The sequence below is a fragment of the Maylandia zebra genome, linkage group LG16, assembly GCF_041146795.1.
Source record: "Maylandia zebra isolate NMK-2024a linkage group LG16, Mzebra_GT3a, whole genome shotgun sequence".
Taxonomy (NCBI): Eukaryota; Metazoa; Chordata; class Actinopteri; order Cichliformes; family Cichlidae; genus Maylandia; species Maylandia zebra.
Window position 1 is genome coordinate 29,187,893 of NC_135182.1, and position 72,089 is coordinate 29,259,981.

Below are 72,089 nucleotides of genomic sequence, written 5' to 3' on the forward strand. Positions count from 1 at the left end.
AATGATAATAAAACAGAAATCTTTATCTGTTTAAGTAAAAACCTTTGTTCTCACGCTGAGCTCGACTGCTGATGTTCCTCCTGCAGACACACCAACCGTTTTTGAAGCCAGCGCTAACGGTCTGTATCCTAATCGCTTCTCCTCGGCGTGAGTCACCGCGCGGATCCGTCCGACTATCTGAGCTCTGTCGTCTTTGACGCCGGCAGACAAAGAAATCTGTTTATCCGCGTCAAAATGTGAGCAGTCTGCAAAACCAATTAAACGCCCATTTGCTCAATTGCTCCCACAATGTGCGCCCTCACACATCGCGTGCACAGACCGGACTATTTGCTGGAATTCTCCACGGCAGATGACGGCCATTTCCTCCCCACAGTCACACTGGGAGAGAATTTAATAATCTCTGCTTACAACGGGGAATCCCATCCCGTCTCATTTGCTCCCATTCACTCCCAGAGAGCCTGGACTCATTTATCCGCTGCCACTTTGACCAAAGTTTGAATGTAGCACCAATAAATGACCAACTGGTGGTTAAATGGATGTCAAAAGGAAATGATAATAACTAAAATTTACTAAATGATTATTAAATATTAACATTACTGCTTATTTATCCTCCTAAAAACCAGCCTGTTCATTTATGTCCTCTGTAATAGACATTTGTTTTTGGTTTATGTCTATTTAAGCTACCCTACTGAGTCCTGATGTACTAAATAGAGGACATCCTGGCCGTTCCATTGATATCTCATGTGTTTAGTCTTCAACCTAAACGTCTCTAAACGTCTGATTATTTAAAGAAAAGCTCAAACCTCAGGCACTCAGTCAGCCGTCTGCTTCTTTCTGCCTCAAGATATTACCCAGGATTCCTTTTGGCCCCGGCGCTGAGCCCCTGATATACGGTGTGTATTCGTACCTGGCTGCAGGGGGGCTCGGAGGGACAATAAAGAAGAGAATAATCCTTGTAATTAACTTTAAGCTCAGAGAAACTCCATCAGGTTTTTTTACACTCACATGTGCTAGCAGCGAGGCGTGGAGTCAGGGTCTGGTGCCAGTGTATGCAGTATGTTTGCCTTTAGTTTCTCAAGGTGTTTAATGGTCTAAATGCACTCAGTCTTTTGTAAGGAGCTGCATTTTTCTCTCCTTATTCAGAAAGAGATGAAGCTTATGTTAAAACAAACCGTGTCACAACAGTCTGTACATATCTGAACAAGTTTTAATAATCGTGGCGGGGGATTAGAGGAAAGCTCGTTTCTTCAGCCAGATTCTGTTGGAGGAAGTCATTTTCTTGGCCTTGTTATACACGCAGCAGAGTTTCCACTTGGCTCTTTACATGTACACAAGTCTAAAGACGGGAACCGGCTGGGAAGGCAGAGTGCGGTGATGAAAAAGCAAAAAGAAAGTTAAGTCTTTCTAGATCCAGACGAGCTGTTTGGCTACACGTGAAGGTTTGCTGCCTTTCAGCTATGATCTGTCAGTTATGACGTGATCAAGAAATATTTTGTGTGCCAGCACATTGCACAGTTTGCATCATTTGTTTTCTAAATGAATCACTGAAATGAGGTTTATACCCCCGCATTAGCCAGCAAAGATCACATTGTCGCGATCAGATACCCGGATCAGGGCGTCACTGAAGAGGCGGGGCTTCTGGGACATCTCTGTTCGCTTCAGCTGTCAAATCAGGACGAAGGTGGGAGTGTTCGCAGTGTGTGACTGTATGTAGGTGTTGCTGCTTGTTTGGATGCCGCACCTTTAATTCTTATTCTTCTTCTTTCAGCTGCGCCTTTCAGAGGCCTCCACAGAATATCTTCTACTTCCATCTCACCATCTTTCCTCTGCGTGTCCTCCTTCACTACATCCGTGAACCTCCTCTGAGGTCTTCCTCTTTTCCTCCTCCTTCCACTATCTCCTCTATCCCTCAGGGTTTCAAAATTATTTTTTACTTTCTTTATTACAAGCTAACAAGAGGCAGCTCCAGTGTCCACAGCGCCGATGAAGATCTCGTGGACTCTAGAGCCAAACAGCTGAGCTCACATTCAAATAAAATGATAATTGATGAGGTCTGCATGTCATCACCATCATGTGGAAAGCGCTGAGAATCTGGACTCCCTCTGTCTCATCTCCCTCTGCTCTGAGCTCCTCTCTCTCTTTCTGCTTGGCTGTGCTTCTGAGAGTCGGGGGAGACAGACGGGGTCTTTGACTCGAGCTGCGATGCTATCGCCCCTTCAGCACAGGCCCGTCTTTGTCTGCTCCCCTCTGCTTTGGCTCGACAGGTTTCCCGTTGCTTGTGGAATTTCAGAAACACGGAATAATGAGAGGTGTAAATCAGGACAGAAAAAATGTGAAATTCACCGGAGAAGTCAGAGGATGTGGAGATTTGCAAAGAGCCGAGCTTCCCTCGCCTCGTTACTCATGGAAAGTTATGGAGATGTCAAGGAAACATATCAGAGGCACAGCGGGGACCCTCACGTGGACTTTTGCGCCCTATTGTCACTTCAAACAAACTGTACCTCACAGGAGGTTTTCTATCAGATGTTTGAAGCCACTCAGGTTTAAATATTAGCATCTAACTGGCTAAACAAACTGAGCAGAAGCTCCAGAGAAATACCTCCACCCTGCAGCGATGGGAGATGATTCAGTCTCTCTGGACACACACATGAAAACATGAAGAATCATTACTGTTTAGTCATACAGAGAATACACTGCTGTCTTTCAAAAATGCTCATGTCTTCCTGAGTGGATACAGAAATGGTTCTCTAAGTGCTGCTGACACAGGCTGAGAGTTTAGACCCAGGAGCGAGCACGAGGCTTCAACAGTGCTCCTCTTTTAAACCACATGACATTAACTTGTCCACCATTTGAACAGCTCCATTCACACAGCTCTAGAGACCAATCACTGACTGCCTAATAACCAATGGTCAATGAGGAAAATGGTTAGGGAAAAATTCCCTAACCATTTGGCAAAAGGTCGCAGCAGGTTGCCGACTGTCGTTGAGTGAACTTGGTCACAAAGCAGTATTGAGTGAAACCTCTTCCTGATTGCTTGCAGTTTTCCTAAAAGACAAACATGGCTCCCTTTTACAGAGACTGCTCACCTTCAAAGTACAAGTTGTACCTTTTTGAGGTTTCTTCCTGTTAAAAGGGAGTTTTTCCTTCCTACAGTCGCCAAGCGCTTGCTCTTCGGTGTCAGCTTAGTGTCTGGGTTTTTTCCTGTATTGTTGTAGTCTCTGCCTTACAATTTCAAGGTGACTGTTGTGATTTGGTGCTATATAAATAAAACTGGACTGACTTCCCAATTGAAGTGAAACGTGTTGGTAGGCACAACTTAAACGTTGAAAGCAACTATTCTCTGTTAATTACCGCTCATTTGGTGGCAGATAGTTGGCTGTTTGCAGATAAGTCATCGTCTTCCACTGCAACAGTCGGATAGAAACCAAAGCAATCACAAGAAGGTTTGTGGTGCAGCGCCCTCTTTGCAAACTATTTCAGTGCTGCGAATCACACTGCATTTTCAACCTGCTGCAACCATTTGCAAGTCTAGCGACTGGAGGTCAGCATTGGGGTTCCAACCAGTGTGACTGAGGCTTTAGTGTGACCACACCTTTTAGAGCAGGGGTGCTCAATCCCAGTCCTCGAGAGCTACTGTCCTGCAGCTTTTAGATGCATCCTTGTTCCGACACAGCTGAATCAAATGAATGGCTTGTTATCAGGCCTTCTCCAAACTTGATGGCATGCTGAAGAGGTGATCAAACATTTGATTCAGCTGTGTTGGAGTAGGGATGCATCTAAAAGCTGCAGGACAGTAGCTCTCGAGGACTGGGATTGAGCACCCCTGTTTTAGAGATATACAGCATCATATCCTCATGCAGGGACATCTAATAGTTTTTTGATGCCTCGAACAGGATTCGAACCTGCGTCGTCACACTATTGTTGCTTGGAGTCAGCATTTATCCCCACTGCATCATCTTCAGCACTGAGAGTCATTTTGTTTGTGTTGGAGCAGGTGAGGAATCGCTGGTTCTCTTGAAACTTGTGATCCTGAGTCAGCTCCTGTTGACCTGCTGTGAGTCCAAACTCAGAAAGCAAAGCCGCAGTCGCAGGTCAAAGGTTCGACTCCCACTGCTGATTATGCAGTTTGGTTGGTTCAGTTCAGGGATTCTAGTTAACCGAGGTGAAGCCTAGCAGACAACTAGCAGCTATAGCCACCTGGGTCAATTCAATTCAGTTTTATTTATACAGCACCAAATCACAACAACAGTCACATCAAGGCGTTTTATATTGTAAGTTAGACGCTACAATAACACAACAGAGAAAACCTTAACAAGCACTTTGGCGACGGCGGCCTCTTTGACTCATCCACCTGTAAGTCAAAGAGGCCACGCCTCTAATAGTGTTAATTTTAAGCCTTAATACAATTTAAAGAGATGAATTACAAATAAATGATCCCCCTGTTCAGCCAGTATGAAGTTGGGGTGGGGAACTGCAGCTTTTGCTGTCACAGTCCAGCTCTTTGAGGTTGGTGCATGGTTAAAACAAACACAACCCTTCAGGCCTGTTTTCTCATTCGCTTACTCGTGACTATCTAATTGACTATGGCGTGTAAAATCAGCGGTGTGTCCCTTTAACAGCGGTGCTGCGAGTGAGCGCGACATAAATCAGTCGAGGGATTATTCTGCACGGTTCCCTTCACATCCTGCATGCATTAACATCAAGCAGAAGCTCTGGTCTATAAGTAGCTATTGTAATTTGAATTATGAGCCTCGAAACATTGAGACACCCCATGGCCCACCCGCCTCCTCTCTGATGCATATTATCTGTATGTATGAGTGTACACTCTCGGCTCATGCTGCACCTCCCAGAGAGACTCACTCATGTTTAAACTGAGCCGTACTCGGCTAATATCTGCGAAACCTGTCACCATGAGAAATGATCTTATTCGCATCTATTTAAAAAAAAAAAAAAAAAAAAAAAAAAACAGGAACACGTTTGTTTCTGGGATTTCTTCGTGTTCAGCAGCTTGTTATTCTCATGAGTGTGTGTATATGTTGAAATTAGCTCAGGAATGTTCTCATTGTGCAGATGTTAATCCTGGACTGCGTTACAGCCCGTGGGATGATCGATAGTGCCTTCGCTGGAACCAGATCTGAATGGGAATTAAAAAATCTGAGAGCTTTAAAGCCAAGATCAGCAAAAGGATCAGAGCAAGCTTTTAAACCGCCTTTTAAAACACGAGTTTCAGGCATAACCTGATGTAATATAAACTGTTTAACCTGCTTTCATCTCATTTCATGGCCTTGATTTATATATTCTGCTGCTCTGGCTTCAGTTCATCTCTTTAAGTGAAGACTCGTTGACTCAGCTGAGGGTAGGAGAAGAACAACAACAAATGTGAGAATTCAGGTGACGAATGTAAACACGAGATGTCGTGTGTTTAATCAGGAAAAGTTTGATCTTCGGCAGCAGAAACATGGCTGTCGAAGTATGTGTTCAGGTGTGTGTGTGTGTGTGTAGACTTCCCCACCTGCTGACGCACCGATCCATCCGTCGAGTGTCTGACAGTCGGCGGTCACAGCTGACTGAGCTCCTCCATTGATCCCCTCTCTGCTCCTGACCAGTCCTGGCACATCCTAATCTATCCTCCACACACACACACACGCACACGCACACACACGCACACACACACACACACACACTCCTTCCAACTAAGGCCGCACACCGGGACGGGCAAATAATTGATGCGTGTGAGCCAACCTCTCGCCGTCTGTCTGGACTCTCTGACAGCCTCAGCACGATTACACGACCTCCTCACCTCTAATGACTTCGCTTTGAGTTCTCCCTCATGCAATTGGCTCAGACACCTGCCAATCATCCTGCAGAGGAGCCGCTCGTTCTGGCGTCAGCCTCGCCCTGAGAGGCCACCAGCAAGAGCAAAGGTCTGAAAGCACTGACTTTGCCTCTCACGGGCATCACTTGAAGGCAGCTCGGCTTGGTCCATGTCCACCATGACGCACCAAAAGATTTGTGTGTTTCTGTCTATTTCGACCTTCTGTGCCACTTTTTCAACTCAGGGCTCAGCAGTTAATGAAATTATAGGTCAAATATAAGCTTACCACACTATTAAAACAAGCTAATCAAAATGATAATCCTCCCTCTGATTGCTTTGGTTGAGAACATGTTGCTTCTGTCGTAGTTTCAAAGTGAAAGTTGTGTTGCACTTTGTAAAGTTTTACTACCACTCAGCTAGTACTTTGTGAGTGTTTGTAGACAAACATGAAAAACTACAGGCAACTGTGTCAATCTTCCGGCAATCAAAGCAATTTTAGCGGAGGAAATTCTTTGTAGCTGATTTCATCAAGCGAGATCCAGAAACCAACAGGTTTCCATAGCAACTGTTGGTTGTCTCACAACTAATATGATGGAGAAACTCCAAGAAATGTACTCATGACGCCACGTGGAACACTGAAATAAACCAAACTTTAGCCATGACAACATCTGAGGTGATCCATCCACAGATTGAGGTTAGTCGATAAATGTTGCTGTGTGGTGTGGATTGCTCGCTGTGGAAAAGTCCTGATCCTGACCTGTGAGGTGGTGGACTGTAGCTACTCTGAGACATTTTAAAAACGTTACAATTTTAAAGATGTGCTGCACATGGACGGGGATAATAAAAAAGACTGAAGTGTTTTAGTGATTTCCAAGTCTCTGTGTTTGGGGAGTACAAAGCTATCATAAATGTTAGAAGTTACAGGATAAAGTCACCGTTTCTGACAGAATAAATCTTCAGACCTGTCTTCTCCGTCAATGAGAGGTTTGGTGGTTTCTGTGATATTTATTTTATGACAATCTGTTCAATCTTTAATCTAAAGGCATCTTAAGTTGAGCTGTACAACTTTATTTTTCTCTTTTCCATCCAAAGTGGAGGTGTGCCCAGATTTAAGAGCTAGAGCTTCCAAAGATGATTCAGATTCAGGCGCACGGGGTGACTTCTGGTAACCCGACCTCCCTCCATCATCACCCACTGGGTCTCAGTTTTCTGGCAGTGTTTCCCGCTCATTGGCCGGGATAAAACTCTGACAGTCTTCCTGGAAGTCAACTGAAACCCCACGTTAGCTGCCGTCTGGGCGCGGCTGTTTTGGAGGAGCTCTGGAGTTTGAACAAAGCCCAACATCTTTGGCGTAAACTCGCCCTAACTCTCCCGTCTGTCTCCTGACGACTCTCCGAGGAGCAGCTCCACTTTTCATCTGGCGGGTGACATCACAGATGAACTCCGGGTCCCATGGACTGCATCTTGAGTGAGCGAGAGAAGAAGAGTTGTTTATGCACTTAATAAACCAGAGTAATGTCTGCAGAGTAATGTCTGCAGAGTAATGTATGCGCGTTTTAGCCTGGATTATTCTCTCTTTAATGCAGCACAGTCAGGGCGAAGTGAATTTCCTTGCACAGGCTTTAAGACACATTAGGCATATTACAATAAAGGATTACGCTCACTGAGATTTATAGCCAACTACACACATATAAGAATATATAATTTCATGCCTGCATCTTTTATAACTCTTATTTAAGACAGTGCAGCCTTCAGCTATGTGGACTGAGCCTTGTGTAAACTAAGCTTAGAGGGGAAGGCATGAATGCCCTTCTTTGTCTTCTATTTTTCTTGTAATGTGTCCATTTGTTGTTACGCTTGTTGGCTCTCTCTATCCGGGCTGCATTAAAAATTCCCCAAAATAAAGTCACAGTTTCACTCAACAGAAACTGCTTATACGTAATTTGATTTATTGGAAATTTGTCACAGCTCAGCATCAACAGGGATGGGCCCCAGATTATCCAGTTGTTTTGTTTTATGGAAACTCATGAGTCATTCTTAAGTGTGTTTAAGCGGTTGCTCACTTCAGATGATACAATTCACGGGGTTGGTTGTTAGATTACACCCACTAGATGTGATGTAATGACTCGTCAAGAACGTCACTTCCTCTAATGTCCACTTGAGGCTATCTCCAAAAGTGAGTCACTCCCCACAGACTTCGTGGCACTGTAGCTCACCTGGTTGAGCAGACACTGACCACTTCCTGTGTGTTACACCCTTCAGTCCCAGCCAGAAGAATACTGTTTTGGTCTCTATAAATAATTGACCGTACTTGATCTAACTCACCTGTTTAAATTGTAATAAACCTCAAAGCCTGCATTATTAGGGGTGTGGCTTCTTTCACTGACAGGCAGATGGCTGTAGCTGCTAGCTTGCTGCTAGACTTCACCCCAGCTAATTGTGAGTCCCTGATCTGGACCTGTGGACCATGTTTGTCCTGTTGGATCACAAACACACAAGACAAGAAGTACAAAAAAGAACAAGATGCCGAAATCCACTCCAAACTATGTCCGGGACAGAAACATCTGGATGTTATATATTAGCAACGCAACATAAGCTCGAGTGATGTTAAAGCAGAGTGTATGCAAACCTCAGCTCAGCATCTTACCGTTTCTGCCTGTTTCTGCAGGAGACTCACTGTGGTGTTCATTTTGAAGTCTCTTTGTGTTCATCTATAAACACTAAAAGAAAAAAATACTGACAGCTGCCAGTGCTACTACCCCTCAGCCTCCTAGTAGATGCACCAGAGAGTTCTTTCTGCTCGTCTCCATATAAGGGTTGGTGGTTTGGGGTCATTATTAATTGTCAATCCCAGAGGGTTGTGTAAAGTGGCCTTCCATACATCCATTAATTATTCCATTTATATGTTTTGTGCCTTTATTCTTGCTTTAAATAGTTGCTGGAAATGTAGTGTCCTCTTTTTTTTATTATTGGCCTGCATGCTGGAAAACCATCTCCATAATGCTGAGATTTTCATCTAATATTCAGTTTTTAGGGTGACTTTGTACCATCTGTCCACATGAAAAATGGCCTGTGTGCTATCTTTGGAACATTTACAGCAATGTTTATTAATGTGGACGTTCCCTTTAAATAAACCAATAAATAAAATACAGAAAACCGTCCTCCATCTTCTCAGATCTACCTACTCCCCATTTTTGCTTGTCCGCCGCGTGTCCTCTCATTATTCCACCATAATATCCGATCGTCTGTCACCCTGCTTGCGATTAGCGCCGCGTCCCAGCACCTCATCATCAGCCAATCATACGGATCAGTGCCGATGATCCTGCTGGAACGTGAGAAAAGAAAAGCAAGCTATTGTTTCTGGACTCGCTTCCTCCTTCCTCTGTCTCCACTGCAGAGGACAGACCTGTCAGTGAGGCTTTCCCTCTTTCAGCTAATTCATCCATTTATATGTATATATGCAAAACCTCCTCCACCTCACGATTAAAACAATGCAAATCAAACTGAGTTGCTCTGTTAACTTCTCAGTTTTCTGCTTTTCTTCACTAAAGCTATTAAGATAGATGCCGATCTGAATCTCTGTGCTGGTGTCACACGGTTGGAGATAACAACCGGTTTAAGGCAGATGAGGTGAACATCAGAGATCTGAAGATGAGGACTAAATGAGGAACGGGTGGCCTGAAAGACAAGGTCAGGGCGATCGTGGCTCAAGAGTTGGGAGTTCGCCTTGTAATCGGAAGGTTGTCGGTTCGAGTCCTGGCTTGGACAGTCTCGGTCGTTGTGTCCTTGGGCAAGACACTTCACCTGTTGCCTACTGGTGGTGGTCAGAGGGCCCGGTGGCACCAGTGTCCGGCAGCCTCGCCTTTGTCAGTGCGCCCCAGGGTGGCTACAATGTAGCTTGCCATCACCAGTGTTTGAATGGGTGGATGACTGGATATGTAAAGCGCTTTGGGGTCCTTAGGGACTAGTAAAGCGCTATATAAATACAGGCCATTTTTACAAGGTGAGAGTGACCGCTAAAAGGATCCCGAACAACAGATCTCTGTTCTTTAATATGAGACTCAAAGAGGTCTGTTAAATTGTCATTCAGGTGCTTTTCGAATTGATACATAATTAATTAACCACCAAACAGCTATAACAGTAAATGAAAGCAGGTACACGATTCTGCACAAAGACGTAAACACAAAACACACCCAGCGCATCCGAATCAGTGAACTGTCGCTTTTCCCACCCGACGTCATATGCGGACACGGACACGCCGTCGGGGCTGAAAGCCGACAGCTCACTGATTTTGAAGCGTCGGCGGGCGCTTTGTGTTTACTTCCTTTTTGCGCTCGATTCTGAAGCTGCAGGTTGTATCTCTCTCCAAACAATATTGACTGAACCAGCAGACAAAGACGATCCAAACTATGCTTCACATTTCGCTTCACATAAACATCGTCACGAATTTCCTCTTACTTTTGCTGTTTTGCTTCCACCACGATAAAATCACACTTCATGTAGAGCTCTCTCTCTAAATCTATAATCAAAACCCACCCCTACTTATTACCCACCAGTCTACAGTGCCAGCCGCTATTTTTTGTTTTGTTTTGTTTTTTGTTTTTTTTACTTACTTCCGACAAGAAAGCCTCATTTCTGCTGTTCAATACTGAACAAATTTAAACTTTTTAAAATTATGCAAAATTGCAAAATGCTTAGCTGTGTCTCTAATCAAACCTCTGTAACTTTGCTCTGCTTCACTTCGTTTTTGATCTACTGCACAATATTTTTAAGGTCATCTGCTATAAAAACCCAGACCAGGAAAATCTCCGTCATGTTTTTCTGTGTTTTATCCTCAGTTACTTTGACACAAAGGGATCTGCTGTGATGCTTACACCTTTCTCACAAGTGTCAGCTTTCTTCCAACTTAGGAAGGAGTTTAAACAACAATGAAAGTCAAACAATGTGAAGTGTTTGTTTGCTACATCTTCCACACTTTAAAATTCAGCTTCCTGAAAATGAAGAACATGATCATCCGACAGCATCACAGAGAGTTTCACAGGGAGTAAAAGCAATCTGCCACCCTCCACTGACGCTTTCAGAGGAAGCTGATGAGAAAAGGATTGGTAGTAGAAGAATGGAGGAGTGGGCAGGCGGGGGTCTCTATTGTCACCATCGCATTAGAGACCCAGGAAGAAGAAGATGTAGGAGAAGGGATGTGATTATGTGGGAAAAGGGTAACACGAGGTACTTTACAAAGAGATGGGGGAATGGGAGAAGGGGTGACTGGAGTAAGAAGGTCAATCTCCTTTTGGAAATGAGGCCGAGGGAAGCGGGGCAGCAAAAGCTAGAACGGCATCCGTTCCTTGTCCCCGCTGTGAGATGATCCCCTCCGAGGTGATGTAGATTAATTTAAGAATGGTGATTCAGTTACTTTACATTCAGCAGCCCGAGCGACGGCTCACAGAAAGTCTTAAACAACAACGTCACCCATGCACAGCCACCACGCTTCAGTCTTTTAGTACTGCAGAGGTTTTCCTACCGTTCGAGTTGGTGCTCTCAATTATTAATTTGTTAAAGTGTATTTTATTTTCCTCCATATTAGAGCAGCTTTGCATGATTCAAAGTTCAAAATAGTCTTCCATTTGCTCTTTTTAACTCTGTGTTAGGCTATTACTTAAGTCCTCGGCTATATTTTTAAGACATTATAGTGACTCTCTGCAATCTGTAGTGTTTCTATGTTAAAAAATGTTCTAATGTAAAAGTAATTAGGGTCTTCAGTCGGTTTTATCCAAAATGGAGAAACGAAAGACATTTATGTAGACAATCCTCTGTTGTTTCTCACAAAACAGTCGTTTAAAAATGAAACAGACATGTATTTCCCCATTTTCCCCGTCCATCAGCCTTACAACACCCACAGATCGATTCATGTTACAAAAAAAAAAACTGTAGGAGAAGCTGGCTGAGAAATTCATGGTTGGAAAAGACATTACACTTAAAAATATCTCAGAGAAATGGAGGCAAAGCTCTGCTGAATATTAATAAGAAGGTAGAAAATCAGTCTTTGGAAATTTTATCAGGTTACAAAAGTCGTTATGAAATGTTTATGTTGGTAAGGGATGACATTTAATTATTTGCTGCCTACTTTCTAACATTTTACATTTTCTTCTGTCATATTTGAGTATCTTCTGTTTCTAAAATGTCATTTAGAGGAAAGACTCTCTTTGTGCAGCAGAACAGGACAAAAACACGAGCATGACCTCGCCATTAAACCAGCAACCGCAGTGTGAGTGTGTTTCTGAGTGTTTGGGGACGCCAGCAGATCACGGTGAACTTCAAAACACTCCGCCACCTCCTCGGGGGTCTATTATGGCGAGAGCTCTAATGATGCTGGTGTGTAGGTAGCTGAGCGGTTCAAGGGAAGGGTTGTCCCGTGATGGCGGGATGACTGACAGCTCCCGGGCCGCCGAGGACAGCGGGAGGGACTGACGCCTGCACCGATGCACCCTGTGATCCGATGTCGGCGACTTTTGATTGACAGATGATGGTGACACAGCCTCAGCGCTGCTTGCTTTGAGGTCCAAGAATCAGTTGGGAGATCAAAAAAAGGTGTTTGTTATTGTCTGTTAAAGGCCAGTTTTACCAAAATTAGACACTTTATGTGGCGTAATTTGTTTGCTTTTTGTATTTCAGGCACTAAAATTGTTGCATAGAAAACGTAAACATGGGATTTTAAACATGCAGCACCATGGATGACTTATCTGGAATTTTATTCTAAGCCAGTGGTCTGAATGTCCTTACACTAAAAGAGAAAGAAAAGTTTTTCTCTCATTTTGTGGCAGTTTTACCAAGTAGAAACATCTGTGGATAAGAAATGAGGTGAATGAATGAGTTAATTTTTAATGCAATTATCTGACTGATATAGCTAATGTGCAGTTAATTGTACTGTCCAATAAGTCTCTGCTTGGAAATATTGATGGTTGCCTTGTAATACATTGAATTCTTTCCGCATTCAGTGACTGATTGCAGGTAGTTCCAGGAACCATTTCTGGCAGGCAACCTATCTCCAAACAGTTGCAGCCCAACTCAGATTCACTGCAATCACTCTCAGACTGAAAAATTAAGGTTTGAAAATAACTGCAAATCTATAAGTTCAGAGATATTGTTAACACTGCAATCAATCTGACAAACTCTGCACTGATGAGCACATCTGCAGTGCGCCATTCTGCAACGGGAGCCTCGACTCAGCTGGTTGCCAACTTGTTGTATTCGACTCAGTTGAACCATTTTATAGTTAAATCTCTATCCTGTATCAACTATGTCGCTATCAAAGGAGGAACTTCTGATTTGTTTCACATCTCTCAGGTTCTGACTGTAAGCAGTAAATGTGAATTTCTGCGTAAGTAAGGATTTTCAATTTTTGCAGATTTTTCACAGTTAATTGTTGTTAATCACAAACAGATTGCATGCAATTGCTAACTTGACTCCATTCGATCATCGACTGACTCCATTTGTGGCGGGGGCGTGGTCTTTGGCCGGCTGAAGAGGAGGGGTGACGCAGTGAGCTCACAGGGCGGCACCATTGTATTCCCGTTTTCTCCTCTTCGTGATGCACCAAAGTTTCGTTGAAGATGGCAACTATGAGCAATCCCAGACCTGTTCCCCATCTTTGAAGCAACCATTTAAAAGACATCGACATTGTGAATTCACTACACATGATTGCAATAATTTAGGTAATGCTGTGACTGTAGCATAAGTTAGTGCACCACTGTCTCGTCCAAATACAGTCGTTTCAGGCTTCACAAAAACAACAAGACAACAATGAGTAGTCCAAACCAGTTTATATCCAGTCTTGGTTTAACTGCTGTGGCTCAGCCGGGATTGGATTCAGTTGGGTTTGGTTCGACTGTTCAAATCACCTTTGACAAGCTGCCACAGTCTTCTGTGGATTTTAAAGCTATTTCAGTATTTGACATCTATCTGACGTTAGTATCTGATGCCTCCCTGATGACGCTGCATGATGGATTACTATAATGTGAAGATCTGAGGTCTTGGTTTTGTGTTCGTGCGAGTTTATTTACACCAAGTGTGCGGTTACAGCACGTGTTTACACGAACCGCAACATCTTGATGTTTCCAGGCTTAAATAAGGGTTTTGAATGCATGATGGCACTTTCACTAAAAACAGGTTACTCTGATCCTGCTGTTTCAGGCTTTCAGACCTTATTGTCCAAACCCTAAAGTCCAGATTTGCATCTACTGGTTCTGAATTTACCTTTACCAACAAGCAATTTCTTTGTTTCATTCTGTTGATGACTTATGAAAAAGTGAATCTCAAAGCATTATACATCACAGGTTTGTAGGGGATACTCTAGACACATTCCTTAAGTCAAAGTTGAAAGGATTCTTGAACAGGTGTTCCAGGTTCTTGTGATCACCTGTTGATGATTTGGTGATGTTGATGAATCCATGGTTACCAAACAAAGAGTTTCAGTTTCTGTTTGAGCAGTCGGACAACAACAAACCGTGCAGGTATTACTCATGAACTTTTGGGTGTTCACGTTGTTGGTACAGCGACAGAAACACAGCCAACACCTACGGTTAATCGTCCTGACTGTACACACACACAGCTGATAAAAATGTGTGCCTGCTCCCTGCCAGCCGAGCCTCTCTCACCTGTTGCTCTGCTCAGGCATTGTAAGGACGTCCAGCTCCACCCCTCACCTTTGTGTGCATGAATGGAAGGTGTTAGTGTCTGCAGCTTCCATCGCAGAGAGGGGAACAAAAGCAGGAGCTTTAAAACCACTTAATCCCTTCACCGGACCTCCTCTGGCTTTGACTCTTCCCAGCCTGCATTTTTTGGATTTTGTCAATTTAATAACACACCTTGGCCCCCAAATTCTCATCCCTGCTACATGCTTCTGCTTTTACTCATGACGACGTCACCGTAATACAGGACTTCATGGAGTGCTTCTTGCTGTAGTTTCACTCAGTGATTCACGTGATTATGATGAGAGCTTTCAGCTGGCTCGTTAAAGACTAAAATGACTTTCTAATGATGTCTCAACAGGTGTGATTAAGCAGTAAAACGTCATAACATCTCTGTAGTAAAGTCCAGGCTTTAATTGTGTTTTGTCACGTTTAATGTGTATTTCACTTTTCAGTTTCACATATTAAAGGTCAAATATTATTTCTACATCAGTTTTACCTCAGACTCTAAGAACACGTCAGTGTAAATACTCCAAATCTAACCTACAAATACAACAACATGTTCTCCTGACTGTTGGGCATTAACTTCTGTATTGTGTTTTAATAATCTCCAATAATTCTGATCTTATATACATAATTATCTGTTCCTGATATCAGACAAGAAAAGTAGCATGAAATTTTGACTTTAACAGCTGACAGTTTATGGAAAAATAACCCATATTATCTGTCAGATATTGAGTCTGGTGAGTTATAAAACATTCACCCCCTTTAGACTACTTTTAAAGGTGGAAAATTAGATACTGCAACCTTTTTCATATCAGGCTGTAAACATGTTTATTTCTGCTGTAAAGTTTAACAAACCACTGTAAAGTAAATAAAATGTTACTCTTTTTTTCTGCTTTTATAAAAGATCAAGCGTAGATCCCTGGCTCGGATTAAATTAACAAAGCCGGTCTTTCTGCAGGAGTAGGGATGGGTATCGTTTAGGTTTTATCCGATACCGGTGCCAAATCGGTACTTTTGAAACGGTGCCGGTGCTCAAACGGTGCTCAAACCGGTGCTTAAAGAATGGAGAACACAAAATTGGTCCAAAAACCTCTCATGTTCAGCTGGTTTTTTGTAAAAAGATAACAATGTTAGCCTTTTCTGCAGCTATGGGGCATATATGGCATCACTCTTGGCTGGAAGCAGTGCTTAATCAATGGAAAAAACACAAACTTTATCCAAAACCTCTCATGTTTAGCTGTTTTCCACTTTTTCTTTGGTCATTTTAGCCTTTTTGGCCAGGGTGAAGGGAGTATCTGCCATCAAACAAGAAGACAGACGCATGTAGCTATGATGAGGTTTGTTAGTTCACTTTACATGCATTAATGTAATAACGTGGTTAGCCTACTCAACGTAAATTACACACGAACATTAAGCTACTCACGCAGAGAAGAACAGCTGCTGCTGCATCATCATCCATCATCATTTCTGCTACACTGGCAGGGCTAGGGGCCAGGACTCTCCTCTTCGGGGTTTTTGGGGGATATTGCTAACTCCGGGTCAGATAACAGGCAACCCACGCACAGTAGATGCGCTCGGTGTGAGGTCTCGCAGCAAGCTATCATACGGCGCATTTCTGGGCTTTTAAAAAAAACGCTATGCGTCGCCAGGTGTTTCATCGGATTTGAGGTGTTACCTCCTTTGACAGTATCACAGTATCATCTTAAAGCACTTGTTGCAGGCTGCTGAGTTTGCATATTTTGCTGTGAAGTACAGCCAGACTTTTGACCGCTTCGCCTTGGACATTTTAATCTGTAGCTCTGCTCTAAAAGAACGCACGTACCTGGACCCGCCTACTATCCTCGGAAACGTAAAATTATTGGCTAGAAGTGCACAGCTCAGGAAAAAAAAAGCACCGAAATAAAGCACCGAAATGTGCGCTGCTTTTCGGTCTGGTTACTACCGTTTATGTCATCCCTATGCAGGAGTATTTTAACTTTTCAGAGGCTAGGCTAGGCTACAAATTCTTGCTTTTTCTATTGTAAATGCAACATCGTCTACAGTCTGAATCCCTTATAAATTTTGTCTTTTAGAGGTTAAAATCATGTGAGTTAAGACAGCATCACAGCAGGTTTGATATTCCAAATACAGCATGACAAAAAGCCAGTACATGGAAAAAAAAAAGTTGGACATTGTAACATCGGATCTGATTCACTGCTGGAGCCTCAAGTGGACATTAGAGGAACTGCAACTTTTGGACTGAGGCTGCTGATTGGTCTTCACCTTACCAGGAAGGATATAGTTCATTTCAAAGCTGCACTTAAATAAATAAATCTGTTAATCTAGGCTTATCTCGTGTGACCAACAGAGAACCGTTTACCCTGAGCTACACAGCAGAACAGTGGTTTAACTCGGCAGTGACCATTGTGTGTATGTTGAGGCAAAATGTCTACATGTGTTTGAAAAGCTCTTCTGCAAAGCTACAGCAGTGTGCAACAATGGATTGATTTTTGCGTAGGACCACAAACAGTCTGCTTCTTCGCATTCGGCGCTCGTTGACATGATGAATATCTCCCACGTGGGCTCACCCATGATTGGAATCCGTATTCCTGGATGAGTCACACGACAGGAATCAAGAGTTTCTGTGTGGATTATCTTCTTATTGTGCGACGGAGATGCACCCTGATGACTTACTTACTTGTTTACACACGACACAGCCGCATGCATGACTGAGCAATTATCTCACTCAGCTGCAGCCGAGTCCGGTTTGTATCTACCCACGAACGTTGCAAAGGAGAACGCTGAAAATCAAACGCATCTCGGATCATACAGGAGTTTCCCTCCGAGCGCAGCATTTTGAAGTTACTGTGTTTGGTATGCAAAGAGAGCGCTCGAAAAAGCAAGAAATGTACAGCAAGCCAACGCAAGCACAGGTCTGCGTTCTCAATGGCCTCCAGAGAGATTTCATCCCACTCAGGCTCAAACTTTCATTTCCCACCGAGCTCGTAATCAGCGCTGACACTGGAGCCTCCTGGGCTTTAAGACTGTGGCCCTCTGTTCTCAACAATGTTCAATTACAGACATGTGGAGGGAGGTTAGCGCCTAAAAATCTGACTACTCCCTGATGATAAACTCTTCAGACTCCTCAAAACGAAAAACCCATTAAACACCCGCAACGCCTCGTCGCCTCTCTGCAGCGCTCGGCGGTCCAAGCCATGAAGGCGAGGGAGATAAAAAGGAAAAGTTAAATAGGAAAAACATCAGAAAGCACCCCTCTTCCTCATCAAAGCACGAGATGCTAGGAGATGACAGACCGCCATGATTTGAGGCTCACAATTTGTTTTCTCTTTTTGTTTCCTCTTTTTTCTTCTCCTTCTTTTTCTCCCGATAAACAGGAGTTGAGCTCTGCGGCCGTCATGAAGGTATTTTCATTTTCAGCTGCCGCCTCATAAACAGAGGGCTGTGAAGACAATGTGGTTAGAAATGATGAATATGTAGCCTGTGGCTTTAATATCTTTAATGCTCGCCGCCGATGTGGCAGAGCATGGAGGGGTGTATTGGATAATGATGAAAAAGAAGAAAAAAGATGGCGAGTCCATCAGCTCAGAGCTTTGTGCTCCTCAGGGACTTTTCTTGTAGCCTGTAATGCTTCACCCCGAAATAACAAGGTGGCTTTTTACCGTTATCAGGCTTAATACAGGGTGAAGCCAAAATAACAGGAACACCTGGAATAAAGGTATTCAATAATTTTTCAGAAATTAAAAATTTCAAACTTTCAAATTAAGTGTGAATTATTCATTTTGTCTTAATAATCCTTCTTGTTGTTTTTAGTTAACCCCCTGCACCCCATAATGGCCGTGATGGGCCAAGATGCATGTACTACTGTTTGTGTACAAAAGTGTTTTTGTATATTTGTGGCATTTTTTATAACATTAACATTTAGCAGTAAATCATGACAAAAAGGGTGACAATTAAATATTTCTTGATATTTTATGTTAACTCAAACCTTGTGGTCACCATTATTATAGTGAGTGCAGGTCGTCAGATCAATGTTTACCTTTTCTTTTTCTTTTTTACCTATACTCAGTTGTTTAGATTGTTCAGATTTCCACTTTCTTCTGAGAATTCTCAGGAATCTGGACTCAGACAGCAACATGATATGATGAATTAATGATGATTTTTAATCCGAATCATCATTATGGTAAAGATTGAAATCTCAGTGCTAAAGAAATGTTGGATAAGTGTAAGTGTAAGAGTAATTACATTGGAATAACACCGATTTAACATACTTTGAGTTATTGTTTGCTATCTGGGAAACTAGTACGGGTCTAGAATGTTAAGCAGTTCCATTCAGGTTTACACGTGAGAATTCTACAAAATGAGGTGGATGTTAATCAAACTCAAGTCCCATAAGTCATTGCACAGAAATCATGAACTGGTCGTGACTTTTCATGCTTCCTTTCATCTGACTATCTACTTAAATGTGTTCACGTATAAAGAAATTAATATCTTTCACTTTTAAATAGTGAAATCATGATATGTCTATGGCACTAGTCCATTGAACTCACTTTCAGACTTAAACTTTTGAAACTCCTTTATTAGTGACGATCAGAAAAATATTTTAGAAATCTATCACAAACTTGTCTAAAACCAAAACTTACTGAATTCATGTCCATCCATCCCATCCATCCATTTTCATCCGCTTTGTCCGGGGCCGGGTCGCGGGAGCAGCAGCCTAAGCAAAGAGGCCCAGACCTCCCTCTCCCCAGCCACCTCCTCCAGCTTATCCGGGGGAATACCAAGGCGTTCCCAGGCCAGCCGAGAGATATAATCTCTCCAGCGTGTCCTGGGTCTGCCCCGGGGCCTCCTCCCGGTGGGACATGCCTGGAACACCTCACCCAGGAGGCGCCCAGGGGGCATCCTTGTCAGATGCCCGAACCACCTCAGCTGGCTCCTTTCGATGTGGAGCAGCAGCTGCTCTACTCTGAGCCCCTCCCGGATGGCCGAACTTCTCACCCTATCTCTAAGGGAGAGGCCAGCCACCCTTCGGAGGAAGCTCATTTCTGCCGCTTGTATCCGCGATCTCGTTCTTTCGGTCACTACCCACAGCTCGTGGCCATAGGTGAGGGTAGGGACGTAGATCGACCAGTAAATTGAGAGCTTCGCTTTTACACTCAGCTCCCTCTTCACCACGACGGACCGGTGCAGCGTCCGCATTACTGCAGCTGCAGCCCCAATCCGTCTGTCGATCTCCGGCTCCCTTCTCCCATCACTCGCGAACAAGACCCCGAGATACTTGAACTCCTCCACTTGGGGCAGGAACTCATCCCCGACCCGGAGTGGGCACTCCACCCTTTTCCGGCTGAGAACCATGGCCCCTCCTTGAATCGCTACCTTATCGTGGTGGAGGGGTTTGTGTGTCACAGGGATCCCAGGGGCTATGTTGTCTGGGGGCTTTTGCCCCCTGGTAGGGTCTCCCATGGCAAATTGGCCCTGGGTGAGGGACCAGACAAAGAGCGATTCATAAGACCCTTATGAAAAGGACATCGAGGGAACAGTTTACCCTGCCCGGGATAGGGTTACCGGGGCCCCGCCCTGGAGCCAGGCCCGGGGAGGGTGCCCGAGGGCGAGCGTCTGGTGGCCGGGCCTTAGTCCATGGGGCCCGGCCGGGCACAGCCCAAAGAGGAGACATGGGCCCATCCTCCCGCAGGAGGCGCCATAGGGGTCGGGTGCATTGTGTGCCGGGTGGCGGCCAGGAGCGGAGGCCCTGGCGGACTGACCCCCGGCTGCCAAGACTGCCAAGACTGAATTCATGTTTTGTACCCAAATTTAAGGCGGCACATTGGGCTCCTCTGAGAATTCAGAAATAATTCAAGCGTAACACCAACAACTAAAACATTTTTTTTTTCTGTTTAGGAACAAAAGTAAGTGTAATTTGGCATCTTATTTAAATAATAATATGCTTTACTACATATTTCTGCTTTTTTGTAAAACAGTAAATTTGAAAATTAGCATTAAAAATATTGTTTTGATTAAAAAGCTTGGGAATACTGGTATATTGGTTAATTTTTTTAGGTAATTACTAACACTGTTAATTTAAGGAAGCTGTGACATAAACCTTGGGTGGAGTTGTAATAGTTGTTAAGCATTCTACTTCCAACTGAAACCACATTTTTTTAAAGTCCTCGGAAAATTTGTATCAAACAAATGACTTTTCCTGACTAGTGAACTTTCTACTATGAGACGAGGATGAACTTAAAACAGACCTCAGTGTTAGAAACTTGAACTGTGCTCTGGGTGGTGGTTCTGGTTCTGGTACAGCACTGGGCACGGTTGAACAGGCCGATACAGGAGTGACAGGATGTATTCATGACTTGCTGTGGAGCGTAACGTAGCAGAAACTTCCTGTGTAGTCACCATTTGCACTCTGGGGTTGTTTTGCACAGGTGTTATGTGTTGGAGGTCTATTGTGTGGTTTACATTACACAGTCGGATGTTTGTTATTTTGTTGGTTCCTGAAATCGTGGAAATTGTAATGGTCTTCTTATCCTAATCATCCAGTGGCTGATTACAGCCGCATGAGCAGAGACCAGAGCAAAAGGTATGGCTTCAGGGCTGCATTTAGAACTTTATGCTTGATGCTTCCAACCCTGTAACAAGGTTTTAATCTGAAATTCTGTGCTTCATCATTTATCAGAAAGCAAACAGAGACTCTGTGACTTAGTGTTGATACAAGAGTAAAGCCAAGAATCTGACTGCCCTAATCTAGATTTGGCCATAAATGCTGGCCTGCTGGATGCCTGGCTGTCACAGCAGTAATCTTGCCTGTTGCTTGATACCCCTCCTTGCAAGCTTTGGCGGAACAGAGAGTTATGGTGGCGAGTTGACGGCTGATTTGGTGAGCGGTTTCTAGCCAGCTATAGTGGAAGTGATGCCTGGCTTTCTGCGGCTGTGTTCTGGCAGGTCCTTGTCCTGACTCACTGGCAGCGCGGCTGGTTATACGGGCTAGATGCCTGGATATCTTGGACGACAAAACAAGACTGACTCACCGGCTTAGCGACAATTTGGCCCTGTGCTGGTGCTGTTTCACAGAGTAACATCATCCCTCTGATAGAAAACAGGATTCCTTAATCACTGTGTCCACATTACATCAACAGAGTGGGCCAACCTACCCAGCCGACACACCCTCACCTTCATACAGACTGCGTTCGTCTGCTATGTTGTGCAGTATACTGTGAGTCTTAACAGTGCATTAACCTGCAACCAAAACCATTCCACCGTCATATCTCTTATGTTACAGAGCTGAAAGGAAATAAGATGGTGCAGGAAATACAAGAGAAAGATATAGATCCTGTTTCAAGTCCATTGGTTGTCATATGTCTGAATAAATACAAGTTGCAGCTTGGTGAAACTCAGTATGGGGAAGCTGCCAGATTATGGGCGACTGATCTGGGGTTTGGGTTTGTTTAATGTCTTCCGGGGCATCTTTGTGCCTTAAGCTGAAAAGCTGGTTTCACTACAGCCTTGAACTTTTCAGATGGTGGTTTCGTGTGAGAATATAAATGTCATGTTCATTGGAATCAGATGTCTTCATGGTGGTCTTTAACTTCTCACAATTCACCAGGTCTTCATCAACTCATCTTGGATTAAGGGTAGGGTTGGGGTTTGTTTTCGCCACATGCTAAATGGGCAGGTTTTCAGAAAGTAGAAGTACTTTTCAGATTAAGCCTTTCACAGTGACCTTGGCATTTTTGCTAAAAACCTTTTCCATTTGGATTCACATTCGGACAGTGATCTTGAGAATCTACTACCTTCTTAGTACAGACTCCTCTGATGTCCAGTTGTGTCTATGTGAGAGTACAGCAGGTGATTATCTGGGACCTTCCTCCTGGACGTGGCATCACCAAAAGCAATGATAATCCCATTGTTGCAGACATCTCCTTGTTTGTCCATTGTTATATCCACTTGGTAAACAGAGAACCACTTGACCAGGTTTTATACTTTCCGTGTCTGTGTCTGCTTGGGTCCCAACGACATAAATTTCATCATCAAGGCTTTGCACAAATGTCCGTGTAGCTGCCTGTTTTTTGTGACCGCGCAGACTGTTCTACAGAGAATGTATATTACAATTGACTAGCTAGGGATGTGCCCAGGCAACAAATTTCAAACAAGTATAACAGCAATGATTACTCAGCCACCGGGTCCCCAGCTGTCAATGTTTGCAACAAGAGTATAATCCAAGATTTAGGCTTAAGGAGGCATTTCAGCCACATGCTAATGAAGTCTAGTTTCAGAAAATACAATATATTGCTTGACATATCAACTATACCAACATGAAATTTGTCTTTAACCTCCTAGGACCTGGCGTCCACATATGTGGACATCACATTTTGGGTTGTCTAGACCAAAATACAGCATTTTGCTCTACAAGGGCCTGATATCCACTCACGAGGACATTATACTGCCACTGTTCTATCGAAATTTAAAACAAATGTCCTCATATGTGGATCTCATTTTCTCAGAAACATAAATCAGGTAAAAAACAAAACAAAATCTGGTAATTCTCAAATGAAAACCCTGAAGTTTACACAACATGTCAAATCTTTGTGTTGCTTTGTTTTGTTTGTCAAACCATTAACTACACCTGCCAACTCTTTGAGCCAGTGAGGCAAACCAACAACCCACAGGTCTGACACAGAGACCAGCCACCATTCATGCTAGTAAAATCTTTGAAAAACATGCATCTTTCTGGAGATAAACCAAAGTCATGCAGTTCCAGTGTTGAAAAAAAGCCAGCAGGTCTCAATTTCACCATTTTATTCAGGCCATGTTAACAAATAAGCTCATGTTTTGGTGCAGTGGTCATGTTGAAACTTAGATTTGTTAGCTGTTTTCACACCGTTTCATATTCAGCATTGGAAGCATTCATGATGTTCACAGGTATTTCAGATGAGCCAGTCAGCCTTTTAGCTCCAGGTCTTTGGACTGTGGGAGGACAACTGATCACCTGGAGGAAACCCAGCTGGCAGGTTCCAACCCAGAAAGGCGACTAAGTACTGCACCACCCTTCTCTGTTTCATTTATAACAGATTAACCCTGCTCCATGTGTCGCAACAAAACAACCAAAACCCAACCTGGGCCCATTCACAGAGGAGACGTGTAAGAACTGCTTATACTCATATCACAAATGGCGCCAGGATGTAGTTACATAAATGAAACAGGATGCTGCTAGTCTGTCATGTGCTGATACATGGGTTTCTTTCCATTACTGACGTAGGACCATACAGCTGTACCCCCGTGAACATCACCTTTAGGTCAGGTAGTGGAATATAAATCCTACAACTGCAACATTAATTGTACTCTCGTTATAAAAACAAGATCAAGTCAACTTTGACCTTAATATTTCTTAGTTATAGCTTATAGCTGCTAACTTAAAATTTAAGCCCTTTACCCACTATTTTTAGTGACTGGCTCCAACTTTTCTGAAAAAAATTATTTGTCTTGAGCTACCCCTCGTTTCTTTGGATTTTGCTTCTAAAGAGCCAGACTTTCTTACAACTTTTTAAAGTAGTCTTAAGTAATGGTTCTCCAGGCTTTCTGAAGGTCTTTCTTTCAAAACTGACTACTTTTTCACTCATATTCAAGCCATATCTTGTATCTGATAAGTGTTAGAAGTACTTGCCCTAAAAAAAATAAGTTCCAAATTACACAAGAACTAACTGAAAATCAGTGACAACAGGTCTGATGGAGCGAGTCGTCATGTATGGAGCACGGTGGAGGCTCTGTCACGGTTTGGCACTGAGTTTCAGCCAGTGTTGAGGATCTTATAAAAACCGATGAAAAATTAAAAACTACTGTCATATTTTGATCCACCATGCAATACCAGCTTGCTAGAACAGAATAGCTTTCATATACTGTGTTTCCATGCACGTTTCAGTAAATCACCTCATGTATTTCCTATTTTTCTTGCAAAATATTAAAGGAATGAGGGGTGACTCAAGACTTTTGAACAGCACTGTAGATAATATTTTAATTTGACCTTGAGTAGCCTACACAATACTCCTAACTTCAAACCCATTCAGGACCGCTTTAATAAACTGGAACACACACTCTGAGTAAGACCTTATCTAAACACCCGGACATAAGTAATGCTCCTGTGGCAGAATGGGAGCATATCCCTGCAGGAATCCAACATCTTTTAAGCGTTTATCTGCAGTCACTTCCCACCAATATTTGGCAGGAAGATATACTGTATAAATAAAAACGTAAACGACAGAACGAACAAAGAGCGATGAAGTTTGTCCTCTAGAGCAACTCCGCAGTGATAAACATCTAAAAGAAGCCAGTGAAACTGTAATAAAGTCGCCGCGTGAAACAGTCAAAAACAGACATTATTTATTCATGCAGTAAGAAACACAAAGCAGGCAGCAGCGCATCCATAGGAAAAACATTTTATTGAAAAACATTTTCAGTTTGTAACAGACTGGTGGAATGTGTGTCATTTATCCTCACGTTGAACTTGTTTTAAAGTTTTGAATGTTAAAACCATTTTTCACAGCCTGGCCATCTCATACTGCGAGGAAAAGGGGAGAACGATGACATGACTAAAGAAAACCAGGGGGGACGAACAAACAATGCAAATATAATACTGTGTTACTGACAAACCGGACTGAACTCAAATTATCAACAGAACAGAAGAAAAAGAAGAAAGAAACAAAAAGAAACTAATTCAATAAATATTTATGGTACACACTTATGGCACAAATATGCAGCAGTCAGTTTGGCAACTTTTCTCTCTTTTCTTATTTTTTTTAAACCAAATTACAATGGAAACAGTGCAAAAGGGGAGGGAGTGGGGAGGACACGGGCTTTCCATCGAGCGCTAGCTAAAATACATAGCAAAAAATTCAAATTTTATACAAAACATCTTACTTTAAGAGTTTATAAAAATGATTTTATTGGGTTCTGGTCAATATTTACATAAGCTATTTACCAAAAAAGTAGTATGCTCTGTTTTACTGAAGTGAATTCCATTTTTCTGTACTTTTCGCTTCCATTTACGTTCCTAAAAAGGTGAATAAGGCTATTGTAACAACCCAGGATCCATATACAATACAAACATTAATGTATTTACAGTTTCTTACCTACAGAAGTACGGTGCAAAATTACTGAGTCAAGTGACCAAGGGCTGACCATACGAGCAAGGCATTTTACAGTAGCCTGAGGTGCTTCTCTTAGCTTGCGTGCTGAGACTCTCACGGCGTCGCTACGATATTTCCAAGCAGGTCGGAGCACACCTGTCGACGCTGGGAAAGCGTTAGCAAAGCTAAGAAAAGGACGCCAGATTCAAAGAAACTAATAAGATTGTCATATTCTGCCGCAGACAGACAGCAACTAAACAGCCATTTCTCTTTTCTTAAATACCTGTTTGGGTGTGATACATATGCTTTTTAATTGTTTCATTTTTCACAGTTTACCTTTGTACTACGGCACACGGTCAGAACAGAAGAGGTTCAAATAATACTAGAAACGATGCAGGAACTCAAAGCTAACAGCAGGCTTGTGTTTTGTGGTGTTGGTTTGTTGTTACATCTTTCAGTGGTTAAGAACACTTTCCATAGGTGTTTTTTTTTTTTTTTTCCTCAGAATCGATTTAAAAAAATAAATAAGAATTGCATATTTGCAGATTTTGTAGCCTCTCAGAGGCACAAACCTCAGATCATACAAGGCTTGGCTTTTTCGGTGAAATTTGATCATGTACGAATGAGGATGATATATGCTCGGGGGCAGGCCTACGCCAAAGATATTCATGAATGTGAAGTCACTGAAATGCACACGCACACACTCGCACAATCACACGGAGAACATGAGGGGTGTGTATGAGGAGATTCGGGCGCACTGGGTGTTCATGGGAGTTATCCTTTGGGAGATGCTACACTGAGTGAGCGTGGGAGACACAGCTACTCTGCCCTTGTGTACACCAATGTGAGCTATTTAGGGTCAGGTTAACTCTCCTCCCCTGGTCCTCCTTCCCAGGACCGAGCCAGAAAGAATACGGGACTCAGATTAAAACCGTTTACTCTTGGTATTCCTTTAACTATCACCAAAAATATACGCATATAACGGCCGACAACCGTAAACTGAGCCGGAAAAATATGGGACTTAGTGGCTGATTCCTGTATTCTTTCCATTCTTTCCATCTTCGCAGTCAACTTGCTAATAATCTGTTAATTCGTAGCTGACTGAGTTGAAAAACTGTGGTGGTCTGTGGCTGACAACAGATTTTTTTTTTTTATCAAGTGGGTAAAAGTCTGAGACTTGGTAGCCAGTTCAAGGGCCAGTGGCCAGCTCCTGGTTTATTTTACTAAGTGGGGGAAAAAAATCCAGGATTTTTTTGGTAAAAATAAAATATGGGATCCGGTAGCCAACTCCTGGGAAAGAGACACCTCTATTCTGGAAAAAATACTATACTTTTAACCGGGTAAGAAAAAGAAAAATAACGGACTCAACAGCTAACTTGTGGAAAGAATACAGGACTTAGCGGCTGACTTGCGGGAAACAACACAGGACTCCCGTATTCTTTTCCGGACCTCAGCAGGATTCCGAGATATTAGATAATCAAAAACCTAGATTGCATATTGTGCACTTATACCATTAATATATTAACATTACTTCTTCTCCTTACCGCCTGACCACACCTGTGCTCTGTATGTGTTTATCATAAATAAATTCTGCTTTTTATTTTTTTGTAATTTTTCATCTTTTAATGTTATTTTTTTAAATGTACATCTATTTAATAAAAAAAGGAAATAAATCGAAAACTCACAATATGGAAATGCTAATGAAGGAACAGTAACGATGTAAGTAGATGTCCCTGTGCTTTTTTTTTTTTTTACATGTTTTTTTTTTTTTAAAGGAGAGCACCGTTCACACTGATTTGGGGCCATTTATTTTAAGGGGGCCCTTTTATTCATCACTGGACCCCTTGGGGTAAACGTTACAGTACCTAGAGCTGTTTCAGCCAGCTAACTTCTGCAAGATCTCGGGCCTCTTGGACTTTTAATTCCATCACTTCTCCGTGTCAAGGCCCAGATCAGAGGTGACTAAATCTGCCGGGATACAGCTGCTCTCCCATCTCCATCCGTCACTGCGAACCTCTCTGTGGACTGCGAAGAGTGGAGGGGCCAAAGAAATAAAAAATAGGGGGTTAAAAGTGCTGCACTATAATGTGAAAGTCCTCCACTCTTCCCAGAAGCCACCTGGGTTTATTTCTTTTTTGGACACTCTTGCCATTCCGAGTCACCTGAACTATACCAGGATATGAAAAACAGTAAACCGTAAAAGGAGTGTGGGCGGGGTCTATTTTTCTCTTAAAACCTTCAAGTAAGAGAAGTGACAAAATGTGGGAATGAGGCGATCCACACTAACACCCAAACAGTTCACATCGAGAGGTGAGACAGTGTGTCTGTGCCCGAGGGTGGATGTGTGTGCGTGATGGTGGGTGGCAGGATTAATGGGGTGATGTCCGTGAGTCACTCAGGAAAAAGTCCCAGAGAGGATTGATGGGTGCGAGAAGCTCCACAGAGTCTTTTTCCGGCCAGTGAGTGTCAAGGGGCGAGGAGGCCGCCGTTTGGTGAGTCCACGGTCAGACCATATCCTCTTTTAATTCTTCACCTCCTCATTTTATTCCTTCTCTTCTCCTTCTCGCTTTCCAAGCAGAAGTCTCTCTTTACGCGAGGAGAAAATAATTCCTTATCTCATCCTCCTCAGGAAACCTTCACACCTGTCTGTCCATCTCCAAAAAAAAAAAAACCTTCCCGATCCCACAAACACTCCCACAGGAATGCCGGCTGCCGCAGTGCACAACACAAGACAACACTAGGGAAAGAAGAGAACGTCTTCTCTGCTTCCCGGAGAGCAGCAGCAGTGGCGGCGGCAGCAACAGCAGCAGCAGCGGTGGGCTTCACTACAGGGCCGCCACGCGTTCCCGTCCATGCCAAATCAGAGCGACAAGGTGTCAGCAAAACTCCCAGAAAGAAAAATAAAGTAGTGACAAAACATCAGAGGAGAGGAGGAGTTGACAGAGTGAGAGAGAAAAAGAGTGTTCATTAGCAGGGTGTGCCGGCCGCGCCTGCCGAAGCCAAAAACCCGCTCTGCTTCGTGAATTGTTCCAGTTCCTGCTTCCGCCTCAGACTTTGTAGTAGATGTTAGCCGGACTCTGAGGCGGCATCTCCTGAACTATGTAGACCGGGTGTCCGTAGTCACCGCTGACCTTCTCGTAGTGCGGGCAGAAGACGCTGTCAGCAGTCCTGAGCGGGATGATGATGTCGCTGGGCTCCGAGCCGTTATTGTTCCCGCCGCCTCCGCTCCGCTTCGGAGTTGCCAGGGTGCTTAGAGACAGCGTCGCTGCGTGTTGTGGTGAGTGCTTGCGGTGCCGCCGCCGGTACTTTAGTAGCAGCAGGACCAGCACGACGATGATGATGATTAAGATGACGCTGCCAGAGGCAATGGCCACAAAGATGGCCACCTCGGAAGGCATGACGTTTGAGGACTTGCCGTCGCTCCCGTTGTTTTCGTTGCTTTCTCTGGATGCTGGACCTGAAAGAAGAGAGAGAGGAGGGAATGATTAAGATGATGTCAGATTATTTGTCGTGCACGCTTTTTTTTCTCAAAAACACAGAAGCGGTAAAACAGCATATTAAGATCATTTTCATTAGCCCTCCCAAAACCGTAACTATGACTACAAATTTTTTTAAACATATTATAGTCTGCCAGATCCCAGGAAAAGCAAAGAAATAGTCAAATAAAGCATTATTAGTAATACTTCTTATAACCTAATGACAAAAATCCAAAAGCTATTACAATGCATCCAACTCTAACATGACACATTTCTGATTGGCTGGCCCTTATAAACAGTAGGTTTCAACAGCAGGTGGGTGGGGCTTCCGTGCCTATGACATCATACAGATCCAAGAATAGAAAAAAAACTGCAGTCTCTAAACTGAGAGCTTTTTGGCCGTCAGTAATAAGAATTCCCGTCACGCATATGAGGGAAAATAAGGAAAAGCAGAATAGCTCAATGTTAAAATCGAAGCTGATAAGGTGTTTCTCTTCACCATGCTGCTGCCATGAGCAGCTGAGAGTGAAGCCTATACACTGAAGGCGTTTCTGTAAAGGTCACATTCGATTGGTGGCCATTCAGATTCAGCAAGTGAAAGCAGCAACCTTGGAAGTAGGGCAAACGCAGCCCGATGGGACAAACAATGGTTGGGGAGACGCAGGCAAAAACGGCACTTAGACAAATAGCATTTAGAAAGAAAAAAACAACAACTTAATTTTCCAGACTAATTGCCCTCGAAGGAAGAAAATCATAAAGAAATATTTGAGGTTATCATCATGGCACATCAGTTATGAAAGCCAAGCTGCTCTTACTCCTAGGGAATAGAACTCTAAGGTGAGCGTGCTCCCAAGAGATCCTGTTCTCGAGATGGGAGTTTGTTCGTGGGCAGGCCAGAATAATCGTGTCCCCTCGTCTGTGGCTACTTCCCATAGGGCCTCAAAGTGCTGTGGTAACAAGAGGGAGGTGGATATGGGATGGCAGGCAGCCCAAAGCAAGGACCCTTCGGTTGTTTTACAAGAGGATTATGCTGCCTCAGCCTGTAGCACCCTGACGCCCATATGCTCCGATAGGATGGAAGGATTTGATATTAAAAAAAGAAAATGAGAAACGAGAGCGAGATGCTGACGTCCACAGAGAGCAGAAGCTGAGCAAGGCCACGCCCTCACTGAACCACGACTGCTTATGTAGGTCAGCTTGTTTTTGTTCTTAACTCCTTCCTGGTTTTTTTGTTACTTCACTGCAGAAATTGCCTGATTGCCCAGTCCTGATTTTTTAATGTATCATTTTTTTATTTTTTACATGGGGAGATTGTGCTGTAATAGAGATAAGAGCTGTAGAAACTTGCAAGAACCGAGTCAGAATGGGTCATTAAGACACGGCAAACAGCAATCAGATCATTTTCTCGAAAAATGTCTCTTAATGTCCCGGGTTGGTGCTGGAGCGGGGCCAGTCTGGAGATACTGTGCAAGTCCTTGAAGGGGCCGGAGATGCCTATCAGTTTTATGGGCAACATTCAATTACTAGCTGACCTTTCATTCCTTCACACAAACACACACTAACTCAGCACTATCTGCTCTGAGATGGGCGAACAATCATGCGCCCCAAATGCCAAATTGTTTCGATAAATCCTCCCCTTGATTACCTCCCTGTCTCTGTATTTAGAGTAATTCTTACTTGATTTCTCCAGCACGTCGTTGGGGTTGTAGGGCTCCTTGTTATCTGGGTGCTTGGGGGAGGAGGGTACTCTGGTAGGGTCTTTGGGTGAGACGGGGTCAGAAGGATCTGAAAAATGCAGATAAGAAGCACAAGGATTAAACCAGGGCTGTTATAATCCAAATCTCATGAGGAAACATGAATTTTAACTCAAATCCTAATATTTTTCTAAATCTAACAGGATAGTTTTTACTGTCTAAACGTATTAATACTTAAACCTAACCAAAAAATTTTTATTACCAGTATTAAACAGTATGTATATTTTTTACCGTACCACGTGGTTTTTATTACCTAAATAGTGCCATTTATAATACTTTTCGTAATACTTTTAATGGAGAAATGCAAGATTCATTGCACTGCTCTCTGGTGTGAGAAGCAAGATGTTCCTTAAAAGTAAAAATGTAAAAGTGCATTCATATAAATTAGCAGATTTGAGACTGGAACACAAAAGACATCAAAAAGTTCAACTTTTGAAAGCTGAGATTATTTCACGAACATTCGTGAGACTGTGTTGGTTTAAACAAGGTGGTAAAACTAACAGAAGGAGTAATGCTAGGCTATAAAGAGTTTTTTATTTCTCATGGTGGTACAGCCAAATCTTTTCCACTGATTCCACATAAAGGCAAGCTGTTTTCCCTTCATGACTCTGATATGACTGTAATCAACCATAAAGAGCTGCTAATGGTTGAGTTTTAGCTTCCACAATGAACCCATATGGTTTTAAATGCTGATAAAGTGTCTGTCAGCGTACGTGTTTTCTGGTTTAAACGCCGAACACACACTAAATGACGGAGTCATTCGCCGAGCATCTGCTGTTATAATCTCCGGGCTGAACTCTGTGCCGGAACCGCTCTCTGTCGAACATCGCTTTCAATAAATGCAGTGATTTATGCGGAGCTCGCATCAACATTTATAAGAAAACCATTTTCACCGTCTGTTCTGTCTTTCCTTCGATTAATTCCTCCTGACCCTCAATAGAGAGGGTCGACCCCGGGAAATTACCTCTCTGGTGACAGACTGGTGAATAATTATTGGTCCAATATGTCTGAGGTGTTGCATGCAGAGGCTCACAGATCAGAAAACTGGAAAGCCTTCGACCAGAGCGTATAGGAGCAGATGCTACCAGTGCATGGAAGCATACGGGATTACGTGTGTCTGTTTGGTTGAATTAACTTCTGCTAGATTACATTTCCTGGCCCATCACAGCCCCAGGTGTCATGGAGACGATGCTTTAACACACGAGCCTGCAATCCAACTATGAAATACTCACTTTGTCCCACTTTCATGACAATCTTCATGGACTTGGTCTTGCACACGCCACCCTCCTGGTTGTCAATGCCCTCCATGGTGCCGTTAGATGTTGCTGCAGAAAGAGAAAAAGAGAAAGGTCTGAATTAGCCACCAGCGCCAGGGAAAAATCTGTAGCCACGAACGCCTTAAAGCTATCTCACAAAAACAGCCAAAGACAACAGCAGCAGCTCGGCGGCAAGACACGACTCACACCCCCGTTAATAAAAATCACAATTTGCCGTTCATCACCTCCTACAAACTGTATTAGCTCAAGTAAATGCGACAGTAATGTCTCTAACTGTGCTGACACGGAGGCAGTTAGAAGAGGACTGGGATGAGAGGGCCCATGCTGAAAATTCGGAGGCAGGAATATTGTAAGCCGTAAGCCCTTTATTAAAGACGAACACAGTTTTTAGATAGTGAAAGACATTAAATGCTTCAATGTATGATAAAATACTGAACTAAATTAAAGACAATTAAATGATTTGTTCACAAGTACAATTAAATATTTATATTTTAAAAAACAAAAACTGAAATTAGAAACCAAAGTCCCAGTCCCAGAAGTAAAGCTCGGCTTTTCCTACATATAAAAATATTTCGGCACCCACCAAATAGGTTCTGACCTTCTTCCAAAGGAACATCACCAGGACTGTGGGGTGGGTTTTAATTTACTCCAGGTTGAAATACAATGCTGTTTATTAAATACCAAGAAATAAGAAGAACAGGCTTCTATCTAGCTAACAGGCGTAACTATACGTGGACCGGTCGTCCGTGAGAGCAACACCTGGTGAGGGTGGGGATTCAGAACTCCCTTTTAACCATAAAAGGGAGTTCGGGTAACCTCCAGAAAAATTATATTAATTAAGGCATGAAGTAGTTTTTTAGTGCAACTCCAAGTGGCTACACCCCTAAGGCAAGCCTACCTACAGATTTGCTAAAAGGTATATTCTGGCCAAAAATGACTTCTGGCTCCCTCACAGTAAGACTGACCTTCAGAGCGAGTACCTCCTGATTTTTATATAGCTAATGGCAGTAAATATTATTTGGATGGCTCTCAAATGAAATGAATTACGAGATCTTAAAAAAATGTTTAGATACAGGAAACAGGAACTCTGGAAAGGTGGACATGCACAAATATGGCCCACTGCTTCACCTCTCCGCTGCCTCTGGAGGACGCTGGCAGAGTTGCCGCTGAATCACAACAGAGAACAGGCAAACACAGAGAGGAGGATGAAGAGGAGGGGTTAGTGGAGCTTGTGGTCTATCAGGTCAGTAACACAGAGAGCTAACGAGCTGCCGGGGCTTAGTAGCTTGGCTTTCGGCCAGCGCTCAGTGGCCCGCATTCAGCGCCACTTACTCCCTGAAAAACATCATCACATCCCGATCGAAACAGGTCTGAAATTTTAACTGTGCCTCCTCCTCGTCCTTCCTCTCTTTTCTTTTCCTCCCTTGCCCAGGCACCAATCATTTTGATCCAAATCCACTGGATTCAATAAGACGGTGATGAGAGCGGACACAAAGAGCATGTTAACAAGGACTCCCTCCTCCTCCTCCTCCTCTCTGGCTGACCTATGGCTTTCCAGGAGAGTCCAAAAAGCACATTACAGACAAAGCTCCTTATAGGCTCCTCGTGAGAGTGTGAGCGCTGATTTTATAAACCTGTTAGTTCAACACGCTTGAGTTTTAGTATCTTCAACCACCGTGAGGCATTAACTACTGTCACCTGCTCTTCTTCTTCTCCCCTTTTTGCCCCATATCACCATTTAACCCATCGGTAGCTGAAACACCTCTCTTTTTTAAAATAAACCCCTTTGTAATCTAATCCCTCTCAAACACGGCTGCACCAAATAAAAACACACTTCAATCTGGAGTCATTTTAAACTTTTAAATTCTTCTTCTTCCCCTTTAAATGTGAAAACACACACTCTCCGTGTGCCAAGGCTGCAGTCCAGGCGAGCCTGACTTGGATTTAAACAGAATGTGATTGTTGAATCGGCTCAGGCTGGCTGAATGACCAGGCCCTCCTCGGCCAGCCCGGCAATTGGCCACTTTTTCCCACTATCTGGCTAGCATTAACCAGCTAATCCATCCTGCTGGGGGTTTGCTTGGTGGAAAGAAGGAAGGGGGGGGTGAATGGGACAGACCCCTCAGAAAATTAATTTAGTCACCAACTACCACTAGAAAGAGGAGGTGCGTGACCTTCGGGAAGCACGGGGAGAGAGAAAAAGAGCGGAAAAGGTCAGATTTTCCTTCAGAATTGGCAAAAGAAAGGCCAGACTGTGACAGCTCGTAAAGTCACACACCTTCACAACAAATGGGAGTCGAAAAGAGTCCTCACTCAGTGAAATCAGCCTCAAGCAAATCCCCCATCCTCACCCTCCTAACTTCATTTTCTCCTGTTTATCAAATCAAGAGGGTGGAAAATCACCCCGTGTTTAACGAGACAGTCAATTGTGAGCTGAGCTGCAATCCAGATAAAGACTGTGAGAGCAGCTCTCAGCTGGTTTTAATTTCTTTTCTCCTAAACAGCGAACAGCAGGAACAAAAATAAGGAAACCTTGAGGGCTCCAGATTTCTCAGCTGACTCTATGATAAGCATGTGATGCTTTAGAGAGACCACGAAGAACAAACTACAGCAGAGGAGGGACAGAAGATAACTACCTGGATTCTGCTGGTTCAGAGCCGCTGTGGTTTGACTAATATGAACACATTAGCACAGGGAAGGATGGCGAAAGAGGGTAAAATAGTTCATGTTCACCTCTCCCCAGTGGGTTGAGACAAACGTGTGACATGGCAGGAAGAAGATGCTGAAAACAGACCTAACTTCAGAAAAGAGAACGTCTAAGATGATCCATCTACAACATGATCATAATCTCAGTCTGCCCGAGTGAGATTCTTCTCTGAAACGACACCGTGAGTTTCTAAAGATGTGCTGCACAATGAATGGCCTCATTTAAAAAAAAATTAAAATAAATAAATAAAAAAAGCTGTCTGAGAATGACTCCTGGAAAAACGATGAAGAGACCCTCAGATCCGGAAACACGGTCGATATGTCATCACTCAAAATGCAGACTGGGATAATGTGGCACTATGAGGTCTTGAAGATCATTCAAAACAAAAATGTTCCTCTAATTCCGGATTTACCACTCTTTTGACATTTCCGAGTCCCGATTTGAGCCTTTCCCCTGATCTGGTTTTACGTAACTCTCAGCAAAAAGATTAATTATTTGTATTTCAGCTTTGTAAAACTGTCCCGCTCATGCTGCCAGATTCCCTGAGTATAATTAATACACAATGCACTGCCGAAAGACAAAGCTGGGCCGCCCATAAATAGTAGAACAGAGACATGGCGGCAGACGGAGAGGAAAGTAAGGAAAAAAACGATGGATGGATGGATGGATAGAAGATGTGATTACCAGCCGTCGTGCAGGTCACGGGCTGGTTGGCGCCCGTCACAGCAGCGTGTCCTAATGGATCGTGACAGGAAGGGTCGGCAGTGACCCTCGGAAAGAGGTCGCGGCAGAGCCGGGTCATCGTGAATATCAACGCTTGCTCACAAATACGATTTTAAAAGCAGAGTGACACGAAAAAGAAAAGAATCCACGTTTTGACGCATGCATTCAAATTCTTTCGATCAGACATTTAACGAGGAAAGTCTTTCTCACGAGAAAGAGGAGGAGAAGGGTGACGGTGGAGTTTTGGCTCCTCCTGCTCCTCCTGCCCTCTTTAGCTCATCTTTCCCTTACTCTGTCTGCTGCTATCCTCCCTTTCTCCCTCGTTAGCTCCCTTTCTGCCCCCTTTCCCTCCACATTCATCTCTCTCTCCCTTTCTTCTTCCTCTTCGGCTCATGTAATCATCTCGCTCGCAAGCTTCTCGGCTGCAGGCCACGCTGCCGCAAACAATCACATCAAACTCATCTGCTCCCAACTGCAGCAGCATTGTGTGCGGCTGCTTCAAAGAGGCACGCAGGCCGATACAGGACACACAGCTGCATCTTTAAACGTATCCGACCAGAAAGCCCCGAACGTAAAGAGCGGCGAGCAGGGAGGTCGAACGTGCCTGTCTAATTTCGGCCGAGCTTTGGCACAATACTCAACGCGAGGCAGCGCTAGCTAATCCAATTGGTTGAGACTCCAAATCTGTGGCATTGGTGCGGGGGCCTCGGCAATTGTGAGAAGAAATGGAGGATTAAACAGCGCTTAATTAATTACGTATCAAGCGCTGCTTTCCAAAACACTAATGAAATGCTCGGCGTGAACTTTCCCGAAGCTGTGTCACACTTCGATGGAAGTCTGTATATCAGTTGACAAACACACACACAGGAGCTTTCAGTTTAAACAAGCCAGACTGCAGGGCTACTTTAGGCCCAGCTATGGCACTTGTCAGGCATGACTCCAAGAAAACTGCAAGTATGGGCCACATTTGGCCCTAACATTCAGTCCATTTGGACCAATTCCAAGTCCAAAGTTGGTCCAGAGGTGGACTAAACGACCTATAGCGCTCCTAAAAGTAGAAGAAGGATGTTTGGAAGTATTATCCTAGATTCACCCCAAACGTGGACCTACACAGGCTAAATGTGGACCTGAATCGGTTTTATCAAGATTACCCAGATGCAGACCTACTCAGCCAAATCCGGACAACCTTCAGTTCAAGCGGGGGTTAAGGTTTACAGGAAGTGTTTTGTGGGCCACACCACACCTGACATTTGATCCACGTAAGGTGGATCTGGGCCAAACATTAATTTGTATCTGGAATGGTGTTGATTAGGGTTAAGTGTCAACCCCACATGGTGGCTAATGTGCGCTAAAATGCTCCCAAAAGTCAAGGCTGACATGTGGGCCAAATGTGGAACCACACATATTGTGGACCTACATGGGCTAAATCATGCTACATATCAAATAACGAACACAGATGTCACACCACACCTGACATCTGGCTCATATGAGGCGGATCTGTGGCTCAGGTGCGGCTGCCAAACGTGCCCTGAGTCAGCGCCGTCATTTAAGGCCAAATGCGGGAAAAGCACTTAGCACTGTCTCAGGTGCTGGCTCGCTTTAGCGCTGCAAGGTAATGGCAACTGCACGCATCTTTTTTCTTTTCTTTTTTTGTTGTTGTTGATGTTTACTCGTGCAAAGCACCACCATGCAGCTGTTAAAGCTGCAGAAGTGGGACCAGAGCTAACAGAGGAGAAAAGTGAGGCAATTAAAAGTAAAACTCTCCCTCTCTCCCCTCTTCGGGCTATGTATTAGCATTTTGAGGGGAGCTGTGAAGGGAGGAGCGAGGATGAATCTGCAAGAACTGCAAAATTGGATTTTCCGACCATCTTTTTTAAGAATTGAACTTTCCCACCGCCCCTTTCTCTTCCAACTTGTCGACTCGGCAGGACGCTGAGTTTCTTTAGCGTGAAACTGAAGGATTTAGAGAGCGAGAAGGACGCACAGCGGACGCAACCTCTGCGCTGTGTAAACACCAGCTCATCAATAATTAACATCAGCTTTTGAGGTGGAGGGAGCCGAGGAGGAGACATTGCGTCAGTCAGAAGCCTTTGTAGTCCATGTGCACCTCCTCTAACACCAAAGTGAGCATACAGAAGCTAAAAGAAACATCTAACCTGCTATATTTACCTGAATACAAACCTCACCTGCAACACAGTTCAAGTAGCTGTCAGGCATGCCCCACCATGCAAATAACCTGCAGCTATGACCTGTTAGAGCAGCTACTCTTACATGTTTGCTTGAAGTTAAGAGGAGGGTGTTGTACCTGCAAACCTGTTACCTGCACGTTTGTTTTGCAAACATTCGGCCTCCTGGATAAAAAGCAGTATTTCCTGCTCTCCTTTCATCCCCTCTTCTCCCTGCTTTCTTCCCCTTCCTTCACTCAGAAATATGGCCTTCCCCTTCTGTGACAGCTCACAGATGGCAGTGGCAGAGACTCACAGATGGTCCCCCCACCCTCCACCCTCCGTCAGCACCACACAGATGGTTCAGTCCACCTCCCGTGTTTCAAACCAGGGGGCCCTCGCTAAGCCCCATACCAGCTTCCTCCCAGGATGGTGTTAATGCTGCACATCGCCAGCAGTCAGCAGCCACACCTGCACCCACAGGACTACAACCATCAAGATAATCAAAGATGATTTTACAGTCACGGGAAACAACACCCAACTTTAAATTTAAACGGATCCAATATGTTTATTTAATAGTTGGATTTTTCTTGGAACTTTGGATTTTCCCTAACTTCTCCTGGAAGCATTTCTGTTTCGATGGCCATCTTGGCAACACCTCAGGGCAGTTATTTTAAAACGATGAATGAATGAGGATAAAGCCACAGGTTTAACTCTATGGTAACCCAGACTTAAAAAGTTTGCTGACTTTGTATAAAAACGAACAACATAATCACTGAATGGATTCAAGCTTAAACATTAACATTTTGGCAACTAGCATGTTGTTGATTTTGAGCCAGAAGTGATTATCTAACAAGTAACATGGAAATAAAAAACTGCCACACCTTTAATGTTGCAAACTTTAAGCCTTGATACAATTTCATGAACCTGTACTGTGCAACAACACGATTGGCTATTTGGGACCAATCAGCCACAGTCTTCTTCACCGTCTTTGCGCTGAATTTGAAGAATCTACAGAGATCAAACTAGACTCTGAAATTTAAGGTATATATCTGTTTAAGGTTAACTCCCCCTTTAATTTATGTAAGCTATAATCTACCCCTCTGTGGATACTTACAGATGATGTAGTAGTCCCTTCCCCTGAAGAACTCCAGTCCCCACAGGTTGGGGCTGAACTCCTGAAACTTCAGGGTAAACTTGACGTCCTGGTCGGGCTTGACGCAGTTGAGCAGCGGCGTGTCGGCCTTGGTGATGGTGCAGCTCTCCAGCTGCTCCCTGGGCACCATGTACACCTTGTAGTACTCCACACCCTCGCCAACCCCGCCGTCCACACGTGGGCACACAATGTCCAACTTATCCCCAATCTGGGGGTATAATACCACGCCTTGGCCTGGCACGAATCTGAAAGGAGAGAGGGATGTTAGTGAGGCACCGAAGAACTGATGAGAAGTCATTCATTGTGCACTGTGGATTGGAGTGTTTGCCATTGAGCCTCTCCATACTCACAAAAAAAAAAGAAAAGTCGGTTTAATAATTGATGTGGTAATTACTGATTGTGTCCATTAATTTTGGATGATGAAGGATAATGGAGGAATGGGAGCTGTGTGTGAGTGTGTGTGTGTGTGTGGTACAAAGTGACCCCAGTATCTGCAGATAAAAATCACTGAGCTTTTCTGGAAAGAGCGAATAATTAACTGGATAAATGAGGAGAAGGCGGCATGGTTGAGAAAATGGTGGAACATCGCTAGAATACAAAACAGGAAATTAAAAAAAAAAAAGAAAACTGTAAAAGCTCATCTCGGAGTTTCAGCAAATCCACAACAATACTGTCACAGAGAGGCAGAGAGCCTGGAGGGTTGCAGCTGAATTTCCCTAAATTTCTTCCCAAAGTAAAATAATGTTGTCATTTAGTTTCCGAGTGATGAGAGCCCCTGCAGCATTCCAGTGACTACACACACACACACACACACAGACACACACTCAGAGGTGAAGCCTCGTATTTATCTGCTAAACAAATTTTCCCCCATGCTCGAACACAATTTGGAGCGCTAACCACGGACACCCTGGAGGCTTTTTACGGTGTGCTGCGAATACCGGTGCACGTAAACACACACGAAGGCAAAGCAAATAATGAAATGTACTCTGGGTTTACGACCAGGAAAATGGGTCTTTACCCCAAAGAAATGGAGCTGAACAGAGAGTCTTACTTGACATGACTCATTACATGTATTCTCTGCTTGTCATGTATATAATGTGTCTCTCTAATGTATTTTGTATAATTTGCCTAAGGGTGTAAGTGCAGCAAGTTTCCTTCTTAAATTATTTTATTTTTGACCATTAATATGCACAGTTCCTATCAAAAAAATAAACAAATGATACAAAAGCTACTTGATCATTTACTGCATCTTTCTTTTGCTTTTGTTGAAGATGGAATAAAATAATTTAAGGCACACATGGTATAAAATAGCAATAAAGAAAATGTGGAATGAATTATTGATATAGAAAAAGTTGCATGAACCAGCAAAACGGTAGAGTTGGGATGGTGATAATGGTATATAGCAATAAAGTAAAGGTAGGATAAAAAAAATGATTGGGTTTGGATAAAGTACCAATACTGTAACGGACACGGTAATATTTTAATAATTCTTAACCCTAAACTATCAACAAATTATTAACAAAAAGATTTTAAAAACAATATTATTTGAGAAATTGCTTTGTTAACGTTCATTCTCATCATGTTTTTCCCCTCACAAACCTGCATCCCTTCATACATATTTACAGTAAACATAGCATCTCTGAGTGAACTCTGACCTCTGCCTGAAGGGTCGGCTCATTTCTGAAGCACTGAGATGGAAAACAGTCCTCTGAGCTCCAGGATTTCAGTTTTTTGTTTTTTTTTCTTTAAAGCTGACTACAAAGACAGGCACCGCAGGGCAGCTGCAGAACCTTTACACAGGAGACCTGATTCATAATTAACATATTTTACACAGGAATACGTGTTTTAATGGCTCTGTTTCTTTTCTCATAAGTATACTGGTTCCTTTCTCTATTGCAAATATTATTACATTTTCTAATGCGCATAAATATGACTTTCAAAAAGGAGCATCATCAAAACGAATCGTTATAGTCGAGCTGTTTTTCCCATCCTCCACGACTTCTACGCTTTATTATACGCTTTAATCCTGCAACTTTGGTCTGTTAGCCATCACGTTTAAGTGGGAAAAAAAAAACAATGTTAAAAAACAAAAATGTACTTCCATACAACTTTCCATGATCTTTGCCACAGCAATGATCAGTTCTCGTAAAGTCCTGTAGTCACGAAAACATAATCGATTTTCCCTGTTTTTCATGCTAAAACAACATCCAGGACTAAAAACATGGTCTCAGGTGTGAGCCACGTCCTCTCTATCTCTGAATGTGGACTTCTTTGACCTTTTAAACAGGGAACATATTCATTTAATGTACACAAACACCAATCAGGAACATTTTAGACTAGAAAGAACAATAACTGCAGCAACATGAAAAACCCGTAATATCTGTGTTCAGAAACGTTATTCAGTAGTTTAGAGTTTATGACTATTTCACGAATTTCCATGAGACTGCTGGTAATAAAACATCTTCAGTATGGAGAATGACATCTTTTCTCTTAGGCTTAAAAAAATATAGAAATTTGCAAATCTGTCAAGGCTTGAAAGATATCTGCTGTTACTGTACAGTATGTCATATCATATACAGTGGCTGCTTCTCTTCTTCTGCCTGTCTCTATCGCTCTCTCTTTGTCTTTGAAACGTCCACATGCACACACACATACATTATTCCTCTGCATCATCTTCCCCGCTTCCAGTACAAGCACACACACATGCAGTGGATAACTAGGCCGAGCGAATATTTTCTATGCCCCCCGCCCCCCTCCAGAGACACACTCTGTGAAGATACAGTACGACCAGTGGTGGACAGACAGTGAAGAAGAGGAGAGGGAGAGAGGAAGGGTATGCAGCACCATCTGGCATCATCATCTCGTGTGTGGATGTGAGGGAGGATGTGGAGGGAGGGAAGGTCCTCTGAAGAGCCTCGGGGCTTCACTCGAACACAAATACTGTAGAGCTGTGCGCTTTAAAAACATGGACGTGTATATGTGTGTGTGACTGGAAGTGTTCATTCATGCGTGCAAGTGGGCATGTGTGTTTGTACAGGGGTAAAAGCAGGCAGGCATGCATGTGCTCATTTTAAACGTCTATAGGGCAGATTTACTAACAGGCCTGCACCCGTGGAAAACCGACTTTGGGATTTATTAAAGAGCTGCAGTGACGTTAGCAGCTGAAAGGCACGGACACGGTTGTTTTGTGTATGTATCTGAGAGCACAAAAGCTCCCCGTTAACAGGGCATTATTTAAGGCAGATAATGATGGCCAGAAGATCAAAATCAAGGCTTCAAAAACAACAATTAAACCTCCTTTATGCTAGATCAGACTAAACCCACCCTGATTCTAGCTACAAACCTGAAACACGACTTTAAATTCACATAAAATATTTTAAAAACGTGTGTTTTGCCACACACAGGCACACGCCTCCTGAACACACATACACAGATGAAGCGAGTTAATAATTTCCGATGTTTTTCCGATAGCAAATTTGATCAAAACCTCTGTAACAATATTATCAAGCAGGGTGTAGGAACTCCTGCTCTGCTGCCATCAGTGCTATCTCTACAGGAAGCTAGCTACTAGCAAGAAATCAAGCATGACTCAGATATTTAAGAGCCACATGAATACACTGCAACGGCAACATTAAGCAGTTATTAGACCTCGCCGGCTCCTCCTTTTATGCCTCAAACACCCACTTTAGTATGACTTCAGCCCCATAATTTAAACAAATAGCAACACCCAGGGCTACTGTACAGTTTTAAAAATCACAAGCAATCCTGTTTAAGACAACAAAATAAAAACAGAACCCAGCAATTGTCAAAAGAGCATATTACAGTCCATGTAACAGACATTATCTGATGCTTTTATTTGCCACAGTAAAGTGACAGTAAAGTGAATCTTTTTAGGAGATTTTGGACTGTAGATCTAAAATGACCTTTGACATCAGGAAGGTTTTATATTTTTAGTGTTTTACAAAAGCCTAGTTTGAATTTTGGAGGTGGCATTGCTGTTACATTGCTTTTATTTCCCTTAATCTGTAAAAAAAAAAAAAAAAAAAAACTAGTTACATGCATGTACTCACAGAAAAACAACTATATCTCAAAATAAAATAATAATTAAGGGATAAAAAACTCAAATAATTAATCTTACTTTCTCTTAAACACACCATCAACAAATGCAATGCCTACAGTGAGTTAACGAGAAACTTGAGTCATTTTCAGTCCAGCGGGATCCTTGTCACCACTTTATGCGTTAGCCGGAGGTAAAAACACAATCATCCATCATATTTCAGATAAAGTGCTCATAAAGAGAGAGTTCAGCAAAAAAGAAAACCAGTAGCTGCTTAAAAGGGGCTGAAAAAGAAACACAAAAGGACAACAACACGGTGTTACCGGATACCTGGCCCCCCGGTGGGCAGGTAAGGCCGAATACAGAGAGGCTGATGACAATGCCAAATGGGGACACACAAAAACAAGCCTGCCCCTCCACCTCATGATTGTAAATGCATTTGACCCCCACCGTGCTATAAGGCCCCTCACCCCGTCTATAGTGCCCCCCCCCCCGGCCATCATAAATATTCCTGAACCAAAAGAGCCCCAAGTATTCTGGCACGCATTCTTCAGAATAAAAGAAAAGAACTTCCACAACATGTTTACCAGCTTATAGGGTGCTGATTTCCTCATTAAAAAGATGACCTTTGACCTTTAATGGACTGCTGTTGTTTCTGCAGTAAAAAGTCACATGATGCTAAACAAGTCTGTTTCTTTTTGACCACGGTGGTTAAACAGGACCTTTACTTCACATTATTTTAGTTTATGTCATTTGATCAACTGGAAATTTGTTATGTAAAGTGTGTTTTAATCTACTGCCTCCATTTTAGTCACTGACATGGAATAAAAACAGAAATGCCTTTTCTATGACGGGAGGGAGAAGCTAAGTACTGTTAACGCAGAGTGAAAGCCCTGAATTCAACATGTTACGTAAGTAAAAGCAGTTAACTATTATCCAGAATAACACATTAAAGTATTAAAAGATACATGAAGCTATGACTAGATTATTATCTCACATTAACCCATAAAAAACTGGATTTTATGGTTCATTAAAGGGTTGAAAACTCTGACATCAAAAGCACATTAAAATAATCAATTTACTGTAAAATCACTAATCCAAATGTTGTTTTCGCCCTTCAGTCTGTGTGCAAAAATCTTATTTTTCAAATATATCTAACTAGCATTTTGACTTTGAAACTGTAATAAACTTGCCTCAAAACACCCCGCATTCAACATGTTACGGCAGTAAAAACATGTAGGTATAATCTCAAAAACATCAGTTAAAGTACTAAAAGACAGATGATGACATGACTGCATTTTTCCCACTTGCGTATTCATTTTAAAAACAGGATTTGAAACTGCAACTAATGACGACTTCGATTATGATTTATCGAATCAACGAATTTTAGTTACGATTCATTAAAATGTTTGAAACTGTGAAAAACACTGTGGTAAGAGCCCTTAACGTGCCAATTTTCTGTCAGATCACTAATCCCCTCCTTTGTTATATGCTATACTCAATGATCTTCACATGTTTGTGTGTGAAAATCGCTCAGAAAAACGTACTGTAGTAAAAATTCAGTATTTTCCTGTGTTGGTGATGTACTGGAGCACAACAAACTACAGCACTTCAGTCATGAAGCGGTGGAGAAAACATGTTAAAGTATCAGGCAACAGCCAAAATTAAAAGATGAAGTAAAAGAACCTGAAAATCCTTACACGTACCTGCTGAACCCACGAACAGGAACTGAACAATAACCGTGCCTTCTCAGGAATCACTCTAAACGCACTTTACACGAGTTTGACAAGAAAAACTGAAACTGATCAAAAGAAAAATGTCCCTGTGACTCAAATGACTGATTTTTCATATCGGATTCATAATAAAACAGGAGTTCCCAGTTTTGCACCACTGGAGCACATTTTGAATTTTACATAGATTTTATTGTTAACAAATGAGCTGATTAGATCCTCTATTAACCGACTTGTCTGTAAACAAGTGAATGCTGTTCATAGTGAAATTATTTAAGAGAACAACGTCTTCATGTTTTCTTTGTGGAAATCTGAATTTTCATTGTAAGCTGAAGCTGTCAGAGGAGTTACGTGAATTTAAAAGTGCAAAGAACAAAAGTAAAGGTGTGAAAAGAAAAGTTCTTAAAGGGCATGTAATGGAGTTCATAACACTACTAACTTGGCCCCGTCTCTGTCTGTTAATCTTACTGCGACTTCCTGGTAAAATGAAAATAAAAATCTAAAAATAAACATCCCAACACTGCCTGCGCCACTGAAACACAACGTCTCAGCCTTTAACCCTCCAGAAAACTGTGGAAAATCTTCTATATTTACGTTTATTTGTTTGATTATTCAGCAAAAAGCAGCTAGATTTCTGTCAGTAATTTCAAAGTTTACAGAAAAGCTTTGTGTCACCCTCACACCAACAATTTAAACCTGTTAAAGTCAAATACTTGCTGTGTGTAAAAGGACCGAGGGTGTTAGGAAGCCGTTAAACGACAGTAAAAGTTTCCTACGGGGCAACAAAACCTGACCAGAGAAACCGGTTTAAATAAAATAATCAAAAATTCTAATCCATACAGCAATAATCATTACTATCACACATACAGCTTTACAAATTCATATTCAGAAGGTAAAAAAAGATCAAAGTCAAAGAGCCAGCTTTTCTTTTGTTCCTGTTATAACTGGATACACAGTCAGATTGGAGTAAAGCGCAGGTAAAAACAAATAACACAAAACAATAAACCACAAACACGTAGGTGGACAAGGTGGGTTTTTAAAACAGCGGGAAGAAAAATAACACTTGCATATTTTATATTTAGTTCAACAAAATCACACTGAAGACATTGAAAGCTACAGCTGAAAAGGATTTCTTTCATTTATGTGTCAGAGTTTTTGCAGTTTCTATTGTTTGAGGCACTTAAATGTTAAAATTCATTAAATCTATGTAAATAAATATAAAATCAGAATGGAGTTAGTTTAAAAATATGCACATAAGGCATAAATTAATGATTTTCACTCCTCCCCGACACACTTAGTTTACTTTACACTTCTGTTGTGACAAACTGCCAACTTTTTTACTACTTCACATACTTATCTGTTAAAATACTTAACTATTAAAAGTTTTTCCCCAACAACTGTTAGTGAACAGGCAGAAAATCACAGGGAGAGGAGCTGGATGGAGACCCCGGGCCTCACGGGGCCTCTGTGACGGCGCAGAGAGGAGGCGAGGACAGACGGGGTTCATCTCTACAGCAGCAAAAAGGAGTTCAAGATTTTTAAAGGTTTAACTTTGCTGTGATGAAAGTGACATAAATCAGGCTCACAGGTAGGCGACACTTGAGTGAGTCTTCAAAGGCTTACATCTGTTTTCTCGTTTATCTTCTAAGTGTTTTTAGTGTTTGTGGAGGGCAGGGTAACAAAAGGAGCTCAATGGTAAAAGAAGAAAAACAAACAGAAAGAGGAGCATCCTGTTTGTCCCTCCACTCCCTCTATTTTCAGACTTTCTGGTGGATTTGTGTGACCAAATGGAGCCGCTGACCTCTTCCTGCGGCCCTTAAGTCATGAGCAAACGGCGAGGGGAGCTGGATGTTTAGCTGCAGCGAGGGTTAATCGCCCTCTGTCGGACGAGACGTAGTGGCCTCGTATCTTTCATCTGACCCTAGGCAGCTAAACATAACCATCGTAATCACCCAGAGAGATTTTCGTCTTCTTCTTCTCTCCCTGTTCTTTCATTATATAGAGGCAATCACGAACTGCTTCTCCAACTTTTCATCTGAATCATCTTTATGCCTGAGACTGAAATGCTAAATAAACATTGGGTTGGCGTTAAAACGCAGAGGAATCCAGCCAGTATGCTGACACTGACGCTGGAATAACATTGATTTATAGCTGCTGTAATTGTGATTGGTTGAGCATCTGTTTCTCTGACAAACAACGTTGAGGCAACACATAAACCTCCTCTGTAAATATGTCAGGCCAGTATTTATTTATTTTGTAATGTCTTAAAAACTGAATATTCATCAAACACATGCATTTTATTTTTACTTACACTGTATATGTAATCATTCGTGGTTTTATTAAACACCTCTAACACTTAACCAACTAACATAACTAATGACAAATAAAACATGAATTATTTTACACCACTGCCCTCAAGGAAGTAACACTAACTTTAGTCATCTCAATTAGCTTACCAGTCAGACAGTATCAGTTAGCCTGGACTGGTTAAGTTACCTAGGATCAGCTAGGTTTGGCTCACTCAGTTAAGTTTGCTACTATTTCAGTTATCTAGGATCTGTTAAGTTAGCCAAGATCACTTAATTAAAACTGGCTATCTTAGCTAACTGATTAAGTTAGCTAGGATAAGCTAGGTTTAGGATAATGAAAGTTAGCTAAAATTACTTAAGTTAGCTAAAATAGGTTAAGTTAGCTAGAAGAGGTTAAGTTGACTGGTATCAGCTGGCTTGGACCAGCTAAGTTAGCCAGGATCAGTTAACTAGGATCAGCAAGGTTTGCTAATCTTTGAATTATCATGGTTCAGTTTACCAAAAAGCAGTTGTGTTATTTAGGATCAGTTAAGGATAAAATAAGTTAGCAAAAATACTACTACTAACAATTTTTTAAAATTATTTTCTACTGTAGTATAGTTATATTTCAGTTGCTCTAACAAAACAGACACAAAAACACTAGAATCGGACTCCTCGTCACTCATTCAGGAGGTTTCTGCATCTCTGCGCCCCCTCCCTCCGTCCCTCCCTGCATCCCTCCACATTCACAAAAGGACCCTGAGAGGTGCCCCTGTCGCTGCCCGGTCACAAAGGGCCTTCGGGGGCTGCTGTGTAATCTCTTAATGAAGTGCAGAGGAGGAGAGGGAGCGCTTCTTTTACATAAAACCATGTAAAGCAGGCCTCGCTTTTGTTTCTCCCTCCCAACTACAAAATGGATTACCACACGAAGGAGGAGGAGGTGGTGAGGAGGAGGGGGTCATTCTCTTGTTTTTTGGGGGGGGTTTTGGTGTTGTTTTTTGAGGGCAGTAAAGTAGTAAAGCTACAACAATGAGGCTTAATCCTTCAGATTTCCAACATCCATCCTCAGTTGAATAGTCAAAGAGGAGGAAGAGGAGGCAGGGGGAGCTCGACCTGTTGATGAAGACACTAAGGACTTTCAGGGTGTTATTTAACCCAAGCAAAAGACGGAGAGTTTAAAAACTACCAAAAAAAAGAAAGAAAAAGAAAAATCAGCCAATGAGATCATTGTGTGACCTCTGACCTCTCCACTCAGACACAGGAATACTTTTGCTTTCTCCCCCCCTCTTGTTTGTCTGCTTATCAGAAGGATTATTCTTAAAGGTCTGCATAAAAATCTGAAGAACTGAGTTTAACTTAGACGTGATGATCTTCCAGAGCTAATCTAGATCCAAATCAGGGAGTTTTTAGAAGGAAACGTTTGACATTTTCAGTCAAATGTCATAAAAACTGACTTTTTAAAAATAATAAGAAAAAATAAATAAATAAAACAAACTAATCCAGTTCCTGCAGGTGAGGGTGCTCCTACGTCTTTTTAAAATAACTACATAAATAAAACTGAACTGAAAGTATTTTTACTAAACACTGTCTCAGGTGTGCAAACTTCAAATACTTAAAGATTTAATTTAAAGATTAATCACAGCAATCTCTGAAATAACCCGAAGATAAATAAAAATAAATTAAATTATTTAAAGTGCGCACACACATAAAATAATATTTTTGATCAAGATTAGCCTCTAAAGGTCCAGACTGAACCAGCATCTAAACTGCGCCCTGCACCAACACTCGCCTTAATGAATTTTTAAAAAGCGCATTTTTTGCGCATCTTTTCTGAAATTGCGCTGATTTTCTGCGTCACAAAGGAACACAGCGCCAGTCAGGTTAAAGGCGCACATTTCCATGACTTACACCTGTTCTAGTGCGACCACCAACCAGAAAACGTTCCCGCTCTGGAGCCTTTTAGCTGCAGGAGTTCGCCCGTGACCAAACGGCCACAAAGACGGGCGCCCCCCGCCGGGCTGCACGCAGGAGTACCACCTCCTCTCTCTCCTCTTTTATTTTTATTTTTTAATTTCCATTAGAAGAGTTTAACCGCCTCTCTGAATATTCACCAGAGCAGAGTTCAACCCCTCTGAGGCCTTTTCTGTCCGTCTGGCAGCAGCGAGGAGCGGCTGGAAGCGTTTGGGGAGCCGCCGGTTCACTCCAACTTCCAGAAAAACTTTTCACGTCCTAAACACATTTACCCCACAAACTAAAAATCCACCTCATTGCTCAGGGGGTTGAATTCACTGTTTTATATTTACCCCCCACACGCACTCTCCTACACACACACAACCCGCAGCAGAGCATCTGAGGCCCGGCGGAGCGTCCCGGCTGCCCCCGCGGAGACTCCCCGCTTCTCGGTAAAACGAAACATTAACATTTCAGCCACTGAAACAGCTCCTGTCCTCTCCCCTGTCACCACAAACACGCGTGGCAGCAGATTATTATCACAACAAAGCGTGAAAATTTAACTTCATCCGCAGAAATCTGCCCCAAACACGCCGCCGTGACGCACGGCCGAGCGGGCCCGAGCCGAACGCTGCGCGTAAAGACGCCCCGACGAGCCGCAAATCTGACACGGATCAGAGTTTAACCTCTGAGAAACTGCGCCGGAGGAGTGCGAGAGCACACAAGCGGGCTATTTTCTAACCAACCATTAACGTGAAGCTCGAAGGCGAGCTGACGCGAAGGGTTAACTCCGAAAAAAAAACCCCAGCTTTTCTCGCTCGACACGAGACAGAAACCCAGTCAAATAGACCCTGAGAATACCAGCCCAGGATTAAAATCCGAGGCTCTTTGTTCCGCTCCTCTGCGCGCTCATGGGATGGATTTCAGTCTAGTTATTACTATTATAATTTTTATTTAATTATTATCATTATCATTATTATTATTATTACTACTACTACTGCGTCTGGGGGGGTTTCTGAGCGGCACTTACTTGGTGTTTGTTGTGTTCCAGTAGATGGACTCCAGGATGAGCGCCCGGCACAGGTCCACTTTCAAGGCAATAAACAAAACTCCAAAATAATATCTCCACATCGAGTCCCCCATGGTGAGCCTGTGCGCCTTCAAACCAGCCAAACGTCCACACTGGGAGGAGAATGGGAAAAATAAACAACAACAACAAAAAAAGGCTCCAGAGAGACAGAGAGGGCTGAGGAAAGTGTTTTCAGCTTATATCCCGATCCAGGGGGGATGCGCACGGACCACAAACCCCGATCAGAGCATCTCCAGATGCACCAAAAACCAAACGGCAGCAGTTCATTCGGCGCACAGTGCGTTTGTATTCTCCCCGCTCAGCGCGTAAAGGCTGGAATACATCCCATCAGAGAGCAAATCAATACCAATATAAATCCCTCTGCGTTATAGTCCAGCAAAATCCAGCAGCAGCACAGAAAAGGAGAGATGGCTGGTGGTGGTGGTTGGTGGTGGCTGTTGTTGTTGGTGGTGGTGGTGAGATATTCCCTCTTTCTTTCAGCTGGTGAGCAACAAACTGTGGGTGACAGCAGCAGAGAAATGAGGAGGGCGAAACAATGAGGTCGGGTGGTCAAAATGAAGAAAATGATCACATGTGAGAATGAAAGAAATAAAAGGAGCTGGGATGGAACTTCTCATACTATACACCCCTCCAAAAAACGCACACATTCACGGATATAAACACACACATACACACACACCAAAGTGTTTCTGCTGCTGCGGCGCAATCCTGCAGATCCGTCCTCCCGCAAAATAAACCAAAGCGCGCAGGGAGGATGAAGCCTCAGCGGCTGCTCCGAAACCTGGATGGAAAGTAACTGCAAGGGACGGCTACTGGGAATATTTGCTGAGCATAGGCCCCGCCCCCAGCGGCCGCTGATTGGTCCTCGTTTGGTTGGGGAAGTCAATTGGAGCCGGGCTGTCACTCAAAGAGGGCAACTGGTTCAGTTCAGAGGGGCGACTGTGCGCAGAAATGGGAGCCGAAAACCCACCGACTCACAGTCCAGCCGGAGTCCGTGCAAATTCACCCACATTTTAGCATCAGGTATAAACCGAAAAACGAGGGAGTGCGAGCGTAAAGCTCCTCATCTCACCTTTTTAAAGGTTTACGCAGCGCACCGGAGTCCATGTAAATAAAGTGCGTTTTTGCTCCGCAGCGCGTTCATTGCAAAAGAAACATCATGAAAACATTTGCTCCCATCAGGCTCGTACACGGGACTGTATGTGTGTTTGCTGCAGGAGCTCACACACGTACACACACACACACTCGAACTCAGCAGGTCGAGTTTTTCCGCAAGCCAAGAGCGCCCACTAGCGGAAAATCTGCATCAGAGACAGCCGAAGAAAAAGATTTAGGTTTATCTTACTTCTAAATTAAAGTTTAAAAAGGAAAAAAAAATGATAAAATATATAGTTTTAATTAAGAAGGAGTGACTCGGGACAGAGTTTAATGGATTTAAAGGAGGAATTTAAACACTCTTAAAGGTTAAAAGGGAGTTTTTCTATGTGCAGTTTTTTTGCCCTTTAATAAACGTTTTCCACTTTTCTAGAAACTCAGACTGATTAACATGAGTCATGACCTGCATGTTCACTCTTAGCTGTCATTAAACACGTTCACACCTTTAAAACGTTTTTTAAAGGCTCGGAATGACGTTTCAGGACTCGGTCCCTCCAATGGAGACATTTTAGAGACTGTTAACATGCCCACACTTTGTCTAATTCACTTTTTATATTTTATCTCATACCTGTATATTGACATGAAACACATTCGCACTTTTATGAAAAAAAAGGGTTTTACAGGATTAAAGTTTTTCCCCTTTAATAAATAAAAATTCCAGCCTTCTGACATTCTCACAGTTGGTTTAAATAATAAAAACGAGACTTTTTACCCGTTTATTCCCCTTTTATTGAGATTACAAACATTTAACCATTTTGAAACGTCTTTAGAGGCCCCAAACCAGTTTATTTCTCTGTTTCAGGACTTCCCCCTTTAATAAAAATATTTAATATGCTCAGACTTTGCATAATTACTTCTAAAAACATTATTTCCCGCCTGTGTGTTGCCCAGTAAATTAAATTTACACACATTCACACCTTTAAATAAACATTTTCAGGGGATAAAAATTAGTTCTGCTGTGTCCTAGGACTCCTTTCCTGTAATAAATAATATTTTCCAGCCGTCAAACATGCTCAGCCTTCGTTCAATTAACTCTACAAACATTATTATTACTGTTTTATCTGTTTATTGAAATGAAACAGTCACACCTGCTGACTTTTGGTAAACAGCTTCTAATTTAATGAGCACTCCGCTCTGTGAAGTTTTCACACTCTCTCACACTTCACGCTATCTGCGGTTTTAAAGTGGATTGCGGGTGTTTGTTTTGCGGATCTTCACCCGGGAGATAATTGAGGAGTCCCCCCGTCCTCCCCTCTCCTCTGCCGGCCCGGAATCAACACACAGAGCTGCATTCGAAGCTGGATGTTTATTGTCAGAGCTTCACTTTAATTGAATTTAGATGCCGGATGGGCACAGCTCTAAATATGCTTTACTGTATTATTGCTGCTGCACCTCTAGTCTGTGACAAACCTACAGGAAAAAAAAATATCCTTTTCTCACCTGAAAGTCCTCATGAGCAGCCTTTAATCCCCACTATTTGTTTTTATTGATGTTTCTAATTGTTTCTGTTTGAATCAGGACAGAGGAAGCTTCTGCCAGTCTTAAAAGCTCTTCCTGAAGCCGTCGGGCCACGAAAGCGTCTGTGCGCAAAGATCAGCCAAAACAAGCGTAAAACACACGCACGCACTTACCAGTGACTGTCTGACACTTAGAAACAGGAGGTCAGTCTGCACAGGATTTAAACTCACCTCTGTTTTTTTCAGCAGTTAAAAGATGTAGGGAGTTGCGTGGAAACTTAATTTCATTCAAGTTTGTGGAAATAAAAGTGGTTTTAAGTTTCGTGTAAGTTCGGTTCAAGAGAAATTCAAGTTTAAAAACACCTTTTTTTTCTTGCACACCTTTACTTTCTTGCAGACAGGTGAGGAGGAAGAGGAAATAAGTTCATTCCAGGTAAAAGGAAACAGTGCGGGATGTGTCTCTTATCCAAAAACTATGAAAACACACTGTCGTTTAAAAACTCCCTCGTTTCACTGTGTTTTAAGGAACTCTACTAAGGCTCAGTTGTGTTTTTACACCCTAAACTTGCTCCAGCAGGTCCGGGCTCCGGTCAGCTGCAGCGGGACACGCAGCAGCGCTCAGCCCGCAGAGGAGCGCACCGCCGCGGGCTGTGGGTCCGCCGGGCACCCGGGTCGGGCGGTGGATGTTTTCGCAGCTTCTGTGACAGTCTCACCGACGTGTGGCTCCAGACTCAGAGGGACCGCCTGACTCCGGCAGGAAGTCACAGTATGAATAAATGAACCAATATTTTATTTAGCTCCGGTTCTGTGCACCGCTTGGAGAGCATTAACAAAAATAACAAATTAAGTTGTAACCTGCACCTGCAGGCTTGGTTTCGGTTTGAATCATATGAGCTATTCTCACCGCTCTGTAAATATTATTACATTTAAACTGAAGGCTTAAATTAAGCTTTCATCCATTCATGTTTTAATAATTTTATTTAGTGCCTCTATAAAAGCCGTGGAGCCCTAATGGCGCTGCTTTGTTCTGCCTGCAGACACTTGGGTGAGGTCTGAAGGTGGTTTACATGTTTAAACACAGTAGTTATTTACCTCTGACATTTACACTCACAGCACCTTTTCTAGTTCCCGATTTACTTTGAGAAATGAACGCTTATTGTCAAAATATATGTAATGTGCATTGACCATGCTAAAATAATTCAAACTGCATAACATGTGTAAATAAACAGCAAGTCAATGTAACTGTCCATAACCTCAACATTTAAAATTTTTTTTTACTAATTTAAAACTAAACCTACATATTTAATTCTCAGACTGACTTGTGATTTGAGCTTTATTAGTTTGAAAGGAGGTAAACTGAAACAAATGAACTCCCAATTTAAAGTTTAAATGATAATTTAGCTAATCTAGGCCATCTTAAGCTACTGGTGCTAATTTCTTTAAAACATTTATTTTTATTCTTTTTGAAAAAAAAAAAAAGAAAAGCACAGAAGCAGCACTTTTAAAGTGCGGGAAAAAAATCAACAAGGCTATAGCTACAGCTATTACTAGCTAACCTAGCCAAGTTATTTAGAAAATAGCAACCAATGCGACATTTGTTTCCAAAGAGTATCCTCGGCCATATAAACCAAATTAAAATGAACATAAATATAACAGCCCATGTACTCATTAAAAAAACCAAAAAAAAAAACCCCACAAACACAAGGACAGGCACAAAGGAAATAATAAATAAATTATTTATGTAAAATCAGGTAAAACTCCTAATAGAGGCAATTAAGGTCGGCTAGGTTACTGTTCACTAAGCTAATTTAGCAATATTTCGTTCTTTGTTTAGTACCATTTATGCGATATAGAACTGAATCACAAAATTGTTTCAGCAATAAAATGAATCTTTTTTTTAAAGAGGGAAAATGGTCATTTTAGCTAAGCTACAGTGAACGCTATCAAAAGCTAACTTATTTCACTTGAAAAAAAAAAAAATAAATCAAACCACCATCTTTTTCTTAGTAATTAGCTTTAGTGCCCAAACCCAACCAGACATTCAAAACTAATTAAATAATATAAAAATAATTTACTAACAAACATTTTTTCCAGATTGTGTTAGCTAGCAAGACTAAGCTTAAACACAGAAAAAGTTTATTATATCCTGTGAAATCTCAGTGCTTCTTGTTAAAAATATTAAACATTCAAGTAGGTTCACCAGGATAAGCAGTTTGAATCTGCTCTGGGTTATTTGCCGTCTACTCCATTGCTTTCGGTCTCCCAGCTTTCCTGTGCCATAATAATTAAAGATAAATAAATAAAACCTATTTTAGTATTATATTAAAGCTTTAAACTGACATTCATCATAAAAAAAAGTAGTTTTATTAATTTATTTTTAATTTTTTTATTTGCATGTTATATTGTTCAGGTGTTTTTCTGGTTTTATGGTACTATGTGAAATCCAAACATTTCCAAATATATTAAACATTTCTAGAGTAAAATAAAGAAAAATGTGGTCTTCTTGTATATACTGTCAAGTTTTGGGTTACATTTTTCCTTCAGCTGTTTTTTTTTTTTTTTTTTTAAATTTATTTTAAGTAAAGTTTTGCTCTTTGGTTTTATGCTTATATTGCTGGTCCATCTCCATTCAGCAGAAAGCACTTTGGGTTTGCCCGTTTTAAAATGGACCGCAGCATTTTGGGTTGTTCCTCCGATTAGCAGAGCTCAGCCTGGTGACCCGAGTTTAGTAACTCGCCACATTAATATCACCATCCGTCACCGCTTCACTTACACCCTCAAACGCAGGTTGACAGTTTCGATTGGATTCATTAGAGTTGGGTTTGAGCTGCATTGAAATGCGGGTTTGCCGAGGTCATTTGTCATCCTCTGTAATCTAGCGAACGGTCGGCTTGCAGCGACCTCACTTGCCATTACGAGCTGGAAACAAACCAGCAGCTGCAGAAAAATCTCAAATTGCAGCTGCCAACTAATTAGGCAATGTTGTTACAGGGATTTGGTTAACCTGACAGTGATGTATTGACTCGAGAGGAGAAAATGGACCGCTGAGAAAAAAATAAATAAATTTCCAAAGTGGTGCCAACGGCGCCATTAAAATTTGTCACTGATCGGGCTACCTGATTAAAGATGAAACTGTGAAGGGCTGAATTAAATAAGATAGAAGCTCAGGAAAGCATCACACGGGTCAGTGTAGGCATTCAATGGATTTATTGATCTGTTCAGTCCCTTGACAATTGGGGGGAAATTACATGACAAATTCAAAATGCCACAACATAACAAAAAGTCTTTATATACCCACCTGAGGTCAGCCACACGCACACACACTCACATTCACACACACTTAAAACACATCCACGCTCGCGCTGACCTCAATCCTCGTCTTACCTGAACTTGTGCGAATCAGTCCTCTACGAATCAACACTTACCTCGCCCGTTAATTTACTAGCACATGACTGAGGGACAGAACACAGACTGTGGCTTTTTGTCTCCTACACATTTTTATCTTTAACTCGGAGTGAGGAGGGAGATGCAGCACATGATATTACATCAGACAGGAAAATGCCATCTCTCCTCAGTTTCCTGCAGGAGGTTCCGGCAGTTCGATCATGGGCAGTCTGGGAGTCGAGCGGCGGGTTCACCTCATTTCTATTTCTTTTTTTTAAATTGTTCCTCTTAGGACAACATTTAAAAGCCAAAATGCATACGGCAGGCGGAGCTGAAGCAGAGCCACAGAAGAAGAGGAGCAGGATTTTTAAAATGGAGGGCGAGCTGGACGGGAAGTTTGCTGTGCTTTTTAAAGTCTGTGATTTGGTAACCACAGAGTCTGCAAACAGGAAACCCACAGGCCGACTCCCATGCTGCACATGAGCCGAGCCGAGCTAGACAGTCAGATGCCTATCAGGTCTGCCTTTCAGGCCGTAAGAAGAGCACGAGAGTTAAGACTTAACCGGGTGGCAGGGCGAGGGACACGTTAGAGCATCTACATCAAAAAAAGTTCAAGTTTTCTAAAAAAAGAAAAAAAAAAAACAAAAAAAAAAAAAACAAAACAAACAAACAAAAACAACCCAGAAGCACAAGAGTCATCTGTGCAGCAGGGTGAGGATGAGGAGGAGGGGGCGATGGTCCTAGGGTGAAGAGCTGCCTCCTCTTCAAAGCTGGGAGGGAGCGAGTTAACACGCTGGTTGCGCCCCCCCTTCTTTCAGCACTTCCAAAACGAAGCGAGCGTTCCACAGAGGAGGAGGAGTGGGGCTGAATGATGAGGAGGAGGAGGAGAAAGGAGCTGGATGGGGGAGGGGGATGACCTGCGGACGAAGGGGGAGCAGTCTTATTCTGTGGCCTTCAGGGTGAAGGAGAGCTTGGGCCTGGACTTGCCCTTGCCGAGGATGATTTTCTGCTCCTCCTTCTGCTGCTTCTGCCGGTCCTGCTCCAGCTTCATGCGCTCCTCGTGGATCTTTCTCTGCTCTTCCACAATACGCAACTGATCCTCAGCCTGCGGGACAGACACAAAAAAAGGAATCAGGGGCGGGGTCACGTAAGGCCATGATTACACTTACCGCCAGGTCAAGTAAATCCAAGTAAATGAAGCTCCTTAAATGTGCCGTGTTTCCCAGAATATTGCTGCTGAAGGAACTACAACAGGTGTTTGTATTTTTTCCCCCCATACTAACAAATAGTAGTAGTAAGTAGCAGTAAAATTACTTCATTAAATTTAGGCAATAAAAGTTATTCTGTTAGATTTAGCTGATTATTTATTTATTCTGCTATAATATAATAATAAATTATTTATTTATTTTTCTATTACACTTAAACAATGAAATTAATTAATTAATTAATTCCGTATCAATTTTATTAAACAATAAACACGTACTCGTTAGATTGAGTTGTTAAAATCGATTCCATTCAATTTAAATAGTAAATACGACTGAGATTTAGACAACACGTGATTTTACTTTTAGATTATGTAATTAGATTTATTTCTCGTCACCATCATAGAAGCATTATTGTACTGTGTAACTTGTTCTACGGCTCCCTTGTAAAAGCAAAATAAAAAACAAAAACAAAAAACCACAATACACAATTTTGATTGGTCCTAATTTTTTTCTTCTTCTTAAACATTCATTTTGGTTTTTGAAGTATTACAGGAATGCTGGTTTTCTATAGTTTGACCCTGATTCAAATAAACAAAACTGCAGAATTTATTTTTTCCCTGTCCCACTTATTTGCAGATCCGTTTCCATGGCTGATAACCATCAACTCAAAGCCACTGCGTAGACACTGTTTCCTGCCAGTGGAGTGTTGCCATACCCAGTAATGTCACAGCAAAAAGCCTTAAGGTCTCAATCCGTCCTGATTTTTGGATTAAAGATGTAGTCACGACATTAAAAGCTGATGAATGTCAGTTTCTCAAATCAATCCAATTTTTCAATCCAACTTCAGTCTTTGAATTAACCACTAGACCTCTTTCTGACCCGGGGTCCCTTCATCAAAACCAAATAACGTTTAACCTATGTTCTTGCATGTAAATATGCAACGACTCAACAGTGCAAGGATTTCTAGAACATACACTTCTCTGGGGGGGTTTTGAACATTACTTTGATTTGAAATTTCACAATTTATTTTATCGATACCTGTTTATACAGCCCAGTATCGTGGCCAAAGAAAGCCATTTTCTTGTTAGCATAATTAGAACGTTAAACGTTTTTCCAAATTGCAGAATTTTGCATGTTGATGACAAATTGGAAATTTTTGTATTTTAACTCAAAGAGATCTCTCTCTGAATAAGAGAAGATTCATCACGATAATCAAACAGTTTTCAGTGTCTAGTGCGAGCTGAATATTTTATTCACAAACCCTAAATGAGTAATCTAAATAGTAAGCTAAATAGTTTTGCCTTATTTTTAAGTTGCGTTAACTTTTATGTGTTGATAATGTAAAATTATTGCTGATGGTGAGAACACACTGCTCAGTGGATGCTAACGACAGATAGTTGTGTGTCCATTTTGGCGTACCAGTTTGGCCTGAGCCTCTGCGATCTTGCGGTTATTCTCCTCCAGGATTTTTTCCAGCTCCTCCCGCTTCGATTTTTCTTCTTCCTAAACAAGCAACACGATGATATGTTAGCGCACGAACAGGCCACAAAAGGCACGCACGCACGCGCTCACTCACACACTCACGACAAGTTTGTTCAGCCTCTCACACATTTTTAAAAATCCCTCTAATGCTGCCTAGAGAAAAATTAAAGACTAACACACACCTAGTGCTGCATGATTACACTCATCAATAGAAGACATATATAAAAAAGACAGACAATCAAAGCTGCTGCTGCTTTTTAACATGTTTATAAGCAAGAGAAAAATAAAGGAGGGAATAGTTTTGGCTCACCAATGCACGTATACCATTTTCCTGTGTACCTACACAACTGGTGAAAGCGTTAAACGGTTGAATATTTACTGTCTCGTCCGGACTGTGTGGCCCCTGCAGAGACAGGAGCGCTCCTGGTGTGGGTAGGTAGATATGGGGGTTTCTGCCATACGGCGCCATTCCTCTTTATTACTGATCAGTTTACGGCTTAGCCTGCAGCCGCGGTGAAGGAGTGCAGTACAAAGATGTTTGTCTGTGTTTGTGTGCAGGTGTGTGTTTGTGCAAGTATGTAAGTGTGTGTGTGTGTGTGAGAGAGAGAGAGTGTGTGTGTGTTCGAAGTGGACCCGCCCACGGTACACTTACAGTACAGGACGCGGGTCACGGCTGAGCTGAAAGGTTGCAGGTCAATGCTAGTTAGGAAGGTGGTGTTTCCAAAAAATTAACAAAAAAAACAGCACAAACACATTTCCAAACTGAGCCTACAGGAGAAGCAAGTTGTCAGCACAAAAATAAATCAACACATTTTGTTCCAAAAGCTCCACAAAAATCATCAACAGGTGACACAGGTGAGAGGGGATTAACCTGTCAGGACAGGAAACAGGAAATGAAGCGTCCCTGTAATGTTCCCCTCCCCCAAAGAGTTAAAGAGCAGGTGAGGTGGATTAAAACAGACGTGATGAACATTTCTACACATCGCTGACCTTTCTTCCTAGTCCTGAGGGTAAACAAAGAGTTGGGGGGTACATTTCTTAGCCTATTAGTCCCGAGTCAATGGCCGCTGCGCTTTAGCTGGACCGCTCATTCACAATACTGTGATGTAAACAAACGCCATTTTTCTTAATAGTGCCCAGGGAGGGGAGCCAGGGTTGTTTGTTCTTAGTTTAAAAAGGAACCTTTAGGGCGACTAAGCATCTGAAAAGAAATCAGTTTGAATAAAGTTAAAGGCAAGACCCCAGAAGACCTTACTTAGCAGATGTCCTAGCATCTTTCCTGTGCAAACTCTCACTTTTTGCTGGAAAACAAATTAAATTACAATGTTTTTGTCCATCTGACCTTCATCAGGTATACAGGCTATTACCAACTGAAGACTAACGACATTAATCTGCTTATTACCTTCCAAAATTCAACAAATTCACAGCACAAATCAGGTTTTAAAGCAAAACATTTTGATAGTTAAAACATGAGCAGGAATACCAAATGAACCAAACAATGTCACACAAGTACCAAACTAAAACAACCAAAACAATTGGTATGTGTATATAGTAACAACCATGTAGTGGTTCAGATACCTGAAATGATTAGTTTAGCCTAAATCAAGATAAGCTCCAACTAATAAGCTGAAACTATCTAAACTCATCTTATGCTAAGTTAAGAATTAAAGCCAATTTAACTAATCTGAACTTAAGTTCAAGTAGTTTCACACAAATTATTATCAAGTATAATGAGTAAAAGTAAGTTACTGTGCAGTAAGTTGCAATAAGTTCAGCTCAGCTGTGTTCTAGAAGTTAAGCTTTGGATAAGTTAACTTGAGGTAAGTTCAGATAAGTTAAGACAAGTTAAGTTCAGGTAATTTAAAATAAGTCTGTATGTATTAAAATAATACACTTAATCCCAAGAGTTGGAAAAATCCAGCTTTATCAGCTAAATGAAGTTAAACACAGCCTAGCCTAATAGCCTAAAGTGCAATACAATGACAAACATCTCAACAAGGTAAAATTTGGCATAAAAATACTCACACTTAAATTAACAAAAACATCTGTAGAGCTAAAGATTACATAATATAAATAAATAAAAACTGCACTGTGAAATACTGAATTCAAAAGACTAATTACCTGTATTCAAACAAATTAGCTATTCATTATTCAATTAGAAACCTGTGGGCTTTTTTTAAAATGAATAACTAAATCAGTTCAGATCCCTGGCTGATTAAGTGAATAATCCAGAAGTCTCTCTTCCACTTATTAAAAAGTCATGGTCTATACCTTGACTATGCACAGAAACAAGTTAAATAACACGTTTCACACCACTGAAGATTTCCCTGATAATAATTGAACGTAAGATTCGCAGATAGAACGTCTGTAAATCTTACGTTCACTTATTCTGATAAAAGTCGGAAGAAAAAAAACTTTCAGTTTAATAAATATTCCAGCAGTGAGACAGGACTTATGTAACTGCCTCTATAAGTTTTGTTTTCGCCTTGAATATTTTATATCACGGTTTCGATTGTTAGATTCAGAAAAATTTGTTTTGGGGCCCGGGAAAGAAAAAAAAAATCCACCCTAATAATGGCAGTTACAATGTCAGACTTGTAATAATTGCATAGTATATTTTTTATGTTTTTAAAAAGCCTTAAAAAACAAAAGAAACCCTAAAATAACCACTGACAGGCAGCAATCTAGTTGGTAAAGTTTAATCTTTAAATTTAAAAGAAAATATATATATATATATACCTTAAATACAAAACTAAGAAATTTGAGTAAACCAGAAAAGAAATGAATATTGTTTTGAAACCCGCCATGGCAAAACTCTCACCAGCAAGTTAGAAATGCACTGCTATCCTCTAATCTCTTTTAAATTATAATTTTTTTTAAACAGAAATAAAATGTCAACTTTTAACCTTTTAACTGTAGCACGTTACATCCTACCAAACTCATGGTAGACACAAGATAAACACATAAACAATATAATTTTTCAAATACTCGAATGTGTAAAAACATATCACCTTACCCATGATTTCAGGAATAAGTGAAATTTTTTGGATAAACAGCTGGAGAGTTGAGGTAACATGGTAGTTTGTTTCGATTTAAAACCCATTGGATGGTTTTTCACTATGAGAGGTCCACTCACTGCCTAATGAAAAGAGAAACTAAGCTAACAGCCTGAAAGACTCCCACACTGAGCTGAAATGCAACTACTGCAAAAAAAAAGAAAAAAAAAAGTGAATGACAGGAATTTCGTTATTATTCTCGTCACTGCTGTTATTATTACTTCAGTAATTTACACCAATGAAGAACATTCATTATACCCTTGGATATATTGATTTGCTTTAGTATCTGAAGCCAAGGTACTCCCTTTTCCTTTTATTCTGAAAGCTGCCACTTCCCTTGAGCACAGCTGCATCCAACTGTGTGAAACTTGTGCCATGGCTGGGTTACACTTTAAACAGTTAAAATAAAAGACCAAAGACCCAGTCAGAGTGGGAAACTGAGAGGTGAAGGGAGCTGAAGGGGTTTGGGTACGGGGTGGTGTAGGGGTAAGGGAGGGGCTGCGTTCCAAACGACCGAGCGTTACCTCTCTGGCCTTCTGTGCCGCCAGCTCGGCTTGCCGCTGCCGCTCCAGCTCTTCCAGCAGCTGCCGCTCCATGATGCGCTTCGCCTCCTCGACGCGTCGCAGCACTTCCCGCTCAATCTCGTCTTTCCGCTTCTCGAGCTCCTCCTCCACACGTTTGGCCACGAGCTCCTCAACTCGCCGCGCCGTCTCCTCCTCGATCAGCTTCTCCTCAATCTCCTGCTGCCGGCTAAAGGAAAGAACAAAAGGTTAGCATGTCGCTAATTCGTGTTTCGGTTTTAAAACGGAGAACTATTTAATTGCTAATCAAATAAACCACACCGAACCGCTTTGAAATATCTCAAAATAAAAGCTTAGTCTGTATTTACCCAAAGCTAACCAACCAGTTTTTAATTCATCATACCTGAGAGTGGTTTTTACGAGCCATACCAAACCCAATATTACAACACAGCTGATCAGGTAAAAAAAAAATTAACAGAAAGGCTATTGTTCAAATGGATATTTAAGAATTTACTAAACTGCTTTAAACAGCTCTTAAATATACATAATTCAACAATGAGGACATTTTTAATTTCAAATGTGAGATTGGGTGCAATTTAGACTGTTTTTCTGAGTGCTTTGTGGAATTTAGATGGAGGTCACCTGCCCTCCTGTTTATCTTTTCTTTAAACTGTTCTTTTTGTGTGAACAGGAACTTATTAGTAGCGATGTAAACACACACTCTCCACCCTCTCAGGGATCTGGTTTCACTCTGTCAGGCTGTGGAAACCAGAAACTGGACCCAGCCCTGCCCAGCATCCTTTATATTTACATTTGTATGCCCGGTTAATGGGCCCTTTGGCTGTTAGGCAGCAGGAGAAAGGAGACGGGACAGACAGACAGGAAGCCAGGTGTGGGCTGTGTGTTATATTACCTGGAGGCTCTCACACACACAGACACGCACCCACCTGAAAAGCTGCAGTCAACATGGATGTATTTACGGTCACAGCTGTTTCATTAAAATCTGAAATAGGATTATTTCAGTAACGAGGATTAAGTTAACACAGTTACTCAATTTTTTTTTTAAGCTGTGTGTTTAAGTCAGTTTGTGATGTTTAGCTGTTGCAGCAGGTTTTGTGGTTGTTCAATGCGTCCTGATTCTCTCTGCATCCTGTTTAAACCAAATAAGTTTTAAATATCAATAGAATTTGACTTTAAAATAGGCCTTCCTGTTAAAGCCAAGTATCCACTTTTCACTCACATTTGTGTTTCTTAAATTCAACAAGTTGTATTACTTACTTTTGTGGGAGTACTGCATTAATCGAGCAGACTAATGACATGAAGAATAGCTGTTTTTTCACTAATGAAAACTTTGATTTTTCCTCTCAGTGGACCATTGTGTTCACATGTGGACTACAGGGTGAGACATTTACTGAGTTTGGTTTCAGTTGATGTTTTTTAGCTTTTTATTTCGCTTCGACTGCAACTGTGAACTACTGATTATAGCAGTATTTGTACTGAGTGTTTGACCAAAGAAAAGATGGCCAGCTGCTTCAATGGAGATGTAGCAGCTGAGTTTGAAGAACAGCAGGAATCAGCACCTGCATACCTGCTAACACCATGAGCCAAACTGTAAATCGAAGGTTTCTGGTTTGAGTCCCTGTGTAGATGCCTGTATATAATCCCTCACAAAAAAATAAAAATAAAAATCAGCACAACAGAAACCCGCCTTAACTAATAATAAACAATCCAGATGGTTTTAACTGCAGGCATCAACATCTGTGCATTTATTCTCTATAAGAGAAACACATTCTCTCCAAATGCTCAGAGCTACAGCTGTCCAGCTGTTTGTGTCTACAAAAACACTCATTACTAGTACAGCTACAGCTGAAGTGAGATAAAATAATCAATGAGTAAAGTTAATATTCAATAAATCAAGAGGTTTTCACTGAATGTCTCACTCTCCAGTTTATATGTTAATACAATTATCTCTCCAGAGGAGAAATCAAAGTGCTTATTGGAGGAAAAACACTCATTCAACATAGAAATCATGCAAGAGCATCATCAAGAACAATTCAACCCCAAAATACACCTGTGAGGGGAAAGTTAAAAGCCCCACTGCTGGAACTTTATTATTGTATGAACAGTACTTTTAAATTTGCCTTTAAACTTTTTTCTGAGCATCTTTGCTTTAAAATAAAATAAAGCGACTCATCTATACAAGTAGGGCTGCTCAATTAATCGAATTTTAATCTCGATTACGCTCTGGGCTTTCAACGATCATTAAAAATGATTGAGCCGATTATTAGCCTCTCCCTCGTGCTTTACTCTCGTGCTGCTCCGTGTGGCAAATCGAGCGCACCTCTCTGCATTTCAAACCCGTCACAACAATTAAGAGGGCCCGAGGGAAGCTCGGAAAGCTAAGCAGAAGTTATTTGGAGAGGAAAGTGACTGCCGTTGGTTGAAAAGAGAGGTAAAAAAAAAAAAAAAAAACTTCAGTGGTGTGGAAACATTATGGGTTCGCGGAGTCAGACTGGATCAAGTAGACATAGTGTGTAAACTTTGCTACGGTGTCGTAGCTCCACCACAGAGCAACACTGCAAAGTTCACTAAACATAGATGTTTACATTTTTCATTTATTTCTTATATTGCAAACATTTGCACTGTTATCAGTATTTGCACACTATTTTATATTATTTTTTAAAGTCATTTTTCAATACATTGTTATTGTTAACCCTTTAAATCCCTGTAGAACCGGAACCGCGTAAGCTAGCGCAATACTTTGTTTTGCATATGAAACCGGAGATGTACTTACATCTTATGCCATCAGCTTGTCCTAGGTCACAGTTTCCTTCCACATGAAGCTTTGCAAAAATTGCATAAAAAGCGCTTACAGGAACAAAAACATAATATTCCAGAAACATGCTTTGCCGATCCGATCAGCTGTTCGTAACACTTCCCACATTGAAAAAGACGTCAACGCGAACTATCGCATGTCCGCCATTTCCTGTCCGAAACCGGAGGTAACATCATTTTCGCGGAAAATGTAGTTTTTTTTACTTGTAGGCCTTAAAAGCCTATACTAGTGTTTTTATAAGTCATGATTGACTCTATCCGGTTGTTCAGTCTGACGTACCTAGCCGTGTCTGGGTCTAAACTCCGCTGCAGGTCCATATATCAAACGATCACTATGGCATTACTGAGACTTGAAAAACTGTCTAAAGTCTTTCATCTTTAATAAAATGATCAGCGTTCTGCTCTACCAGGTGTAACAATTGAGTTTAACATCCAGGCATCCATGAAAATGGAATTTATGAAATTTAACGGAGTTAGAAGTTAGCAGGAAGTTAGCTCGCTAGCTTCTATCTAAATACAATATAGCATGTCCTGACTGCGGGGTTTTGGAAACAAATTAAAACGCACAGCTCTGTTATCACTTCCAGCATAAATGAAGACAGAAAACCAAACAGCAGTGACGTTTGTAGGGTTACTGAAGTTGGGCTAGCTGGTATATAACGATGTGCTACGTGACCGCTAGCGACACAGCTATGTTAGCATAATATAAACAAGCTAACTTTTTTTCCACTCGATAAAAGTTATCGTGAGTGTTCTCGGTGGTCAGGAACAAATGTAATCGCATGGCAGGATGCTGTAAAAGGACCAAACTTCAGCCAGGAGAACAACTGAGATAATCCATCCACAATACGAGGTTAGTCATTCATATACTGCTGCATGGGCTGGGCTGTAGTTACATCCTAAGGTTTTAAAAACTGAGCTTAAATAAATGATTAGCGGTAATAAAAGCTGAGGGAGGTCAACAGTGATCACTGACTGTTTTAGGAGCTTTTTGAGATTCCATCCATCCATCCATTCGCTTCCGCTTATCCTTTTCAGGGTCGCGGGGGGCGCTGGAGCCCATCACAGCTGTCATAGGGCGAGAGGCGGGGTACGCTCTGGACAGGTCGCCAGTCTGTCACAGAGCCAACACACAGGGACAGACAACCATTCGCACTCACATTCATTCACACCTAGTGGCAATTTGGATTATCCAATTAACCTATCCCCACAAGCTGCATGTCTTTGGACGGTGGGAGGAAGCCGGAGTACCCGGAGGGAACCCACGCAAACACGGGGAGAACATCCAAACTCCACACAGAAAGACCCCGGCCTGATGGTGGAATTGAACTCAGGACCTTCTTGCTGTGCGGCAATGGTGCTAACCACCGTGCCACTTTTTGAGATTAAATAGAAGAAAATACAAAACATTAACATTGGGGCAGGGATAGCTCAGTAGGTAAAGTGGTCGCCCCATGATCGGAAGGTCGGTGGTTCGAATCCACTTAACGGCTACCCTGAGGTACCCCTGAGCAAGGTACCGTCCCTACACACTGCTCCCCGGGCGCCTGCTTAGTGGGCTGCCCACTGCTTCACTGAGTGAATGGGTCAAATGCAGAGAAAAACAAGTAATTTCCCCATGGGGATCAATAAAGTACCCATTATTATTATTATTATTATTATTAAACATGTTAACAACACAAAAGCCATATTAAACGCAGACTACTTTCGGCCCGGAAGTAGGATTCGTCACGTCATCACTTAACAATCGGATACTTTTCTGAATAGTTTCTGGGATGCTTAGAACTTGAATTGCACTGCTGGAAATAGTTTATTTTGATGCACCTGTTGTTTTCTTTGCAAATTTGCATCATAGGATTGTTTTTTGGTTTTCCTGCAGTATATAAAAATTGCTGTATCTCCAAAATAAAACTGTGAAGAAACTCAAAATAAATTCCCTGTTGGTGTAAACTATTTTTTGCAACTTTTTTGTATTTAAAGTTTTGAGGGATAAGCCTCTTAAATTTCTCCAAGTAGAAATATATGTAAAAAAAAACAAAAACGATTTTCAATTTTTTTTGTAGTTTATTACACTTTTTTGCAATTAATGTAGTTACTATGGACTTAATGCATACACATTATTAAAATATGGGCTATAACAGTTGTATTGATGTATAGCAACTTGAAATGCTCCCAAAAATGGCACTACAGCATGTAAAAATATAATATAAGCTCTGGCGAACTTGGTTCTATGGTAGGTCTTAAAGGGTTAAATAAATATCGTCAAATAATCGAGATCTCAATTTCAGTGAAAATAATGGTGATTATCATTTTTGCCATAATCGAGCAGCCCTATATACAAGTTAGAGCAGATTGTGGGGATTTTGTTTTATTTACACGAGGCTGTGATGCTCCTCGCTCTTCTGGATTTACATCAACTCCACTGCTGTTTGTCCTTTCAGTGTCCTTGTTTTTTATTTATTTATTTGCATTTGTATGTATGCATGCATTCATTAGTGAGCACTCCAGGTGTTGTCAGTACACCCTCAGCTCTGGTTTAATATTGGGCTCAATGTTATTAGATCACTAACTGTGCCAGATTTATCCTCATTCTAAATGCAGGATTTTCAAGAATCTATGCACTGAAATTGATGCCCTGATGTCTGTGGAGAACCTGGAGCTAAACCCACACAGATCGCTTTCTCTTCACTCAGCATGGAAACATTAGGCATGTCGGTAACTGAGCATCAGCATCTCCTGAAGCATCAACATCACTACTGATCTGACCTTCAGTGCAGGTCAGAGAGTCAAATCTCTGCCTGCTGCAGGAAGTTTATGACTGCAGGATTAACTGACAGACCTGCACACCAATAGCCACTCATTTTACATATTTAAACGTTAAAAGAGAATCCAACATGCATTACTTCGTTAGTTCAACTTTACCAGCACGATTCCGGGTTTTTTTTTAGAGGTTTTTTTTCCAAAGTGAAAACTGCAGGTCAGTGAGAACAACCTCACAATTCTATCATGATGCTTAAAATACGAGTTTATAGTTATGTTTATCTGAATTAATGACGGTAGAACTAGAGGTGTGATCCACCTGAACAGGTAAAGCTTTCCTCTGACAGGCGCTGCGGCCTTTGCAGCCTGTTAGCGTTAGCCAACTAGCTCAGAGAGCTAACGATCGCCATGCAAATGACCGCAGCTAGCCTAGCATTTAGCTTAGCTTGTAGCCGAACACGGGCTGGGGTTCAGTATCGTTATGTAACAGTTTACGTGCCGGTTTCTGTATTAAATATACCCACATCTTCCTCTGTCGCTCCATCTCCGCCTTCCTCTCCTCCTCCTCCTTCCTTTGCTTCTCATCAAGCGCGTTCCTCTTGCTCAGTGTCCGGCCGAAGATGTCGATGCGCTCCGGCGGTGAGGCTGCTCTCTCTCTGCGGGACGACGCTGTGTTGGACCGGGATCGGGACCGGGATTCTCTGCGCCGGTTCCTCTTCGACTCTCGGGACTTGGAGCGTTTCTTGGAGCGCTCCCTGTCTCGAGATCGCGACCGGGACCGGCTCCGTTTCTTACTGTGCTTGCTGCTTTTGGAGTGCTTGGACCGGGACGAGCTGCGGCTCCGAGAGCGGCCCATGGTGCCCTGCGGACTGCTGGATTCTACGGCTGATATGTGTACCGAATCAGGCCCTCCACTCCGCCCGCTCCTCTTTAAGCTTCTTATTCACACGAACAGCTGATGTTGCGCTGCTCCAGCGGGTTAATTTTGGAGAAATAACCCTTCAAACTAGCTGTTGTTTTGCCCTACTAACTCGCTTTAAGGAAAGATGGCGGTTTGATGAGTTTTCCCAGCAGGCACCGCGGGCTTCGGGATTTTCCGTCGCTCTTCGGCATTTCCCGCTCAAAGCAAACTAATAGACTGAAAAGACCAGAAACCAGCCAAAACATTTCAACAAATTTAAGTCCTTTATGAATGGGAATATATGATTTGTATATAATTTATACATTTTAAAAAAGTGTAAAATGCATTTTATATAAAATATATAACTGGGATACATAAACTTATTTTTCCACAAGTGAAGTAATCACATATTGAAGGCTTAAGAAAAGTTCTGGCATTCCATTTTGAACTTTGGATTTTAGAAGACTCAATAAAAAGTTTTCTAAACTAACGCATGATTTTATTTTTTTCTCTTAATGAAAACATGTATACTTGTATTTGTTTGTTATTCACTAATGACATTTGACGTGTGGTCAATTCTGGGAGTCTAGAACCAAGTGGGTGACGTTAAGGCAGTTAAATCTATATTTGTATTTAGCCTGTGGTTTTAACATCACACCAACGATAAAGATGACATTTCAACACACAGCTGTATTTGTATTTTTAAAAAACAGCCTGAGTACCATATGGTATGTCTCCAGTTGTTCTGGTTGTATTGTCAGATGCATACACATTTTTATGTCGCTTATCAGTCGCTTTCTTCCTGCCCCTGTTTCAGCTCCAGTGATCTCTTGATTAGGGCAGGTGTATCGATAGGTTGCTAGACACCAAGTTAGCTTTAGTTTGCTCCTCCTAACAAATAAGTTGTGAAAAGTAAAAAGTGGTGTAATTTCTGACATGTTACTGGACATTGACTGGATTGCATCCATATTACTCTGTGAAGGAATTTGTTATTTCTGTTGATTGAATCCAGTCTGAATCAACATGCTGCTTGGTTTCTTCAGCCTGACAGAGAGGTAATCCAAAATACTGAGACTATAATGAATGGATAAAAATCTATGGCTCTCTTCCACAGCATGTCTCTTGTTTTGCCTACCTCCCCTCAAACCCAACCGTTCACAGCAGATGGCCGCTCCTCCCTGATCCTGGTTCTGCTGCAGGTTTCTTCCTGTTAACAGGGAGTTTTTCCTTCCCACTGTCGCTCATGTGCTTGCTAATAGGGGTCATCTGATTGTTTTGGTCTCTCTGTATTTTAGGGGGTTTACCTTACAATATTGAGTGCCCTGAGCTGACTGTTGTTGTGATTTGGCTCTATGTAAATACAACTGAACTGAAGCAATGGAACCAGACCATCTTCTGCATCATTTACTGGACATGCAGCTGAACTCTTTCTCACTTAGCTCAAAACATATTTTCAAATTTTCATCACCTCATACACAATACTTAGATTCATTTGAAACTCATTGTCATGTCATATTTGCCTCTAATTTTCTGAGTTCTTCACTTTTTTGTAATTTCTGTTTACTTGAGCTCCTTTAGCTTTTTGAACTATTTAGTTCTGTGATATTATGTTTATTTTAATAAGCTAGGTTGTTATTTCCAAAGTGTTGATTTTCAGTCATTTTAAATTTTTGAGATAAACTAGTTTTCATTCTTTTTTATAATTAACTGAATTATAAAGGCCTTTAAAGACCCAGTCCAGCTGAACTCCCAACCCAGGCACTGTGAGGTTTTTTCCATAAATGTTACCACCTCACTGTCATTCAGGGCCTTTAATCTCTATTAGGTTAGTAAATTTAAATGTCATTCAATACCTTTTGTGAAGCTACTGTTATAATATGGGGTTGACACAAAATCCCAAACCACATCATATGTGACCAACTTGGCAGGTGATCTCATTTTTGACAAAAATTAAGTTTAAACAGTAAAAGTTATAAAGAGTTGACTGGACGTGTTGCTCTGCTGCAGGAGCTCGACAGCGATTTGAAGTTTTGTCCCTGTTTGACCTATCTCTAACGTTGCCGTGTCCATTTTTAAAAGCTGTTTTCATGCACTATCAGAGCTGAAAATGACGCTTTTATCCAAGCTTGTAAATATAGAGACACGAACATCAGATAACAGACAGAACGAGGGAGGAAAAAGGAATACCCAACTTGACAATGACACAATCCTGCACGCAACGTTTGCCATCACGCTCTGGCAAAATGAGGCCATTGTGATAACTCTCCCCGGAGTGCTGCGCTCAAAATAAACTGCCATTACTATATTTAAAAACACATAACTCACCAGCCCAGCTTCAAAAAGGTCACACCGCTCAAGCTCAAAATGAAAGTGTTCTTACTTCAGAGGGTTTTCTCTGTTTTTGTTTTTTCTAATTACCTGCAGCGGCATCTAATTTTAGTAGAAAGAAATAATTTGTTCACAGGGAGTCACACTGCGTGCTGCCTCGATTGCACATCAAAAGCACTTTTACTTGTTGTGAACTGAGTTGTCAGATGACTCACTTATATACCCACACAGATGGAAAAGGGCCTTTGTGTTGAGCTGCTGTGCATTCATCCGTGAGCCTGTGGTGTCACATTGAGTATGAGCACTTCCTCAGAAATACAAATTTCCTCTGAATTAAAGCAAAGTCAGAAATGAGGTGATTTTACTGCCACAAATTGAGGGCAAGTCGCAGTTGATCCGTCCAGGAACAGCATCTCCTCCCTCCCTCTCTGCTCCTCGTGCCTCTGCTTGAAGCCAAATAATCGATTTTCTTTAACTTTTATTTTAATGATCCGCGGCGTTCTGTCCCACAGATGAGAGGAATTGGCATTAAAGCACCAGAGATGTCTTGTTTTTCACTTGGAAAAGGCAGAAGTGCTTAAAGCCCCCTTTTGATGAATAATAGAAAATGCTTCATGGAGGTGGAGAGGAAAGGAGTTCCAGTGTGACTCCGGTCGGGGGGAGAGGAGGAGAAGCAGAGGATGTGTAAATGAAAGACTTTGCCTCAGTTTGTCTGCTTTGCTTCTGGGTGGTTTGAGGTGAAAGTAGAAGAAGAAGCAATAGAGTTGGTTTAATGTTTCTCTAATCCTCTTTTGAAAGAGTTCAGAGGTAATCTCAGGAGAAGCAGTTTGGATAAGTCACAGATAATAACGTCAGTCAAGGCTTAAAGGTGTATGTGATACAGGAATGTCACCAACTCCTTTGAAGAGCAAAATATCCACTGAAGTGGGCAACTAAAATCTCAACAATGGGCTTCAGTGTCCATCACACCACGATGGGAATAAAATGATACGTAAAAAAATGGG

General features: G+C 42.0%; 2 protein-coding genes across 4 annotated transcripts; both read right to left on the reverse strand.

Annotated features, from left to right (window-relative positions):
• Positions 1-24,922: 24,922 nt before the first annotated feature.
• On the reverse strand, positions 24,923-50,804 carry efnb2a (ephrin-B2a). 2 transcript variants are annotated; one of them, XM_076875212.1, is made up of 6 exons: positions 50,681-50,804; positions 49,942-50,496; positions 38,848-39,131; positions 32,091-32,183; positions 30,782-30,889; positions 24,923-29,085 (listed from the first exon to the last, which is right to left on the reverse strand). In XM_076875212.1, exons 2-6 carry the CDS (start codon positions 50,052-50,054, stop codon positions 28,676-28,678), a joined length of 1,008 nt encoding a protein of 335 aa, XP_076731327.1. In that variant the 5' UTR covers positions 50,055-50,496; positions 50,681-50,804; the 3' UTR covers positions 24,923-28,675. The 2 variants fall into 2 exon arrangements, with proteins under 2 accessions (XP_076731327.1, XP_023008132.1); XM_023152364.3 differs by having other exon boundaries at positions 49,942-50,800.
• Positions 50,805-55,803: 4,999 nt separating this feature from the next.
• Positions 55,804-68,931, reverse strand: LOC101469018 (arginine and glutamate-rich protein 1-A). 2 transcript variants are annotated; one of them, XM_004563092.3, is made up of 4 exons: positions 68,381-68,927; positions 62,265-62,490; positions 58,622-58,705; positions 55,804-57,102 (listed from the first exon to the last, which is right to left on the reverse strand). In XM_004563092.3, the coding sequence occupies exons 1-4, from the start codon at positions 68,710-68,712 to the stop codon at positions 56,938-56,940; spliced, it is 807 nt and encodes a 268-aa protein (XP_004563149.1). In that variant the 5' UTR covers positions 68,713-68,927; the 3' UTR covers positions 55,804-56,937. The 2 variants fall into 2 exon arrangements, with proteins under 2 accessions (XP_004563149.1, XP_004563148.1); XM_004563091.5 differs by lacking the exons at positions 55,804-57,102; positions 58,622-58,705 and having other exon boundaries at positions 58,881-62,490; positions 68,381-68,931.
• Between the last annotated feature and the right edge of the window lie 3,158 nt (positions 68,932-72,089).

What these genes read in the sequence shown, in the direction of transcription:
- efnb2a (XM_076875212.1), bottom strand. Translation starts at nt 50,054, where the DNA reads ATGGGGGACTCGATGTGGAGATATTATTTTGGAGTTTTGTTTATTGCC. An exon ending in AAGGGACTACTACATCATCT is followed by an intron (nt 32,184 to 38,847) that starts GTAAGTATCCAC and finishes CTCTTTCTGCAG; the next exon opens with CAACATCTAACGGCACCATG. An exon ending in TGTCATGAAAGTGGGACAAA is followed by an intron (nt 30,890 to 32,090) that starts GTGAGTATTTCA and finishes TGCATTTTTCAG; the next exon opens with ATCCTTCTGACCCCGTCTCA.
- LOC101469018 (XM_004563091.5), bottom strand. Translation starts at nt 68,712, where the DNA reads ATGGGCCGCTCTCGGAGCCGCAGCTCGTCCCGGTCCAAGCACTCCAAA. An exon ending in ATGGAGCGACAGAGGAAGAT is followed by an intron (nt 62,491 to 68,380) that starts GTGGGTATATTT and finishes TCTTTCCTTTAG; the next exon opens with CCGGCAGCAGGAGATTGAGG.